Source organism: Microplitis demolitor, chromosome 4, assembly GCF_026212275.2.
Source record: "Microplitis demolitor isolate Queensland-Clemson2020A chromosome 4, iyMicDemo2.1a, whole genome shotgun sequence".
Classification (NCBI taxonomy): domain Eukaryota; kingdom Metazoa; phylum Arthropoda; class Insecta; order Hymenoptera; family Braconidae; genus Microplitis; species Microplitis demolitor.
The window spans coordinates 8,491,643-8,563,731 of NC_068548.1; the positions used below are offsets into that span (position 1 = coordinate 8,491,643).

A 72,089-nucleotide genomic window follows, 5' to 3' on the forward strand; every position below is an offset into this window, starting at 1 on the left:
TTAGAAATACAGTTTGAACAAGAATTTGAGGTTCTCTAACTAAAAAATAATTTTTTTTTTCGTTCAACAAAGTTGTACTTGATTTTCTTGGCTCACACTAGTTTTTTTTTTTCAGTTTAAAGATTTCTTTTTTATGTTAATCAATGTATATTTATTTAAAATTATTCATAACTACATAAATAAGAAAAAAAAAATGAGATTAAAAAAATTAAAATTTGGCACAAGTGATTCTTACAAAGAGAAAAATCATTTACAAGTAATAAATTGATTTCATATATTGTCGTTCTTCCTGAAACTGTTGGCACGCACATAAAAATTTATTGATCAATAAAAGAAATGACTACTTGTTCAGTTTGAATTATCAAAACTACTTAGTAGTATGTCGAGCCCAATTGGTACGTTGAACTTGGGTCGATAGATCGTTTCTCACAGGAAGTCGTACACTAGTGGTCCTTGTAGGTGGCGACCCTGTTGCTCTGAGTATCGTGGTTAATTTAAAATTCTTTGTATCTGTTTGATCCCCTACAAGATTTTCTTCATATTTTAAATTATCTTCGAAATTTTTTTCCATGTTCTCACCACGCTTTTTTACTGGCGGAGTGTCGAACATTAATGATGTTTGAGGAGGACAACTAATTCTTTGTTGTTGCTTAAAGTCTGGATCTCGAGAGGACGTGGTGGCCCCCGTAGTGTAAATTGAATTTCTTTGACGTGAGACACATGGCAAAGGTTTTATCAATGCTTGAAGTTCAGAAAGAGGATCTGGTGAGCTTTCGATTTGTGTGGAGTAAACAGGAATTTTATGTGACATGATTGGAGATGAAGTAAAGCTGTTTGCTTGAGATATACGAAGAGAGAGAGATCCTGAATTCGATGAATTCTAATAATAGAGAGTAAAGTTAATGAAAACGTTAGATTGGTATTTTTATAAATGGCATACTCACTGGTAATTTATTACAGTTTGGAGATAAAAGAAAGTTCGGTGGCTGCATAGGGTAAGACGACGGCGTAGAGTAGGGTGATCTCTGAGTCGGGTATGGGCTAATATTATGTAACCTCTCAAGTAGTTGGGCTTGAAAGTGCATTTGATCATTGGAAGTAAAAGGCTGGTCTATCCTCGCCGTCGTTGAGTAAAATTCAGGAGTGTAAGAGTATGTAAAAGACGGTGCCTCTAGCTCCCATGGTGAGTTTTGTACTGGTGTCCATTGTGACTGCTTCGGAGAAAGTTGTATTGTTACGGAGTATTAGATTACACCGCGAAGACAAAGAACGTTAGTATGACACAACGATTCTTCTGCAATTGCGAGATATAAGATGCTAGGGCGATTACTGCTGATGCTGATTTTTATAGGTATGTACTGTTACTACGATATTACCTAGCATTTGCTGATATTAAATCCAAAAACCCCGTGCGAAGAACCTGTCGAGCAACAATCGCGAATACCTCGGGGTAATATCACGGAGATTTTAAGCTAAACACAAAGCAGTTTATTATTTTATACAAGCGCCATTCAATATAGCATAAAACAATCACATCTGTCAAAGTTTCAATTCACTCTTTCTATTTTTTATTCTCTGTCGCTTCAGCAATATTAGATTAAGAATATAGTCGTGAAATAACAGAGATAAACGTATATTGATTTGCAGCATGTACGAAATATTAAAGATACGAAAGTCTAGCAATCATAACTATGGCGATATATGTATATTAGGGTACTTTCGAATTATGTTGCCACCCCCGAGATCAGTTTTGCATCCCGTTAAAAAAATAATCTTACAATTTCAGCTGTAAATATTAATACGCGCCTATAACCATCATTTGTATTGTACACCTCAACCACGAAGCGGAGAGGTCTACAAGAAAATCTTGTAGTAGTCTTGTATTCTTTTCAAGAAAGTATCTTGCGGAAGACCCCTAGGTGTCTTTATATAGCTATCAATCTGTGACAAGATACTAATGCAAGATTCTAAGACAAGATTGTTGTAGGATTTGCACATGATATTGTACTAAAGAGTATTGAAGATGTCTGGTTCAAGATTTGTTAGTAAAGTTACTTGCGCGTATCTTGAGCGAGTCTTACACCAGAAATTACTTGCATACACTAAGTCTCATATTGCACTATTCATCTTACTTCTGTCTCTGCCACTTCAACCCCTCCATTGTCATACAGTACAGGATACTGGGGTAAAATGATAGAGATAGAAGTGAGATATATAGATAGTGTAATATGAGACTTTTTGAGCAAATCTGGCGCAAGATACGCGTTAGTTTATGCAAGTAATTTCTGGTACGACTGGCTCAGATCACTGTACCAATACTTGAACAAGAAATCTTCAATATTCTTGCATGATTCTTCAAGTACAACATCTCTGATTTCTCAAAACAATTCACTCAATGATGAATGTATATCTATATAGTATTGAAGTTAAATGTTATTTAATTATTTCTAATCGTTTCTTTTAATCAGGAATAACACAAAATTTTTTTTTTATCTTGTACAAGACTTGCAATTTAAAACTTCGTACCAGTGTCGTTATAAGGCCCATAGTTATATAAAGACATAGACAACTATAGTGTACTGGTGAACAAGCTTGGGCAAAATTGTTATAGAATTGTTATATGGGTACTTGTCGCATTTGAAACTGATATAGAAAGGGGGGGGGGGCAATATAAAATTCAAAAGTAGCCTATATAAGGGCCAGATATATATTTATATATATACGTGTGTGAGTAAATGTATACATATCTATTTATGTATTCATAAATATATGTCGTAATTTAGTTTAATATTTTTATTAAAAAAGTAAAAAAAACATAAGCTAAAAGCAGCTACAATTATTTAAAAAAAAAAATAGTACATAAAATAATAAAATGCATTGACATAGCTTGTCGGTATCAATCACGGCATCATTCAGTAGAACGTTACCTGACCAAGACTTGACAAGTCAGGAATGGTGGGACTTTGCGAAGTTATTGTATTGCCAGTTACACCTGAAACTTGTGACTGTAACACTGAGTTCCCATGAGAGCTTGAAGTACGATCTTGTTCTCTTAAATGACTAACTAATGCTCCAATGTGCTCTAAAAGCTCCTTATTTTGAACAAGGAGCTGATGAGTTCGTGTCTAAAACAAAAAAAAATATACAATTTAATTATTGCTGGAGCTATTTAAATAATTGTATTTTTAATAATAATTTACTTGGGCTTCTACTCGCGCTGCGGTTTCAGCTGCCAATTGATCTTGCAATAATCGCGCGTGAGCCACAGCAGCACGTGTTTGTTGACTTTGCTGATCGAGGCGTTCTCGAAGAAGTTGTATTTCATGTTTAAGAGAAGTTAATTCATTATTACTCGAAATTAATAAGTCGCCGCAATCAGATGCCACTGTTCCCTGTTAGGAAAATTATTTTATAGAGGTTTAACAGATTGGAAATTTGTGAAACTTATTGAAGTGATGAATGGTTTAAAAAATAAAAATTACTGATGGCGATTGTCTCATTGGAGACGCTGACAATCCATGTGTTCTTACAATACAAGGCGCAACCGCAGGTGGTTGATCTTGCACTGGGTTTTCTCCGTCACTTAATAGAGATATGTCTTTGTGTATACTTGGAGACGGTGTTCTTCGTTGGATTATTGGTGCGCGTTCATTTGTCATCTCGTCATCATAATCATCATTATGAAGTGGATGTTCGTCATTATGTTCAAGTACATGTTCTCGTTCTCTATCAATGTCTTGTTCTCTCTGTTCAGCTGGTGCGTTCAGGCTTAATTTATGGCACACTTCAAAGGCTTGACCTACTGTTCTAACTACTCTCATGGCTTGACTCTAAACATACAAAATTAGTGCAGTTTATTGACAGTACATTATGAAAAATCTAAAAAATGGTTAACCCTGTGGACCAGCCCCGAAACTCCCCACTGCTTTTGAGCTCAAGGAGCTTGAAAACATTGATACATGTTCGAGCTTTTTGAGCTCGACAACCCGACTAGAAATTTTTTAATGCAACCACTAGAGACCCTAAGGTAAATGTCCCAATATCGGAACAAGACCCAATACCGGAACGATTTGATAATCATTATATTATATTTCAACTCGTACGCGATGAAACTAAATAAAACTTTCTTTATTTAAAACCTTAATCATTTAGTTACAAAGTAGGATATAAAATTAATTTTAGAATATATCCAAAATATAAAAAAAAAATGTTAATTAGAGCAATAGTCTCGGATTCATGAATTTTTCATATCTCTTAATGGTTTTGCTAAGAAATCAGTCAATGGTCTTAAGCTTATAGAAAATGGATAGAATTACTTTTCAATAATTTTTTTTTTGTATATGCATCTTGAATCACATAAAATTCAAGAAAACATATTAAAAATATGAAAAAAAAATAGTATTATTATATTAATTTTACTGTTCATCTATTGGTACACCAAAATAAACCCGTACCCAGTACCGGAACAGCCAATCATATTAATGTTATAGATAGACATTAACGGTGAGTTTTATTGACTGGCTAAATCAAGTACAATATTAATTATTACTGGAGCCCTAATATTTAATGCAATATGTATAATTGTTATAAAAAATAGATTAAGTATAGATAAGCTCTAATTTAAATCATAAAAAATAAATTTTTGTTTTCAGTTTTTTTTTTTAAATTATTTTTATAGTATAGCCTCAAATGATTTATTTGGTTTCTATTCTTTAGTTCAAAATATTTATTTTCATTGAATATTTAATCATTTAAAAATTTTAAATACATTTTACATTATGGGTGTGATATAGCAGACATCAGACAAATTTAAAATTATTAATAAATCGAGTAAATAATAAATAATATAAAATTAAAAAAAATACAAATTCAAAAGATTTTAAAATTAATAATGCTTTTTTCGTAAATATTATTTTTTTAATTATTTATCTTATTTATTTATAATTTTAAAGTTGTCTGATGTCTGCTACATTCATACTCGTTTTACATTAATATTATTTAATAATTATTAATATTTTCACCATGAATAAATGCAAAAAATAACTTATTTTATTTACTGTTCCGGTATTAGGACAACCGAATTCCCGTATTGGGACAAGGCTATTTCAGCGTTCCGGTATTGGGTCTTTTGGGTGTCATAGAAAAAAATTTTTTTTTTTATATTAAATTCAAGAAAAATGAACTAATTTGATTATTTATGAATAGGTAAATATCTATTCTATGATGTAGTAAATTATTTTGGTTTATAATTTATTTGAATATTTTTAGAACGATAAAAATCAGTCGTGTACCCTTCGTCGTTCCGGTATTGGGACATTTACCTTATAGTTTATTTGATAGTTTCAAATAATACAAATTTTTTATTAAAGTCCAATTATATCACTTATTGTTTACCTCAAGTTCTTCATAATTTTCGTCTTCTTCAAATGTTTCTTCATCTAAAGAAATGTGTGATATTGGGTCTTTTGAAGAATTAGTAGGAAAATTTTTAGTTTTAGATGATGATTTTTTATTTTTAAAAAATCTGGATAATTCAGGTTCTTTAAAAGATAATTTTTTTCGAGGCTTGGAACCTCCTGGAGTATCAGGTTCAGGTGTACCAGGACTTTGATTTCCGCTTAAACTAGTATTTACAATTGATGATAAATCTGACGAAATAGCAAGTTTACCAACACTTCTAAGCATCTTTTTTAGCTTTAACTCAATAGAATTTCAAACTTAACTCAATATAAATAGTTATTTAAATGAGAAATTTATCTCATCGTAATTAAAAATGAATTTTACGATTCACTAAGCAAATGATCGAACTTTACTAACTATAATTCTGAACTGAAGAGAATACAAGGAGAGAGGGTAAAATCCACTCTTCAAATTATGTTTCTATTTTAATAACTCGACTGACTTGGTCTGATACTCAACAAATTCTGAACATGAGCACATGTATATAAAAATTACAAGAAAAATTTCCTATCGTAAGAAATACGATAAAACGATTTTCATGTCTGTCAGATTTGATAAGCGCGTGAACTGTATCAATAATCGAAAACGAAACGTAAAACGTCATTCAGATAATCGAAGTATACACAAAAGCAAAGCTTACACCGGAATTGTAAATGGTTTATTAATAAACACTAGAAACTGTACAACTACTTGCATCTTTTTCAAGTTCTTTAGGACTGTAAATCGTAAACATTCAAATAATCATTTCTGCAAAGCAACTGGTTTTGGCAGCTACCTGGTTAAGCATGAAAATTGCTCTTCAACTGCAGCTTTACGAGATGCTTCATTTATTTATAGATTAGTAACGTCAGCAATCAGACATTATAAATTATAAATACGAAATAATCGTAGGAGTTATAATAAAAGTTTTTCAATTAGTATTTATGTGTCACTTAAAATTTTCTATTAACTATTTTTAAGTTTCTACAAAGATTTATTGGTAGAACAACGAAATTTTGTTGCTCTGAGAAAAGAAAGTCTCACCTTTTTATTAGATTTAAAGACGTTGCACTTGAACGAGTTGCTATTACTATCACGAGCTATGTAACTGAATATTTTTAGATCATGACTGTCGTGGGAGACGTAAAATATTCTGGAAAAAGTCGTAATTTAATAAGGTAGTCAACTAATTACACTGAGAGAAAAAAATGTATATAAGCTAAGATGAACTAGTAATTTATTACTAAAGTGAGGAATAGTTTTCTTAAACTAAGAACAATCAATTTAATTTTAGAAGAAAATTAATTTTTAATATTTATGGAAACAAGAAAAATAATTACTTGAGTTTAATTTTTTTTCTCTCAGTGCACAATAAAAGTTAAATAAATAATATTTTATGTTAAAATTCCTACTTTGTTTTATAAAATACCTGTATATTGGATAATGCATCTGAAATGCTTTATTTTCATCAATCCATTGCTGTTTTTTCTAAAAATATTTATCAATTATTTCTATATATATATATATTATAAGTACTATATTTATTTATTTATTTAAAATCTTGATTACTTTTTTTTTACGCAGACTAACTTTGAGACCATCTACAGAAACTTCTAATGTTACTTTCTTTTTTTTTATTCCTTTCGCCTTGAATTCATACTAAAAAAAATATAGAGTAAGAATAATTATGTTTTATTATTTGTGAACATATTTAAAACATACTCGAATTCGTCGCATTGCCGCTACGATCTCGACGCGGCTGGTTGGCCTTGGTACTTCCATAGAACCGATAAACTATAAAATAATAACAAAAACATTAATTACAAGTAAAAATAAATCAAGGTGAAGGTAAAAGGAAAAAAATATGAATATCGAGTGGAAATTATGCTCTCATGTTATTGAATTTTAGTTGCCCCTTGAATTATTTTTTCATGAGAACCAATTAATTTAAAAAATCACATAGTTTCACAATAAAACAATAGAATTTTCTATTCGAATAAAAATAATGTATTATCTATAAAAAAGGGCAAAAGACAGGAGATCAAAATAAACACGTGTGCGATGACGACACGACGTGAACTATATAGTAAAGAAATACTAAACAGAAATATCCCAACATCATCGTCAACGACCTCATTGTTGAAAGAAAACGTGTCTTTGTGAAGCTGATATCGTCACACCATTCGACTTGTAATATTTAATGTCTTATTGTTATACTTTGACTATACATTAACATGTGGATTATTCATACTAAAAGATATAATGATTAATTTCTTTGTTTATAAAATAAAATAATCATATCAACTAATTTAGTGATACTCATTCCTCATATATATTATTAATATATTTAAAGTACGTAGTCGTGCGCCACGTCAAAATGACATTTTTTATGAACCTACTTGTTGAATTGCAACGTTTACAAAATTATTTTCAATTTCTGCTATACAAGTATGGAACGAATTTCCATCAGAAGTTGTTGCTTTGGAGACTCACACATAAAAAATGGATCTCGTTAGAAAAAATACTAATGCAAACCAATGATTGCATTATTTTTATTATTTACTATCAACTATATTGTAAAAATCACACAATGCTAATTGGTACTATAGTCTAGCTGAAAAATTGCTATATTGTTACTTTTATTACTATTTTATTGATGAAATATCAATTTATACAAAGAGTATATTAAATTACTTCTAAATTTTTTAGTGTAATGTTCATTTGAAAGGTTGAAATAATCAAATAATGAGAAATCTACTTCCATTTCGGCTGCTGAATAACCTTTTTTTAGTTTTGTCTTTATTTGAAAAACGATGAAACTAAAGCTAGCGGCCAGCAATTTTTTGCGTGGCCGCTACTTATTACAGCCGCTAGCATCAGCTTCATTGAAAAACGTACATAAAAGCGACTTTTTGTGGTTTTTTAATCAGCGAACTGCTACTTTATAAGTATTGATGGGAAGGTTAATTTTGTCAGGTGATTCTACAGCTTAATGTACTTCCAAAAGTAAAGAGAAAAAAAAATTTTCCAATTTTTTAACTTCCCGCTAAGAAAATCGACGATTTTCAAAAATTTCGGGAAGTTATTGTTTTCACCCCGATTTTTGAAAATCGAGTTTTCATCAGATGTCGACGTTTTGAGGTCCTAGGAAGCTATTCTGACTATTTTCAGAATGATGTCCGAGTGTGTGTGTGTGTGTGTGTGTGTGTGTGTGTGTGTATGTAAACTCTTTGTAACTTTTTAACTAATAAATCGATTTGGATGGTTGAGGTGGCAATCGAAAGAGCTTGTTGGCCGTCAACTTTCCTGAAAATTTCAGATCATTTGATCGACTAGGCTCGAAAATATTTGCGAATTACGAAAAAAAAAAAAATTTTTTTTTTAGTTTTTTATTGATTTCTCAGAAGCGACTCATACGATCGACTTCAAAATCTAATCAGCTCTAGAATTCAATAAAACGCGCCGATTGCCGCCTTAGACATCTCAATCGGTTAATTTGTTCGAGAGATATCGCGGGAGAAAAAAATGGTGGATAATGGTTTTTTCCAAATATTTTCGAAATGACTGACCCGATTAATTCCAAATTTTTTTTTTTAGTATTTTGAAAGTATTTCAAAAACGACTTGATGAATCAATTCAAAAATCTGATCAGTTATGGAACTCAATAAAACATGTCGATTGTCGCCTTGAACGTCTTAATCGGTTTATTCGTTCGAGAGTTTTCGTTTGAAAAAAAGTCGTAAAAAACGTTTTCTTTCGAAAACAAAGGCATACGAAAGTATTTTCGAGCTCGAAGAGAAAATGTATCTACAACAATTTTCTGAGCTCAAGGAGCTCGAAATAGGCGGGAAGTTTTGGGGCTGGCCCGCAGGGTCAACCGACAGACCGATTTTTTTTTTTAGCTTTTCTTTTTTGGATGTGCGAATATTCGACTTTACGAATTATTTGACACGAATCGAATCAAATTGTTCGAACTATTCGAATAATTATCTTTCGATTTTAATCTAATTGATTTCGATGGAAACGTTTTCCTGTTCGAGTTATTTGACTTCAGTGGAATTTATTTTTCACAACTTATTACTAAAATAATAAAAATTTGACTGAAAAACCATTGTTGTGAAAAAAAGTTCTATTTGGCCATACTCGGAATATAGAGGTATATTTTTTAGTTTGGTTCGAAAATTCCTTTTGACATGAATTAAACAAGCTTTAATTTCCATTATTAATCTTGTGGTTTTGATCATTTTTTTTTTTTTCAAAATTTTTTAACTTGAAAAAATTGTAAAAATGTCGATAAGAAGTTTAATGTGAGTTTAACTTCGGATAACTTTTGAATCAACGACTGTATATGTAAAATCTAACATATTCATCATTTAGCTTATTAAAAAAGCTTTAATTTGGACTGCCATAACATTGTTCAATGATGTGTGTCTTTCATTTACTACAGAGTTTGAACCACATGTGTATAATTCAGATAATACACGGTACAAATTTCATGGGGTAAATACTTTTTGCAGAAGGCTATATATTAGAAATTTGAGAAAATTTTACATAAGATGTTTCATTGAATTTATGGAAAAAGAATCAAAATAAGAATTATACCTTTTCATTCCAGGTATGGCCAGATTTCTACTTTTTTTACAATAATGGTTTTGCAGTCAAATTTTTATCATTTTAGTAATAAATTATGAAAAAAGAATTCCAATCAAGTCCAATAACTCGAACAAGATAACTTTTCTATCAAAATCGATTAGTTTAAGAACAAAAGATAATTTTTGGAACTATTCGAATAATTCGAATTACTCTAATAATGCGAACTATTCGAATAGTTCGAATATTCGATTCGAATACTATTCGCACACCCCTAATGTTCTTCTACAAAATTTCACGAAAAAAAAAGCCCTAAACTTTTTTTAAATTGAAAACAAGGCTTGTGGGATATGCATTCAAGTTTCTAAAGGTGCCCTCAAAATTACTGTGCGACCATTAGTCACCAAGATTTCGATAATCAAAGACAAAAGTATCTTTTTCCATTTAAAGGTTGATATTTCAACAACAAATTATCTTACAGAGACAATAAAAAAAAACAAATTGTAGCTAAATAAATTTTCTAACTAAGCTATGCATTGGTATTTTTGAAAAAAAAAAAATCGGTCTGTCGGTTGGCCCTGCAGGCCAGCCCCAAAACTTCCCGCCTATTTCGAGCTCCTTGAGCTCAGAAAATTGTTGTAGATACATTTTCTCTTCGAGCTCGAAAATACTTTCGTATGCCTTTGTTTTCGAAAGAAAACGTTTTTTACGACTTTTTTTCAAACGAAAACTCTCGAACGAATAAACCGATTAAGACGTTCAAGGCGACAATCGACATGTTTTATTGAGTTCCATAACTGATCAGATTTTTGAATTGATTCATCAAGTCGTTTTTGAAATACTTTCAAAATACTAAAAAAAAAAATTTGGAATTAATCGGGTCAGTCATTTCGAAAATATTTGGAAAAAACCATTATCCACCATTTTTTTCTCCCGCGATATCTCTCGAACAAATTAACCGATTGAGATGTCTAAGGCGGCAATCGGCGCGTTTTATTGAATTCTAGAGCTGATTAGATTTTGAAGTCGATCGTATGAGTCGCTTCTGAGAAATCAATAAAAAACTAAAAAAAAAATTTTTTTTTTTTTCGTAATTCGCAAATATTTTCGAGCCTAGTCGATCAAATGATCTGAAATTTTCAGGAAAGTTGACGGCCAACAAGCTCTTTCGATTGCCACCTCAACCATCCAAATCGATTTATTAGTTAAAAAGTTACAAAGAGTTTACATACACACACACACACACACACACACACACACACACACACACACACACACACACACACACACACACACACTCGGACATCATTCTGAAAATAGTCAGAATAGCTTCCTAGGACCTCAGAACGTCGACATCTGATGAAAACTCGATTTTCAAAAATCGGGGTGAAAACAATAACTTCCCGAAATTTTTGAAAATCGTCGATTTTCTTAGCGGGAAGTTAAAAAATGGGCCCGTCCCAAAACTTCCCGCTGTTTTCGAGCTCCTTGAGCTCGAAGATTGTTTTGGATACATTTTCGTGCTCTTCGAGCTCGAAAATACTTTTGTATGCCCGTTGTTTTCGAAAAAAAAGTTTTTTACCATTTTTTCTCAAACGATATCTCTCGAACGAATAAACCGATTGAGACGTTTAAGGCGGCAATCGACGCGTTTTATTGAGTTCTACAACTGATTATATTTTAAAATTGATTCATCGAGTCGTTTTTGAGAAATTTTCAAAGTACTAAAAAAAATTTTTTTTTTTTTTAATTCTTTTGACAACGGTTTCTCTTGAAAGAATTAACCGATTTTGATCTTTGAGGTGGCATTCGACGCGGCTTATGGAGCTTCAGAACCCAGCCCATTTTAGAATCAATCCATCGAGAACATAAAAAGTTATCAAAAAAAAAACATATTTGAAAAAAGTTTATTTTTGGAATATCTCTGAACGAGCCCTACCGATCAAGTTTATTTTTTTTCTCAGCTTCGAGATATTCGCAAGCCGCGTCGAATGGCACCTTGATGATCAAAATCGGTTCATCCGTTCAAAAGTTATCGATATTTACATAAATACATACATACAATCGGACATCATCGTGAAATTAGTCAGGATAGCTTCCTAGAACCTCAAAACGTCAAGATCTGACGGAAATACGGTTTTCGAAAATCGGACTGAAACCAATAACTTCCCGAATTTTTGAAAATTTGCAATTTTCTTAGCAGGAAGTTAAAAAAATTTATTATAATTTCTAAATATTATGGTAACGATTATCATAATTCCATAGGAACTATTCCGACACCATATGGGAATTCTACCCATAATTATAGGAATGATTACCATAATATATATGGGTGCCGTTCCTATAATTAAAATTTCAAAAAATATATTGTAACTGTTATCATAATTTTCTCTCCGTGTACGGCAACCAAATATTTCAACAATTTAGTTGATATCTTCTCAAATTTATTACAATTAAAAACCTCCATAGAGCAAATATTTGGTTAAATAAAAAAAATAATATTGAACAAAGATATAATTCAAAATTAGTAATAAAATTTTATTTTCATAACAAAATTAAATTTCTCATTAGAATTGATAAAAATATATAAATTTTTCTGAGAGCTTCTATAAAGTAATAGATATTTAAATTTTGTTACTTATTTGGTTGTATAAATTAATGCTTAAGATGACAAATATTAATGAATAACTTACGAGTTTATTAATAACATGATTTTCAATAAGCCACCGTGATTGAGCGTAGGTTCGAATTTTAGGTAGGGTAAAATTATTTATTCATAAAAAAATGCCTGTTGAGGTCATGTCTAATATTGTTTTGCAGAAATCAACTTTCTTGTTAGTATTAAGCAAGTAAATAAAAAAATACTTGTTTTAAATAATTATTTTACTTGATTAAAGAAAATAATTACTTGACACTGTTTAAGTAACTAAAATATTTAAATCACGCTTTTTTCCTTGAAAATATACAGTTTTTTCTCTCAGTGTAGTCAAGTTTACTAATCCAGTTTATATTCAAATAATAAAAATTAATAAATTCAAATATGAATTAAATTCTCAAGATAGTACAGGGAGAAAACAGTATAGTAAAAATTACAATACTATAATAAAAATTATTAACAGATATGAAAAAATACATTTTGTATTGTAATTATTACTAAACGTTTAGTAAAATTTACTAGTTAGTAATAATTACATAATAAGATATTAATAATTACTTTGCGTAATGTATTTTGTGCTAAGACGATTATATTTTTTACTATTTGTATAGTAAATTTAACTATAAGTACTAGTAATAAATACAAATTTAAGAAAATTTATTTTCTAATACAATATAGGATTTGTTACTATACAAAATATTAAAAATTACTATACGCAATGTATTTTTTGCTAACACAATTATATTTTTTTACTGTCTGTATAGTAAATTCTACTAGGTATAGATAAAATTAAAAGTTGGTGGGGATAGCATATACAAATGTGTATTACAAGTTCTGAAACTTTGGTCCAAAGGAGACATCGGGCCGTCAGACATAAGAAAGGACTCGCGCACGGGAGATCAGGGTTCGAATCTCGGTTGAAACAAGTGATTTTTTAAAAAAACAAAAATCGATACCAACACCAATACAGATGATATAAATAATAATAATAATCAAAATGATAGCAATAATAATAAAAATTTAAAAGCTAATAAAAATTTTATTTTATTTTTTTCCATTCTAATACAGTAAAATTTACTAAACGAGATAGTAAAATTTACTAAATATAACTAAAAATGAATATGCAATATAGGAGATTTTCCATAGCCAGTATATGAGAAATTACTAAACGACTTGTAAAATATGCTTATCTGTTTATTAATTTTTCATATAAATCTAAAGCGTTTCAAGATTACTATCCAGATTTACAAATTATTCTCATTTTTTTTTAGTAAAATTTACTATATTTTTTGCTTCGTGTAAAAATTATACAATATTAATAGCGTTTGAAGTGTACAATATAAATTAAGTAATTTTAACTCATATTTCAAAATAAAATTTCCTATATTTTTTTCTCTATATATAAAGAATCTTTGTATTACTTATTGTTTTGAAATACTGAGTAATAAAATTGTATTTCGACCACTGATTATAAATTGTCTTCATTGAATAAATTTTTATTATTTGTGTAAATTTTATTAACTTTGATTCATTTGGCGCCGGAAATTAAAAATTTCGTAATTGCGGTCCTCAAGGATCTAGATTTCAGGGTGAAAAAATGTATTAAAATAATAAATAAATTTTATACCTTCGCGTGGAAGACAATACCACGATGGAAAGCCTCCTCGCTGTGTAAAGGAATCCTCGTGTCGTATTCATCATTGCGCACAAGGTTGTACTGCTTTTTCGAGGGCATGCTTGGCCAAGAATAATTAAATTAAGAATTGCTAAGGCACCTGAAAAAAGTATACATCATTTTATTCTGTTTATTTTTTAAATCAGATCTGTTTATTATAGAAAGTCAAACAATGCATAGATTATTGAAAGGATAGTCTTGAAATGAAAAATAAAAAGGGCAATAAAATTTAATACAATTTTTTTGTTAGTTTTTGTATAAAATGATTTTATTACTATGTCAAATTTATAAAAACGTACGCTTATATTTATGTTTATGTTAAGAATTATTACATTTTAAATTTGTCTTGAATTTAAATTATCAAGAATAGTTGAAATTTTGAACTAGATAAGATTCAAATCATTTATTTTCACAGTACTGTCTTTTGTTAGTGTTTTTTTACTATAGAAGTTGAACTTGAAGATTTCAAGATCACATAAAAAGTAGATGTAGCTTTCAGTGTAATTGAGAATCTTTAATTCTGTGTATCTACACATTAACGTTACCCCGTGGCTGCTGAGGATCTATTAAATTTTTCTTTTCAAATGTTAATGACAGTGTATGAAAATTATTATATTTTTCTGTTATAAGAAGGTAAAAATTTAAAAATAAAATTAGTGGTTGTACTTATGTGTTTAGGTATAGATTGTTAAATAATTTATGGGAAGACAATGAAAAATGCTTGAACCTTGAATGACAGTCACGGACAAAAAATCATGCTGGTTTCTCTCGTCATCACACACGCACTAACAACTGAGTATAGTTTCGCTCTCGTATTTTTCAATTTTCCATACATTCTCTCTTATTCCCCTTTTCATTAACTCGCGCACGATCATTTCTTGCTCTTGCTTCTGACTGTCCTCCAGAGGGGAATGAACTTACATATTTTCCGAAACAATACAATCCAAGAAAATTATTATGAAGAAAAAATTTATTTATCTACTTTATCGTTCCTCTCTTATTGAGGTAAAAATATTTTTTTATTTCTAATATTATATTATATACAATTTTACTTAGTTTGTTAAATGCCTCACAAGTTATTCAATTCACTAATCACATGTCAACAAACGTAATTTTATTCTATGTATCGTGAATATTAGTAATATCGATAAATATTTAATTAATTATTTAAATTTTACATAACAATTAAAATATTGAGAATTGTTGAGAAGCTAAGTGAAATATAAACTGATGAACACATGTATGTATATACAACATTCCTCGCTTGTTGCGTCCGGAACTGGAAACTGCCGGCTGACTAGTCTAGACTAGTCAAGACATTAATACGAAGCCGCTTGCTTGACATTCAGTATCCCCAGAGGCCCCAGAGCTTCAAGACATTGTTCAAGAAATCAAGTCCTATGTATACTTTGTATACATTTATGTCTATAGTAAATAATAGAAATAAAGTAAGAGAGAGAGAGAGAAAGCATTCATATATGAATAAATCATATATGTAATACTTCTATATAGTATAGGAAAGAATGTACCAAACCACGGTAGTACGGTACCGACTAATAAAAATTTATTCTCTCTCTTTTCTCAGAGATTTTGTCCGTACTACGCATGCTTGGCAATGGGGTTCCATTTTGCCAAACTTCTCCGCTTGAGAGCAGCATAATAGCGAATTTGGTCGAGCACGCATTTTTAAATGTGAAATTTAAAAAGACAAAAAATTGTTCTAAAGTGATTTAGGAAAAAAAAAAACCCAAGAAATTTTCAAATTTACAATCAATTATATGATGTTTGAGATAAATAATATAAATGTCAGACCATAATAAATATGCAGTATATTTGTCAGTTAAATATGTGTTTTGAAGTAGCTGTTAGTGTCGCATAATCATCATATATATTCGATATCAGAAAAATTAAAAAATTATACAGAATATGGGTAAGTGATGTGCTCCTTTTTGTAAAGGAAAAGCAACTTTTACTTTTCCCAATGATGGAAAACGTCGGGCCCTTTGGGAAAAGACTATAAATGTAAATTTTCGGTCTTTGAAATCGTCGAGGTTATGTCCTAACTATTTCGCGAATGGATCTAGATAACGAGTAGAGCCTTAATAAATTAAAATATTGTATGTGTAAGAGTGAGTGAGTAAGCGTCTAAATTATAATTATATTATATTCTATTGTAATTGTTATGCCTAATAATAATAACAAAATAATATGTATTTTGATATTTGATTACAAGAAGCAGCAGCTCCATGATCGTCAATAAATAAATTAAACTAAACTAAATTTAATTTGAAATGTTTGACTACATTGTGTGTGCACAACAGATGCGCAGAACGGAGTTAGTCGCTCAGAAAAGAAAGAGCACACCATTTTTCTCACTATGTTGGAACGGCTTCCACTTACAGAGAATGACCATACAGAAATATTACATATATAAATAAAATAGTAAAAATTGTACCCCAGACTGTAGATAATATATTTTTCACCCCCGACTGCTCATAATGAAAAGAGGGGAGTAAATGCTCAAGGCTATCTTACATTTTCCCAAAGATTCTAATAAATTTTTCTGTTATGTTCCGCTTTTATCGTAATTTAATTAACCTAAATAACTAACCGGTCGTTTAAAATAATTAGAATTCAGCGCTGATGGTAATAAGCTATAATTTGTTTATTAATAAAATTGTATTGTTTAAAATAAAGTTGATTGAAAAATTGGTAAAAATTCAGCGTCAAAACGAAACATCACTATTTGTTTTCATATTTTATCATGTTGGCATGATATAGGTGGCGTAGAACAAATTACGCGGGTTTTTTTAAATATTGATGGAAATTGACATAAAAAAAAAACAACTACAATCAAAAATCGATAAGTAATTGCTTAATTAATATCATTAATGTTGCATACATAATATACAGATGGGGCCATTAATTTCTGGTATGCTAAACTAACACTGCTATACTTTAGTATACCAGGCATTGATGACCACATCTGTTCATAAATGAAAGTCTTCAAGTCCTTTAATACATTGATAGGTTGCTCAATACCCGTCTCAATTTATGAAGGAGCGAAAAATATTTGGGAACAGGTATAAAGTTGGGTTGTAGAAATTTTGACTAAACAACTAGATTGAACTAATTCTATGAAAAGTAAAAAATTGTTCAATTATTTAACAATACTATAAAATAATTATATGTTATTAGAACCGAAGTTGTTTAAATGATATATTTACAAGGAATTATAATAAGTATTTTAGATTTAAATGCAGAACATTATCGAGTCATATGATTGTTGTGGGATGAAACGGCAATAATGCCCATTGGTGTAGAACGATGTAAATAGTACCGGTTATTTATTGCAAATACTGGGTGATACTTTTGATAACAGTTTTTATATAGCTTCCGAAAAATGTGTAAGATAAACTTTTTTGAAAGATTTTTATCATTCGAGTGATGTAATTAGTCCCAACCTCTCTATTCCCTATTCTAGTAACCTTGGCCGAATCAAGTCCTGAGTAAACCCTGTAAAATTTAGTATAGTAAGTATGTTTTTACTATACCGAATTTTACTAAGTTTACTCAAGACCTAGTTTGGTCAAACACGCCCAATGACTGCTAGGTGCAAAATGATTGACACGCATGGCTATTTGTAGAGCATTGTAGTTTGTATTTTTTTATAATGAGCTAAAATATTTGCTCTGATAACAAGACTTTCTAGTCAGGAAGTTAGTGTATATTTGTTGCGACTAACTTGACGACAACATTCAACTCTTGTAACTGTTGACTACAAATTGTTGCCAACTTGCTTAGAAAGTTGATGATAATCTATTGCCGCAACCTGTCACCAACTTTCTGAGAAAATTGAAAGCAACTTTTCGTCAACTAAAGAATGCGAATTTTTGCCATCAACTTTCTCAAAAAGTTGGCGATAGGTTGCTATCAACTTATGGAAATACCAATTTTTGCGGCCAACTTGGCGACAAGCTGCTGCAGTCGGTTGTTGCTGGATTGACTATCAGTGTGAAACCTACTCATTGCGTGTTTATCCCTGATAGCCACACTTCAAATATAATTGCTCAGCAAGTTCTGCAGTGAAACATTTTCGACTAACTTAACGACAAGTTTCTGGTAAGCCTTGGCTGGATAATACTTGTGTGCAAATTGATGCAAACCAACTGCCGTCATCTGAATGTAATTTGATAGAAAACTTTCCGTCAATTTGAAGTAAAACTTTCAATCAACTTAACGTTATTGTCTGACAGTAAAACTTGTAGTCAAATTGAATTCAAGTTATAGACAATTTACTGTCAACTTGAAGGTAACTGCTTGCTCTCCAATACTTTCCTTTAATTTGGCTTCAGAATACGGCCGTAGCTTGAAGTTAACTTACCGTTTAGGTGGCTATCAGGGATCTATTGAATAAACCGACCGTCATAATTGTATTTTGTTGGCGATAAAGAAGTTTTCAAATGATAAAGACAGAAGCATATGGGTATTCTCTTTGATGATGTACCGACAAATGATGTCGTTGAAAGAACATTCGTACACTTCTCGTTTAGACCAGACACTTTACTCCTGAAGCTACCTCTAAAACATGGAGAATAGGGACAGTCTCTATATTCCATGCTCTAAAACTCGATGTCAAGCAGAATTAAATTTTTTTAAGAATTTCTAAAAATCGAAAGAAATGAAAAAATCAAAAATGTGATAGAATCGGTGAATTTCTGATAAAATTTTATAAATTCTTTTAAAATTTAATAAAATTCACAAAACTTTATATAATTTCATCAAATTTTATAACAATCTATAAAATTTCATACTACTAACTTCTTGGGATCTTGAAAACAATGATGTGAGATTTTCTAAATTTTTATGGAATTTTTTAAAATTTCACATAACTATGTAGTTCTTTATGAAATTTCATGAAATTATGATAGTATAATTTCATAAAATCTTATAAAAGTTCATCGAATTTTATGAAATATTTCATGAAAAAATTTTTTCCCAGATTTTCGAATTTTATAAATTCCTCTGATTAAGGAAAATAATTTTAAATGATTAAAATCAATTTGAATTGACTTATATATAGATTAGGGTGTTTTTTTCAAACATTTTTTTTCGCTTAGGATCTCAAGAGCTTTCTTAGAGTACAAAAGAAATTCCCTTATTTGGAAAAAATTATTATTTCAAGTAGGGTAAGTGTGGGTATATTGTACAATAAATTTTGAATTTGTAATTATCCCTGCTCAAAAAATCCGATAGATTCTCATAAAAAAATTTTTATGAGAATGAATCGGTAAAGTGTCCCATCGAAAAATGATAGTTCATATGAGAACCTATGAGAATATTCAAACCCGAGCATAATCCGATAGAAACTTACCAAATCCTTCAACTTATGTCTCATTTATTCTTATATAAAATTTGTTGTACATGTTCACATTTTTATCGGAATGATTAGGAATGCGTCGTACTTATACATTTCGTAAAAGAATCAATTGGAAATATAGACGTCTTGTTTCTTCTTGTTGTAAAAGAATGAATGGGAAAATAGTTTCATTTTTTCACGTGAATTCGTAGGCGACATTCTTATGGAAATCTATGAGATAATAATTTGCAATGCGTCAATTTCTTATAAGATTCTATGGGTACAAGTTTATACCAGTCTTACCGCTGTATAAGAATGAATGAGAAAATAGTTTTATTATTTTTACGTTAATTCGTAGGCGACATACTTATGGGTTTCTATGAGATAATAATTAAAAAAATGAGAGAAATATCGTATATTTCTGTTTCCTAAGATAATTAAAAATTATTTGGAGTAATTTAAATTTTGAAATTATTTTCAGTTGAATTGAATAAGAAAACAAAATCATTTATTTCTTTGTTTAAAAAAAAAATTTAATTACTAGTTGACAACTCATTTTAACCCACTGAGAGTTATACAGTAGACTCTGGTTATAAGTTACATCGGACGCTCTACTCACTCTCACGTCAATTTCATTTTTTCCTGTAAGTAAGAGTATAGGCAGATATATAACTTATAACCAGAGTCTACTGTACATTATTTTTCAACTTCGGTAAAGAAGAAATCTTTAATTATTTTCCAACATGTGATGGGACTCGAACTGACGACCCTTCGATTAAAGCTCTGAAAACAGTTCAAGTCAAGTGCCTTAGCACGCTCGGCCACCACATGCATTTGGAAATCGAAATTTATTCTTTTACTTAAAGCTATCCAGTACTATATATGGCCAAGACTAAGCTTAAAAAAATTATTTTTATTTATTATTGAAATTTTGATAATATGATGTTCTCTTTATTTTTTTTAATAGTTTTAAATTCATTTGATGCATTTTTTTTAAGAAAGTTACTCAATTGTTTCTTTTCTTTTTTCATAATCTTGAAAAATGTCAGTTTTAAACTTTATTAAATTGATTAAATTACAAGAAAAAACAGATAAAATTCAACACGAATATTCCTAAAATGTTTTCCGATAAAAAAAAAAAAAAAACACATGGTTGTTTTTAGTATTTAAAAAAAATATAGCGTAAAAATTCATTTGTTTACAACAAATTGTTTGTTTAATAAACAAATGAAAAATTATGAAAAAATTATTTTTTTATAAAACAAGAGAACATGATAAATTATGATTTAAAAAAAAAATAGTTCATTAATATTAATACTAAACAACAAAAAAAAATTGTTAATTAGCAAATGCGCTTTTTAGCAATAAAAAAATTTTTTTAAGGGACGATTTTTTTCTTAAAAATCATTATTTTCATCAAGCATCTTATTCCCAAAAAAAAATTTTTTTTAATCTTATTAACAATGCATTTGTTTATAATAATTATTTGAACGATGTCAGTAAAAATTTTTTTAAAGTTATTGTTAAGTAGCTTTTAGCAATAAAAAAAACAAAATAATCAACAAAATAAAATTCCTTGATTGTTTTATTTACATTTTTAATTTTTCAATTCCTTAGAACGTAAATAAAAAAGTGAAAAATCGAAATTTTTTAATTTTTCCAACGGCGATTTTTTCTAAACCCTTTTAAGAACAGCTCTACGAAGTGAAAAAAATTCTGGATCCTTAGAAATAATCAGGGTTTTCATATAAACTTTGAACGAGTAAAAATGAACTAAATAACAAAAGCATAGTTAATTGAAAAATTGAGGTAAAATTTTTTTTTCGGTGGATTATTATTAATCCATGTGTTTAGAAAGAACCAAATTTTTTTTATTTCTTAATATTTATATTTAATCGGCTAAAATAATTTTTTTCGATTATGCTATCGATTCTATTAACGCGCGTGCATGCGCCGCTACCCGTTTTTAGTCCCATTTTCACCGCTAAATTAAAATTATAAATATTGTTGGTACAGTTCGGGGAGACAGGACTTTTTTTGGAAATTTCCTGCTCTTGGAGGATCTTTTAACAGATTTTGGATATCTCAAATAGTTATTGAACTATTTGTAAAAAACCAAACCACTTTTTTTTTTTTTTTTCTACTAAATTGTTAATAACTTACAATTTTTGCCAGGCCCAAATTTCCACTGTAATTTTTTTTTATAGATGCCATTTCGAATCAAATCAGACCTTAATCATAATTTTCGGTGGTCTTGGACAGATTTTCGTCAAAAAGGCACTTGTTGACTAGACTAATATGTTTATATGCGTAAATACCGTAACTTACATGAGACAACAAGTCATTGAACATACAAACGGGAATATGATGAATTTTATTATATTCTCATAAAATTCAATTATTAATGACAGGATCATTTTCTCATGCGTTCTTATTAAAACAGAAATTTTGTAAATTTTATTGTTTTCTTTTAGAATCCAATTGTGACTGATAAAAATATTTTCGGATACGTTCTCATCCAAACGGGAAGTTTATAAATTTTATTATATTCTCATAGGATCTAATTATTAGTGACAGGATCATTTCCTCATACATTCTCATTAAAATAAAAATTTTGTCAATTTTATTATTTTTTCATAGAATCCCATCATTACTGACGGAATGATTTCTTCATACGTTCTCATTGAAACAAAAATTTTGCTAATTTTATTATTTTCTCATAGATTCCATTTGTTAGTGACTAAATCATTTCCTCATACATTCTCAACTGAATAGAAATTTTGGAAATTTTCTTATAGATCCCTATAAATCCCGTGAATATTTTATCCCATCTAACTTTATAAAAACTCATTTTTTAAAAACATTTGTATTTTCCGATAGATTCTTATAAAGAATCCCTTATCAGAATCTATGAGAAAATAATTTCTTTAAATACCTCCTAAACAATCTCATAAAATTCAGTAATTTCTATAAGAAGAGGACTCCCGCTTCCCATAGAACTCATTGATTCTCATAAAATTTCTATGAGAATTTATAAGAAGCTATCGGATCTTATGAGATTTTTTAAGCAGGGTAATGAATTAAAATTTACAGGTCATAGAGGTTAAATATTATGCTTTTTTTGTGAGTTTTTGTGCAAAAGGATATAGAACTAAAAGGTCCTTTTTTCTGAAATAAATGATTCAATTTATATTAATATCCTTGATTAAACAAAATGATTTGTGACGATTAAAACTGTTTTAATCGTTTTAAATCGTCAATTGATGATTAAAAACGATTAAATTTTTCGAATGAAGATTAAAGACGATTACTAACGATTCACGACGATTTGAAATTTTAATCGTCATTAATCTTTTTTAATCGTAAAATAATAAATCGTCTTTTAATGATTTGGGACGATTAAATCTGAAAATCCATGACGATTAAAGGCGATTAATGACGATTTAATTTTTAATCGTTTCAAATCGTCACAAATCGTTTTGTTTAATCAGGGTTGCTTATAGAAATAAGATAACCTTTTTTTAATACCAAAAGTTCAATAAAAATGTAATTTTGAATAATTAGCATTATTTATTTACGGAAGCAGTAATTGGTATCACTAAAATTGGCATGTATGCATTATTGCGATTTCCTTGATAATCCGCAGTACTAGAAACGCCTATAGTTGTAAGCGTTCGTACCCATTACTGCGGTCGTAAATTTTTTTATTTTAACTTATAAAAATAGTACGTGTATCAAGTCGTCTGTAAGTTGTGTTTTGCTAAAAATCAACAATGCCTAAAGTTAATGATAAACAGAAGGTTAATGAAAAATAAATCTAAAGTGACAAAAAAAAACAAGATATAATTATAATAAAGCTGACGTAAAATTAACTTTAGCTGAAGTTTTTAGGAAATACAATATACCGAAATCAACAATAAGAGCAAGAAAAGAAATCAACAACAAGAAACATTCACAAATACAGCGACGAACCACCTGGACCATCAACTGTACTTAGTTATGAAGAAGAAAATGAACTAGTTCAATGGATTTTTTACTATTGGAAACACCCAAATAACAATTTAAAATGTGGATTCGCCCTCCATATTTTAAATTAGGTTATTGAGACCGAAATCATGGCTATATGAAGGTATTGAGGGTAAAATCACATTTGAGCAATAAGGCAAACTATTGAGCAGAACTAAATCTGACCTAACTTTGGGAATTTTGTCAGCTTTTACCAAATTTAGAGTAAATTTACAGTCGGCAGTTATTACAAATAAGTCTTATAATCAAAATGAGAATAATAAATTATTCCGTCAGGTATGCAAAATGATGACATTTAGAAACACTGAAAATGCAGTATCGAACGGGTAGATACTAAAGATAAGTTGAGAATAGGAAACGTAGGCAGCATTAGTTTAACAAGACAAATAAAAGAAACGATGGGATTCAAAACGAAAGTTCCCTTGAACAAAAAATTTTATGTATATTTTGTGGAAAAAAGTTTTACAATATACTTTGAACAAACGCCACAAAAAAAATTAACAACACGATCGGGATTTCTAATTAATAAACATAATTTCACGATAGAAACTCAAGCTTGTACGAATTTCCCTAAAATTCATAAATTAAATTGAAATTGTTCGAATTATAAATCAAAAATCGTTCAAATTAGAGTGCATTGAAGTTTGACAATGAATATCTTTTAAACGGCTAATTTAATCGACTAATCATACGAGACCATTTTTGTAGAGTATAAAGCCATGAGGTGCGCGTATCATAATAATTTTTTTTTTTTAAGTTATAAAATTTATAAGAAAAAGAACTCTGCCTCAAAATAATCAATCTTTAACTTTTAATAACTTTTGAACGGTAACCCTAGTAGAAATGATATCGAGTTTTTAGCCAGTAACTAGCCAGTTTGACTAGACTTAAACCAGTAACTGGCCAGTGTAATATCGAGTTTCTGTCAAGTAACTGGCTAGTTTTACTAGAGATCGAGCAAAACATGGCGGCTTCAGTGAAACTGTCAATTTTGAATTTTGAGGTTATCAAGGGTTATAAAAAATTGTCAAATAAAATAAAAATAATGTTAAATAAACGATATGATATAAAGGTTTCATTTATATTTATTTATTTATACATAAATTTATATATTTATTCATTTATTTATATTATAAAATAAATAACATCATTAGACTGATAGAAGAACAACAATAAATCTGACAATAAAATAATTATTTTTAATTGGAGAAAATTAAACAAATATTCATTTAGGTTTTCTACTGCCTTCCCAGACTTTTGAATTACTCAAAATTACTCCGACAGCTTGTAATATTTCGGCAGGACTTCCAAGATTTTTAGTCTCACAAAATTCATTCAAACATTTAATAATTTTAAAATCTTTGATGACAGTTTTTTCTCCAGTTTTTTTAGAACTGGTATATTTCGAAGCCACATTTTGAGTTAAAATTTTTTTGAAAATATTAGTTAGCTGTCGACTCAGATTTAAATTAGGAATAAACCAAAAATGCAAAAGAGAAACAAAATCAGATCGACATTCTGATTTGGGATTAATTGTAAGACGTTTATCGAAATTCTCAAATTCATTTTTACTTTCAAAAAGAAATTTTATATTGTATTTTTCAGCAAATGGAACGACCGAAACTTCCTCTTTGATTTTATTTTCTTTAACGAACTCTAATAATTGAATGATTCGGTTTTGATTATTTAATATTTCATTAAACTTAGCATTATTATTTTTTTCAAATAAATAAAACTCTTCGCGTGTTAGTACTTGGTCAGGAATATGAACATAACTAAAATTTATATCCTTATTTTCTTTACCACTTAATATCTGTGGGTTCTGATCATAACTTAACCATTTAATCAGATTATTACTTTGCATATCAACATTTGTAGTTTTAGGTTTTTGAATAAATTTATCACTTAATAACAGTGAGTTTTGATCATAACTTAATAATTTATTAATAACAACTCGTCTAAATAACAATCTGCAATATTTGATTTTATCGCCCACAGTCGCAATTCATTTATTATGTCAACTTTTTTTACCGCATCCATTTTGTAATATATTTTGTAAAATATTTACACGTTAACATACACAAATTTTAATTAATTCACCCTGTTTTTTAATATTTTTTAAAACAACGACGCGTACAGGTTAACAGAAAAAAATAAACAGACACACACACTGGTAAAGGTACCGTGTCGGTGTGACCAATGTTTATGACTTAGTTGTAGGTGGCGCGATTTCGAGTTTTTACTCGATATCACTGGGCAGTTACTGGTTTATATCAAGTGAAAACTCGATTATTTCTACTAGGGGAGGCTTACAAAAAAATTGTAAGAGACTTTTTTCGTAGAGAATTCAATTTCCTATAAGTATATGAGGCAAAATATTGTTTCCAAATAGTAAATAACAAGATATAAATTTTTTCTTCTAATAATAAGGAAAAAATAGAAAACTCAGAGGCAGAAGACTTTCCTATTAAAATTAAGAGCTCATACAGGGAGAAATTTTTTTTAAGGTGCCTACTAATCTATTTTTCAGAGTATAAAATGAAAAAAAAATATTGTCGATTTTTTTGGCACACACAAGTATAGGTCTCTACTCTACGAAAATTCACAATTTATTTAATACATTGCATAAGAATTTAATTATATGTATAGTATTCCATCTCAACGACATTGTCAAGGTAACCCTTTTCTATTTTTTTAAATTTTTTAATAAGTTTTTATACATGTAGAAAGAAGTATTGAGCTAAATTTTTAGCTCTTCGTCTCTACTCCTTCCGGAGTTATATTTTTTACTTCAAAAGGATAAAACTGACTATAATTATGATAATCGCACGTCATGAGGGGTCATTTTGTTTGATTTTTAACGCTCTTTCTGATAAAAAATTCAAAATCAGAAACAAAAAATTTTATAATACTTTTTCGGCCATTTTTAGTCAAAAATTAGTTATTCGTTCAACGGGACACTTTTAATTTAAAAAAAAAAAATTCCTAAAATTCTTAGTTGAAAAACAAAATTTATGAGCCATAACCCAAGATGGGCATCAAACAACTTGAAGTAAAAAAAATTAAAAAACAAATTTTATTCTGTAATTTTAATTTATTTTCTTTCTAAAATCACGTAATTTCTCCAAATACTCTCAAAATATTATCTCAAAGTAATATCAGATAAGTACTACCGATAATAACGTAGTAGATTTGAGAGTAATAAATGTGAACAATACGATGTAACGGTTGGTATATTTGAATTTGAATTTAAGACGCGTTTTCATTTGTTTCTCTATTCACACTCAACTGGATAAACGGTACTATCTCTGTTGCACTTGTACATTAAATAGGAACTTTGTCCAAGCTTTTCTCGTAAATAAATGGAAGTTTTAAAAAAATTCAAGTGCACTTCGCTAGTTCATAGAGTAAAGCATCGGGTCTGTGTCTTTATTTTGCGTTTAGAGCTTTTATTTCAGAGAAAAGCTGGGACAAAATTATCTGAAAACTGTTCTTAAATAGATACAATAAATTGCGAAAGAAGTACTTAATTTATACATTTTCGTGTAAAATAATATATTTCCCACTGAAAATAATTAAAAAAAAGTACTGCTATGTATTGTGAGATTATCTGAAAATATTCTGTGATCTTAAAAAAAAAATAAATCAAAATAACATAAAAAAAAAATTGTTTTCTAATTGATTTTTAGAGTTTGACATCAAAATGGAAATAACTACAAAGTTATGCGGAATTTGAAAATAATTTGTAGGGGATAAAATTGTCTACAAAAAAGATCTTATGGTATTTTGTGGTATATTTGATAGTTTCGCCAAAAAAGTAAAAAGATCTCGATATTTACTATAAATTTCACTTCAAGCTTCGATAACTTTTCAACAGACGGATTTATCAAAAAATGATAATATGCTTTTTTTGTAGAGCGTTTAATTCCATACAAAAATGTATCTTGAGCTCATTTGTACAATGAGCCATTGTCGAGGTATGAAATTCCAAGCTTAAAATTTTTTTTTCCCATGTTTTTTAAATGGAAAATAGAAAATTATGATTCGCGATCCCTAAATGTCAATATTAAGAGCTCATATATTCACAGAAACTTTATTTTGACGTCCTTTGACAGAATTCTATGGTCATTCGAAAAAAAGACATTAGTCGATTTTTTTGACGCACCCTAATATATGTCGATTTACCAGTTGGGATATTATTAAGACCCGAATTAAGGTTGTTGTCTTGACCATTCTTTCTATTTAATAAACAAATTAACGATTACAACACAGGTAATTATTATTTACAAATTATAGTGTACACTAAACAATAAGAAATTACAAGCAATAACATAGGTATCGGAAAACTACACAATATCAAAGTATTCAAAAAATATTAAATATTACAACAATATTAAATACTACACAATAAGAATACACAAATTATTGTAAGAACTTAGTCTACTGGAGGATAATAATTAATTGACAATATTCAAGTACTACTTTATAATGCGCACGGCGGTAAAATTAAAATCGAAACAAATACATGATCGGCAGAATAGTAATATTGTGTTCCTTTGCTAAATTAGAACTATCTGTACTCAATATTCTTGAGTCTCCAAGTCGACCAAAACTATATCTCAGGTAATTTCACAAACCCGTACAATAAACGTAATTATGAAATGGGAAAGATATTGTCTTTGGGGCACGGTTCAATATGAATATTAAGGGCTTAAATGGGCCTGATAATTTTTTTTAGCTCATAAACGAAAAATTTAGGGGGCGTTGCTAAAAAAAACCAATTTGGTAAATAACGGAGACCCTAATGATCATATACGAGTCACATATTATCAGTGGACTTTTTTTCGGGAAATAAAACAGGCTTACAGCGGGTAGTTGAGAATAAAACTAAACGTACGATAGCAAAGAGACTGATATTTCTAGAAAAATGTTTCCTACATGCCCAACACCAGGCTTATGACAAATAGTCAACTGTGATTTAATTTCAATATTCATAATTTTTTTATATTTTCGCACACAATTAGTTTTAAAGAAAAAAATGTATAAATTTATATATACATATAATAGAGAAAAATAAATAAGAACAGTCTTACCCGCCTAAAATTGATAATATAGGCATCGTTGTTTAGACGAATGATTTTAATTCCTATAGCTACCACGTGTATTCAAAGAATTAAGTAGGGATAGAGAAGTGGAGAGGGATAAGAAGATTGGAAGGAAGAAAAGGAATAATAGAGGTTGATTGTATTAGTTCTACTGGGGTGTCTTAAGTAATCTCATAGTTTTTTTAAACTTAGTATAAAAGTTTTAACTCTATTTTTTTAAAGATGTTAGTGAATCTACTATGCGCTGTGATCATATGTTTAATTATAGCATTAGCAATAACGTATCATGCAAAATCAAAAGATACACCTCCAGGTATGCTACAATCATTAAGTAATCAGTGTTAAATTAAGTGATCTAGATGATAGCCAACACTAATAGCAACTAGTAGCCGGCATACTTGCTCAACTTTAGAATAGTTACAATATTACGAATACTTTTTATTTAAAATTTTTTTTATCTGAGACTTGTTATCTTTGAATTTGTCACGCATTCCACACGTACTAATCAGATATTGACTATTTAGAAGTACAATAGAATGATTACTAATTCTATATACGTATATCATTTTTATAAGGATATTATAATGTAAGCTTTGTAAAAATTTAAGCCCTTGATATTAAAATTGAGGTGGCTAATTGTTCTTTTTTATTTTTTATTTCCCATTTAAGCAACACATAAATTTTTTTCTTTTAGTTTTGAATTTTTGATTCATCAATAGATCAGTTTACGAGAAAAGTACGATACGTTTTTGTTGAAAATTGAACGTTCTAGAAAAAAGGGATCTTATCATTTTATGGCAAATATAATTCTTCAAGAGTTCTTTCACGTTAAAGTTGAATTCATAGTAAGCTTTACTATTATTTAAGTTTTCCAGCAAAACTATTAGATCTTACAAAATATCAAAGTATCTTCCTTGTAGAGAATCATTCCATTTCCCATTTCTAGGTAATACTTTTCCAGTCACTTGATAAATATTCTTAAGCAAAAAAAAAAAAAGTAATATTGATCTATGATTTTTACACGGGATGAGCATATTACTTTTTTTATAATTTAGTAATTACAAGCAAATGGTTTTTAGTCAAAACAATCCATTATTTTTCATATTATAATCAAGTGGAAACTGCCAGAAGACAATTTCTTGCAATAGATTTTTAAAATCAAATAATTGAAGAGCCTTCAGGAATTTCGTGAGCTTTGTGAAAGGTCGTTTGTAGGAAATGAAGTGATCTGCGAAAAAAGTTCCCTGATATTTTATAATAAGTCTTATAGTTTTAACGGAAAGATCAAGAAAAAGTAAAATTTACTATGAGTTCAACTTCGACCTTGAATAATTCTTAAAGAAGTAGATTTGCTATGTTAAAATGATGTGAGACTTTTTTGTAGATCCCCGAAGAAAATTGATTATATAGAATTGAATGAATTATATATAATAATGTATAAAATTTTACGTAATTTGATCGATACATAACTGCTTGCAAATATGAAAAATAATAAATAATTTCAAATCATCAAATATAGTATCGATGGTGCTAATTATTAGTTATACTGCGATTACATAATTTCTTCTATGGCTTGGTTTCGTAGTTATACATAAAAAAATGCCATCTGGCAGCCAGAATAGAAGGAAGGTCATCAATGTGGTATAGCATATACTACAACGTGCCTGAATATTTCAATTTAAATTTAAAGAAATTTATATAAACATTAATTATCTTTAATGATATTGCATCAATCGTCGATGAATACTCCTTGTTCTGACCCTAACCAAATTTAGAAAAGTTATAATTTTGCATAAAAGTAGACTTGAAATAGTTCTTTCCCTACAGTCCAGTTAAAAAGTTTTGGATCACCACCAATGTATCGCGTACCTGCAGAGCTAACGTTATAGTCTATATTTTTTTGACTGGACTATATTCTTAATACTGCTGTATTCCCTACACAAATACGCTCACACTATGATTAATTATTCTGTTTGAAAATCTGGCAATGACGCATATTTATTCTCTTGCTCGCCTTGCACAGCCGAAACTCACATATAATTTATACTCATGATCTAAATGTAAACATTTTGTAAAATTATTTTGGTAGTTATTTAAATAAAAAAACTAAGAATGGGAAACCAATTACGTTATAAGGGAAAATTCATTAAGAAAAAAGTACTAAATAAGAAGATTAAAATCTATAATAGTTTACAAGTGAAAAAAGCAGTAAAAAGCAGTGGTAAACTAGTTTATCCTAACCTAATTGAGGGTCTTCGTTTTGTGGATTCAAAAGAATTAAGGAAATTATTTGATTAATTAAATTTTCAAAATTGAGAAGCTGCAGCTACTTGTAGCATATTTCGAAATGTACTCTATATTAATTAATTTATTTATTCATTTTTGTTGTTGTAAATAAATCGTTGCATTTTATTGATAACTATTCATGAAACATATATAATTATTTATTTATTAATATTACTCCCAATATTTTATTATATGAATTTAGTCGTTTTGTATTTTTGCGCGTTCTACCCGTTGCAACGTTGTCGCTTCATTCACTCGTGACTGTGTTATATCCTGGCTGTCAAGCTGGGCCCATTCTCAGCTCACTACATTATTTTACCAACCTATAGTCTATTTCCAAAATAAGGCAACCTAATTACCAACAATTAGAGTACCTTAAGTAGATAATTATAATAACGTAAGAGTACCCTGATAACACGAGTTGATCGTGAAAAAGTTGGTCATTCATTAGTTTCCGACCAACTTGACGACAAGTTATGGACAACTTCAGCTTTTGTAACTTTTGGCTACAAGTTACCGCCAACTTTCTCAGAAAGTTGGCGCCAGCATGGAGCCACAACTGGAATGCAAGTTTCTGAGAAAATTGAAAGGAAACTTAACGTCAACTTATGATTGCCAACTTTTGCAAGCAATTTTTGCCACCAACTTTCTCAGAAAGTGACCGTCAACTTTTTGGATTTACAACTTTTGCCACCAACTTTCTCAGAAAATGTCTATCAACTATTGGAGGTACCAACTGTTGGCGGCCAACTTGGTGCCCAGTTGCGGCTGCAAGTTTCTCGTCAGTTTCTCGCCAACTTGGCTATCAGGGTATATTATATGTCATAAAAACTATTCTATCATTTGAATTGTATATTATAAGAATATCTTCAACATACATATATTTTTTAAATCAATAATCAAATAATAAACTAATCACCGGATGTACTTAATCCCACGTATGAGAACATTTTTCATTTTAATCTTAAATTATATTCAACTGAAGATAATTTAATCATTTTAAAACACAGCTGTATAAACTATTAGTAATAATTTGTAACAAACGCAGATGATATGAAAATGGACTTTGATTTTGAAATAAATAACTTTTCTCAGAAATTTACATCAGCCAAAGATTAAATCCCTTCTCGCGCTCGACGCATGGGTCTTATGCCCAATCGCCACGCGCTAATAAGCAATGATGAGTTCAATGACCTATGAGTGTGAACTCTGATCAACAATTTAACCCCACTAAATTATTCTCATCCCACTATTTTTGGTGATTAGAATACCTTATAAAAACTCTTTCTCAGTGAGCAGAAACTAGACGCGCTCTTTCTGGTCTCTTAATTCTTAACACTCGTTTAATTTCACTGTCAGATTAGACTCAGTTACACCAGCATTTATAAAAACTATTAAGTCCATAGTCATACCTTCTGTTATTTCGGGTCATCGTGGGGTGATTTAGCTGTCGAGAATCCAATACTTAGAAATACTACAAATCTAGCTGAACTGAACTTCAAAATCGTGCAGCGAAAACGTAACAACTGTTTCTCCGATCCCCTTCACTAAAACTAATCTTCGAAATGAGTGATTTATTTCAATTTTTTATAAAAACTATGTGGTAAATAATTCTAATTTTTTTTTTAAATGTTCTAAATATACTTTTCTTCATTATATTAGTTTTTCGTTGAAACGGTGAAAGTCCATCAAGGAAAAAAACTAAAAAGTTTGTCGTTTTCCCACGCTTCACCCATGCTACATGTACAAAAGAACTTAAAGCTTTATTGCTAATATCTTTTTTTAGACGCGGTGAATCGTCTCTAAATTTTAACAGCTTGTGTACTATACATTTAAATAATTATATTCAAAGTTTGGAAAATTTTTTGAATTTTTGTTTACACGACTCAACTACCTAAAAAAGCGATAGAAGCTAATTAACATATTTGTGTGATTTAGTACGGCAGTTTAAACAAAAAATAAGAAATTGATGAACGAATTATTTAGATATCATTGAATATTGTAAACGTGCGTTTTGGATTTACGATTTGAAAATCGAGCGCAAAGTCTAACTGATTCTACGGCCATCTATTAGAATAATTTGTATATTAATTAACACTTCCTTAGTCACTTGGGGGCCATGTCAGAGGCCACCTAGATCGAATTTGAACTTAGACGACAGTGGGGTAGTTCCACCCCTCCAAAATTAAGATACAAAAGGGCCAGCAAACACTTGCTCGAGGACTTAGGCCCTGGCCATCAGCTAGAGTGGACCGAGAACGCTTAGCGAGGTCCCACTCTACCCAGATAGGAAAGTACGACGGGCCCAGGCTTGGCTCAGGCTTGGTTCAACTATGTTGAACTCTGGACCAAGCTTGTAAGCCAGCCTTGTTCCAGCCTTGGTAGAAGTCTGGAATGATAACTGGGTGCCAAGCCTGGTTGCCAGCCCTGACCCATGCTTGCTTGCCAGACCTGGCCCATGCTTGGTTGCCAGACTTGGCCCATGCATCGAAAAAACACATAAATTCAATTAAAAAAAAAATTTATTATTATTAAAGTACTAGAGTTTGTGATCATTAACGTTTAAACTATTTAAGTGAAGTAAATAACGTGAAAAAAACTCGGTGAAAATTCTGCTGGGCTCTGGGCGCGAACTGCCGTCCTTCTGATTGCTGGGTTTGAACGCTGGCTACTGGACGAACCTACTAACGTTCAATTGAAACTTTTATATGTTCTACTTGTTCATTTTACTACAACCACTCGGTTTTATGAAATATAAAGAGCAATTTAATTTATATTTTCGATTAAGAAAGAAAAAAATAATTTCGTATTATTTATATTATAATTACATAATTTTTTAAAATAAAATTTATTAAATTTAATTGATTATTTATCAAGAACCCAGCTTAATTATCTTACTCTACCACCATAATTCCCAAGTTAGGGTGACTCTCGGCTTGGCCAAGGCTAGGTTATCTAGTGTTGGCCGATGTTAGGGTAACCATCCAACGGCCGAGGCTAGGTTATTCAATCTTGGCCCATGTTAGGGTGACTCTAGGGTTGGCCAAAGCTAGGGTATTCAGTCTTGGCCCAAGCCTGGGTAATCATTGGAATGGCCAATACTAATTAACTAGTTATGGCCCAGGCATGGGACAGTATAGGTTTGCCAAGACGGGCTTCCCAATAATGTCCCAGGCATGGCCCCGTCGTTCAACTCGGGGGCTTCCTGTATGGGTAGAAGTTATTCATAGCTGGGTCCTAGCTAGGGTCTACCGAGGAAACCCAGAGCTCGGTGAACTAGTTCTGGTTCAAGCTTGGGCCAATATTGAAGAGCTAGAGCAGGGTTACCCATGACTGGGTCTCGTTTGGGGCCAACAGCGGAAAGCCAGTGCTAGGTTGCCCACGACTGGGCCTTAGCTAGGGCCGACACTAGGAAGCCAGAGCTGGGCTTACTAGTTCTGGTTTAATCTCGGGCCAAGGATGGAAAGCCAGCGCTAGGTTGCCCACGACTGGACCTAAGCTAGGGCCGACATTGGGAAGCCAGAGCTAGGTTGCCCACGACTGGGCCTTAGCTAGGGCCGACACTAGGAAGCCAGAGCTGGGCTTACTAGTTCTGGTTTAACCTCGGGCCAAGGATGGAAAGCCAGCGCTAGGTTGCCCACGACTGGACCTAAGCTAGGGCCGACATTGGGAAGCCAGAGCTAGGTTGCCCAGTCCTGGGCCTTAGCTAGGGCCGACACTGGGGAGCCAGAGCTGGGTTACCCAGTCCTGGTCCGTGCTTAGCCCCGTTGTCAGAGCTTGTAAGTTCCTACATGGGTAGCACCAGGACTCATAACAATTTATTTGAGTCGGCCTAACGATATCTACTCTATTAGTTTGTTCTATCTAATCATTGAGTCCGACATTCAAGCTCAAGCGATCGATTCAAGCTCAAGCGATCGATTCAAGCTCAAGCGATCGATTCGAGCTCAAGCGATCGACACTCAAGTTTAAGGATCGAGTGAACTCACTCAAGTTCAAGTGCTCGACGAATAAGTCACGCGGAAGAAAATCTATTATTCTATTTGAAAATCTATACGTCTTTGTGAATAAATTTATAAAGTGGTTTGCGAAACCAAAAAAATTGTGAAGTTTTGTTGAGTGAGTAGCAAGATTATCCATCGTCAGCAGCCCAGGAACCTGATTGGAATCAGCAACGAAGGTCCAAGATGCAGCGACGGCCGATACCAGCAGTACGTCGTATACAATAAAATCCAGATAAGATTTATATTAAATTTATATTATATTTATATCTCTCTCTTCAACGAAAATTTAAAGTAGATGGTTATTATTAAAATTTTCCCGTGTGAATCAAATAACTGCGCGTTAAATGAATTTATTTATCGTCAATGCACATTTACTTATTTAATTATTTATTGAAAAGAATTTAATTTTATATCAAGGGGAATTTGTACATATTTGGGAATTTGGTTAAATAAAATTTATTATATATAATAATTGAATTAAGTCTCTAAATAAAACTACTTTCATCACCAGTGTCTTTAGAATAAGTTAAATTTCAGCCGCGTGTCCGGTCAAAACGAGTCGACCCATCTCTGAGATCTATTTCCCGCGTTCCAGAACCAGCAATATAATAATTAAAATTCATATTTATAATTAATAATTGATTATTTAATCGGGAAATTATTTAACTGTGGTTCGTGGCTACTGGACACGAAGTAGCCAGGGCCCACCGTTATAATATATCTATCAAATATGCTGCATACTTGACCTATTCGTACTTGAGTCAACTGAATTTCAATAGATTCAAAAGACACGCAAATTGAAACAAGTTCATAGGGAGGCTTAAATAAAATACGTTGCGGTTTTAGGCTTACTACACGGAAAGAAAATTATGGGGATGGTTTCCATAATTTTGTGAAATTCTTTCCTATACCAGTATCGGAATTACGATCATAAATTATGGGAGCGGTTCCTATAATTGTAGGAATACTACCCATACCATTATAGAAATGGTCTCTATAATTATAGGAATGGTTCCTATAATTTATAGGAAGACTTCCTATAATATTATAGAAATCATTCCCATAATATATAGGAACTATTCCTATAAATTATACGATCCATTCCCAAAAATTATAGGAACCATTTCCATAACATAATAGTTTTCATAATATTATAGGAATAGTTCCCATAATGCAATCGGAATATTTCCTATATTATTATGGGAATCGTTCCAATACCATTACGGGGTTTATTTCTATAATATTATGGGAATGGTTCCCATACTATCATGAAAGTATTAATTTAAAGAAAAATGTGGAAATCACTTCTACATTACCCAGAAATATTATTAAACATAAAAACAAAAATTCAAACATTGAAAAAAAAATCGTATTTGGCAAAAAAACATCAAAATTTTTAACAGAAATTTTTTGTCCCCGCAGAACATTCAAGAAAATTAAAATTTTGAAAATAAAAATTTAAATTACGATAAAATCTCGAATTTTGAAAAAATTCCTACACTATTTCGCAAAAAAAAATTTTTATCATATTATAGGGATGGTTCCCATAACATTATGGTAATAGTTACCATAATATAATAGGAATACTTCCCATACTATTTTGGAAATAGTTCCCATAATTTTCTTCCTGTGCATAGAAAGATTTCTGTCAAAAACGACGTATTTGATGAAATTAAATGTGAGATTAGAGTAGGAAAGAAGAGATGGAGTCCATCTCAAAATTGAAGTCGTCTATGTATTTCATAAGGGCAACTCATTTATCGCCTGCAATGTACTTTTGCAATGAAAGAAGTTGAATATTTCATTGAATGCGTGTATCTAGAGCAAATGATTACACTGAAAAAATAAAATGTTATCGAAATCCATTATTTTTAGAATATTCAAGAGCATTAATGGAATACGAAAATCAGTTTTTCTGTTACTTGAAACGTTCCCCGTGAAAAATATTTATAAAAAAAATATATCGAAAATACATCAAAAACGTATAAATATATATATATATATATATATATATATATATATATATATATATATATATATATATATTAATGTAACGAGACGGTTAAGTCCACCTCTGTTTGACGGGAGGCCGATACCACACCCTTTTGGGCACACTCGCGTTGCGGGGTGATTTCATGAACCACCCAGACGACACTCTTAGTTTAAAATCGATCAGGAGTGGACGTTAACCGGAGGTATAATCAAAAATCCTCATTGCGCGTGGTACCTAACCACAGCCACCACGAGTCCTACCTCTTTTGGGCCAACACTGCTCCCATCTCAGGCAATAGAGAGACTCTGGTCACAGTGGGCTTGGAAAGGCCCCCCGTGGTACCAAACTCCCAGCTTTGGTCAATATGCTTGCCTAGGATTAGTGGTGGGATGCAAGCTCTTCCTATACCCTATGTAAAAAGCTTCCTTCAATTGTTTCTTTCGGGTTCCCAACAAGCAATTATTCGCTTGTTCATTCCCTATTTTTTTTTCACAGAACATTGAAAAATCGAAAGAGTATCTTGAAATATAGCGCCAGTTAAAATTTGAGCTCTTAATATTGATATTAAGAGGTGGCTGTTTATAATTTTCAATCTTTCGTTTAGTATCATAGTAAAAAATTCATAACTTCCGAAAAAATCAAGATACAGAAAATTTCTCTAGAAAGATTTTGTAGCAAATTTACTGATTTAAAAAAAGGTCTCTTATTATTTTTGCATAAATTCAACCATTCATAAGATAGCCAACCTCAAAGTTTGATACAATTCAAGGAACTTGTTTTTGCTCGTTCTGAATTTTATAACATGGCAACTAATGAGAGTTTAGAAATGTTCAATACAGCTTTTTGTAGGAAATTAAATACTCTACAAAAGAGGCATGATTTAAAATTTCGCAGATTCAACCTTTCCGAAGATCTTCGCATCCAAAAATCACACTGTCGGAAAATCATGATATTTCTCAATTTTAAATATTATAAATTTTTTTTTTTTTGCTTCAAAATTCACATTATTAGTCTTCGAAGCTTACGGTGTTAAAAATACAGTATCAAATGATTTTTATCAACTTGAAAAGATTAAATATTCTATTTTTCAATCTTAATCTTAATTCAATAAGGTCATTTTTCATCGTTAATCAAATATTAATAATACATAATTAATAAGATATTACCGAACATATTTAAAAAGTTTTTGTGAAAATTTTGACTTGCCAGGAATTTTCACCAGCTTTCGTTATTTTATGGCTCATCTCAACTGAACTAACGTGTTATTTAAGAAGAAATTTTTGATTGGCCCCTGACACCTTTTAAAATTGAATTTAAAAGTTGTCCTTTTTTTCAAACAATTTTTTTTTCAAATAAATAGTTTAAATCGCCATAATGCAAAATTTATTAAAATTTCGAACAACAGTTCTAAAATCGGCAATGCTACTTTAACGAAAGCCATCCAGTAGTAGTTTGAGTGCTTTTAATTACAATAATTTTTTTACATGTACTAAAAATGATTAATTTCAATGAAATCTCTGTTATTACGCAGAGTATTAAATTATTCACAACTATGACTTTACAGTTTAATAATCTAAATTCAATTTTTATAGGTCCTTATCCTTGGCCAATATTTGGAAATTTAAAATTATTAAGAAAACTTAGTAAACAATTTGGTGGACAACATATTGCGTTCTTAAAGCTTGCAAAACAATATAACAGTGATGTTATTAGTCTACGTTTAGGTACTTCACGTGTTATTGTAGTTTGCGGATTTGAGACTGTACAAAAAATTTTACGTGATGAAAATTTCGATGCACGTCCTTGGAACGAATTTGTTAAAATAAGAAATATGGGCTTAAGAAAAGGTTTGTAATTTTTTTATATGATTTGATATGTTTAACCGTTACTTAAGGAAAAGAAATAGTAAATTATGTGACAAGGGGTGAAACAAAACGATTTTAAATGCCCGAGCCGCGAAATGACATCACCTGCAGTTTGAAACCTTGTTTCATTCTGTGTCACACTCTATTTTTCATGATTATCTGCATTGGAACTTAGTTTCAGTGTAAGCAGCCAGTCAAAAGCAAGTTCATTTAATTTATTATAGATGCGGGTTGGAACGTCTTACAGTCCTCTCTTGATGTGTAATATACTATTATTTCTTCTCAAGGGGCGAAATACAAATATTTCTGTCCGCTGACTGAATGCATTCACTATTTACGCATTTGCTAATATTTGTTCGCGGGATTGGACTGAAATGAGCTTGTTTCGACTGGCTGTAAAGATACTAAAACTTGAAGTTTCGATGATGGTATTATAAAAAGATAGTTTTATTTCATACTATTTTAAATAGGGTAGAAGTACCATTTGTGGCCACAGCTCCATTTTTGAATATTTAAAACTTTTTTTTTAATTAATGAAAAAGTATATAATAAAATTTTCATTTTAATAGTGGAATAAAAGAATCTTTGAATACATTTTAAAAATTAATTACGTCATTACGTCTTCTACAAATTATTTTATTTGAATTTTCCAATTGTCAAAAACTAGTCCTAAAGTGGCCAAAAACGGAACCTCTACCCTATTCATTTGAATATCTTATAGTTATGAATAAAAAAATTTTCTCATGAAGGTATTACAATGACGGATGGTTCCGAATGGAAAGAAATGCGAGGATGGTTAGTGCGCTGTCTTCGAAACTTGGGATTTGGTCGAGAAGAGATGACAAACAAAATAAACGACGAACTCAAAATTATAATCGATAAATTAAAGCTTAAAAATAATGGACCTGTTCGTATGAAGCCTATAATAGCTCCAGCAGTTATCAATGTAATTTGGAGTCTTGTAACGGGAGAAAGGATAGATGACGAAAATAAGTAATTTTATTATTTCTTATTTAAACTAATATTAAAAAAAAAAAAAAGATTCAAAGCTCGATTCGAGCTCGATAAGCTCGAAAAAATTGTTGTGAATATATTTTCGAGCTTTTCGAGCTCGAAAATACTTTTGTATGTACAAATACTGATTGAAAAGAATTGAGAAGCGGTCACTCCAGGCAAACTGTATATCTATATATGCAAACAAAAGAATTGAAATTATTGAAAAATTCGGTTTTCATCATTTTAAATTCTTTTCAATCAGTATTTTCAAACAAGGAACTACATAGCATTATTAATTTTTATGTTAATAGATTGATATATTTTCTTGACCTTATGGAAAGACGATCAAAAGCATTCGATATCGCTGGTGGGATTCTCTCTATTTTTCCTTGGATACGATACTTTGCTCCCAAGACATCTGGTTACGAGTTATTAGTTACTTTGAATAACGAACTTAAAGAATTTTTAATGGAAACTATTGAAGCACATAAAAAAACATATATCAAAGGTAGTGAAAAGGATTTAATTGATATGTTCTTGACAGAAATGTATCAAGAAAAAAGATCGGAAGCAGGTTTTACTGGTATTTATTTTCATTTTATTTCTTAAATAAGCTTTTTTTTGAAACAATTGTACTCAAATTCATAAAATTTTTAATTTTTCAGAAGATCAATTATTAATGATATTAATTGATCTTTTCATTGCTGGAGTGCAGACAACTGCAGTTACTTTGGATTTTCTTTTTTTATATATGACTGTTCATCAAGATATTCAATCGAAACTTCATGGCGAGTTAGACTCTGTGATTGGTACAAAACGTCTTCCACAATTAAACGATAGACCAATGTTAGAAATATTATTATTTGATAAAACTTTTTTCATTTTGATACTTTTATTAACTATAATGAATATTGAATTATAGGTTACCGTTTATGGAAGCTGTAATAGCAGAATCTCAAAGACTCCGATTAGTTGTTCCTATAATTGGACCACGTCGAGCCCTCAAAAAAACAAATCTCAATGGATATAAAATACCGGAAAATTCTTGTATTCTTATGAATATATACAGTATTCATATGGATCCTGAAATATTTCAAAACCCTCAGTTATTTAAGCCAGAAAGATTTCTTGTAAATAATATATATACTCCTAACAAGAAACTTATATTTTTTGGCGGTGGTAAAGTCCTATTTACTTTTTTATTTGAATCACGTATTAATTGCAGTTAAATGTACTTTTAGAATTTATATTTTTAAATTATTTTTAGGTCACCGACGATGTCCCGGAGAAATAGTCGCTAAATGCGCAATATTTTTATTATTTGCTGGGATAATGAAAAGTTATAAGTTACTTCCGGTATCAAGTAATAATTTGCCAGAGATGGACCCACAGCCTGGATTAACTATTTCACCAAAACCATACGAAGTTTTACTAATCGAACGATAAAGTTTAATTTTTTAGGATATCCTTACGTTGCACGTGAGTTGAATGAGAATTCCTAATTTAGTTTCTACTTTCAATTATTCATTGTTATTTTATAGATGAATATTTATCAAAATGTTTTGTAAGTGTCGATGAAAAAAAAAATAAATTTTACTATTAGAAATAAAGATTGACTGCATTTAATCACATTTTTAATTTAACAAAGTCAACTTTGATCATTATCTATATTTTATAAGTGAAGTTTTTCATGTAGAATCGGATCGTTTGAAAAATTTCAATTTTGGATTTAATTCATTGTTTATACCATTGCTTATGAATAAACTTAACGAGTCGGTACTAATTTTAAACACCTGTTTACAGTGAAAAATTGTAACAACTACTTAAAGAAATTAGAAAAATAATAAACAGTGACAAAAATTAGTATTCATAACGATTAAAGCCATTCTCTAACGGGTTCCCCCATTTTTTCAAAAAATGTTGTGCCGCCTAGTGGCCGGCAGTCGCACTAAAAAAAGTACCAGTGTTACGTTTTTATTGCACGGTGTTGATGTTCACCTCAGCTAGTTTCGTAATATTTCTAGGTATTGACTTCTCGACAGCAAATCACCTCACGGTGATCCGAAAGAGCTGGTGTTGTATTTGGACATAACAATAACTTTATTCACAAATGATAGTTATAGAATTTATAAGTTGAAAGTATACACTTATGATACAAATTAAATCTGTTCAGTAATCAAGCTTACAGAAGGTACAATACTGGCCAATAATTCTTGAGGGGTAGCATAGAATCGGTAAAAAAAAATGTCTCAAAATGAAAATGTATATGACTACTTTCATACAAATGTAAAAATATAAAAATAAAAAGTTGTAAAAAAAAAATTCAATAATTAAAAATATATATATATATTAATAAAATGTAAAATTATAAACATGTATTGTAAAATAAGTAAATAAAAAAAAATCCCTATAAAAAATGTCTCTATATTAGAAAATTACTAATAAAAATATGGTCACTATTTAAAAATTTCTAAATAATTTTAGTATGTATATAAAAATATGAATAATTAAAAAAAACTAAATTAAAAAGGCAAAAAAAATAATTATTATAAAAAAAAATATATCTATGTATAAATTAATTTATAAAATTTAATTTCAACAAATAGAAACATAAATAATTTAAAAAAAATAAAATTAAAAAAGTATAAAATCATTTAAATCTATTTAAAATATACTCTATAATTAAATAAATGAATAAAAAACGGAGGTAATTCCAAATATCACTAAAAAAAAATTACTATAAAAATAAAAAATCCTACAAACCAACATTTGCATAACCAAACACGTATATAAAAAAATTATGTAAAAATTATAAAAAAATATCTGAATAAAATATAACCGACAAATTGAAGAATTTTACCATGTGCTCATAATAGTGACTAAGTTTATGTTATAAAATATAAGTATTAATAATAATGATAAAACAACAATAATAATAATAAAAGTTATAGTTATTATTATGGAAAAATATTAAGGAAAACAATAAATAAATAAATAATTGTAAACTTGTAATAAGAGACTTGAAGTAAATGTGAAAAATCAAAATCTGATTACTCCAAAGCACTGAGCTTGTAATAATTTACATAATTTTAATAAAATTAATTAATAATTTGATTAAACATTATATTAATTATATAATTATATAAAGAAGTCATTAAATTATAATTATTTAATCATATTAATTAATTTAAGTGTATATCGGAACTCTCCCTATAATAGTATGGGTACAATCCCTATACCATTAAGGGAACTATTCCCATGATGGTATGGGAACTATTTCTGTGTATTGTAGAATTTTCCACACTTCTCTTTATAGTATGTTTTACACCTAGGACAGTAAAGTAAGGAATGTCTTAGATCTCATGTAGTGGTTGGCCGAGGCGAAGCTGAGGTCAACAAACATGTGATCTGAGGCTTTTTTATTTACTGCCAAAGGTGTCAATACTATTTTTCTCCTCGAAAGAGGCGGAAAGTGGCAACTTCGTTTCGCATAGAGGAACAAAAGTTGACACTTTTCGCCCAGAGGGTATTTAAAGAAGTTTTTGATAGTCTGATAATAATAGTTAGACAAAAAAAACAAAAAATATATATATTTTTGTTTTAATATAATAATTTCAATACATAAAAATTGTGTTAAATGTATTTAAGCTGCATTTATTATTATTATTATTATTAATTATTTATCCATATAACTTTAAACAATTCAATCTTATAAGTTAGATTTATTATACATTAAATCAACAGTGAGTCTCCTAATGCAATCATTTTTTTTTTTTTTTTGTAAATATAGAATACTTTATTTTTATTATTTATTTTCTTTAACTGTACAACATCATGTTTTTTACAGATTATATCTTATGTATATATTATATATTTATAATATAGATTACTTTTTTAACATTAATTTTAAACAGTTAAAAAAAAATAAAAACTTGAAAAAAAAAAAAAACAAAGTTCTTTTATAAACTTGCAATTTTTAATTTATTTATTATTTTAACACAACATCATAATAATAAACATAATTTTTATAATTATTATTTTTAATTTACTATTATTATTATATCAGCATCACTGTGATAATGAGAAATTACTGATTGGTTTTATTTCTTTTCTTTCATAAATCAAACAGTACTCTGTACTCCAACGATACACTTAAATTAATTAATATGATTAAATAATTATAATTTAATGACTTCTTTATATAATTAAATAATTAATATAATGTTTAATTAAATTATTCACTAATTTAATTAAAATTATGTAAATTATTACAAGCTCAGTGCTTTGGAGTAATCAGATTTTGATTTTTCACATTTACTTCAAGTCTCTTATTATAAGTTTACAATTATTTATTTATTTATTGTTTTCCTTAATATTTTTCCATAATAATAACTATTACTTTTATTATTATTGTTGTTGTTTTATCATTATTATTAATACTTATATTTTATAACATAAACTTAGTCACTATTATGAGCACATAGTAAAATTCTTCAATTTGTCGGTTATATTTTATTCAGATATTATATTATAGATATTATTTTTTTTTAGAGATATTCAAAAACAGTCGATTATTTATAGACATATTATTTTTAGAGATGTTTATTTTTACATAATTTTTTTATATACGTGTTTGGTGATGCAAATGTTGGTTTGTAGGATTTTTTATTTTTATAGTAATTTTTTTTTAGTGATATTTGGAATTACTTCCTTTTTTTATTCATTTATTTAATTATAGAGTATATTTTAAATAGATTTAAATGATTTTATACTTTTTTAATTTTATTTTTTTAAAATTATTTATGTTTCTATTTGTTGAAATTAAATTTTATAAATTAATTTATATATAGATATATTTTTTTTTATAGTAATTATTTTTTATTGACTTTTTAATTTAGTTTTTTTTAATTATTCATATTTTTATATCCATACTAAAATTATTTAGAAATTTTTAAATAGTGACCATATTTTTATTAGTAATTTTCTAATATAGAGACATTTTTTATAGGGATTTTTTTTTATTTACTTATTTTACAATACATGTTTATAATTTTACATTTTATTAATATATATATATATTTTTAATTATTGAATTTTTTTTTTACAACTTTTTATTTTTATATTTTTACATTTGTATGAAAGTAGTCATATACATTTTCATTTTGAGACATTTTTTTTTTACCGATTCTATGCTACCCCTCAAGAATTATTGGCCAGTATTGTATGACTATCGACTTGATAGTTTTTATCAATTCTGATGTCAAAAATCTGGCGTAAGTGTCTCTAAACTGAGAGTATCATAACCTGTTCTAAGTCGTGTGTCAAGAGAGAGTCCGCTCTGTAAACGAGAGTTTTTAATAGGTATTTTTAATGGGCATAAGACCCATGCGGCTGATAATACTCGGCTGATGTAAATTTCTGAGAAAATTTATTTATTTGAAAGTCAAAGTCCATTTTCATATCATCTGCGTTTGTTATAAATTATCACTAATAGTTTATACAGCTGTGTTTTAAAATGATTAAATTATCTTCAGTTGAGTATAATTTAAGATTAAAATGAAAAATGTTCTCATTCGTGGGATTAAGTACATCCGGTGATTAGTTTATTATTTGATTATTGATTTGAAAAATATACGTATGTTAAAAATATTCTTATAATATACAATTCGAATGATAGAATAATTCTTATGATATATAATATACTCTTACATTATTATAATTATCTACTTGACGTACTCTAATTGTTGGTAATTAGGGTGCCTTATTTTGGGAATAGACTATAGGTCGGTAAAATAATCTAGTGAGCTGAGAACGGGCTCTGCTTAACAACCAGGATATAACACTAGGGCTGAAAAACTCTAAAATCAGATTAAAATTATTAAAAGTAATAAAATGCAAAAAATGTTCATTTTCGAATGAATGAAAAAATTTATGTATTTTTTTAAAATCATTAGTTAATGCTAGCAAAATCTAAAACCCGAGATTTAAAAATAATATTTTCTTCTTCCTTGACCTATCAATACCACATTTCTTTTGTATAAGTAATTAAAAAAAAGTTCTAATATTTATCGAAAAAAGGGTTTCGTACACGTAATTTTATGAACACGTAAAAGACAAGAAAAATTACTTACAGTAATTATAAATACTCAATTGAGCGTCGTTTTTTTGATGAAATTCAACACTATCTTTGGCATTAAGTAACTTTTGATTTTGACAGATGTAAATATCAGACAAGAAAAATTACTTACAGTAATTATAAATACTCAATTGAGCGTCGTTTTTTTGATGAAATTCAACACTATCTTTGGCATTCAGTAATTTTTGATTTTGACAGATGTAAATATCAGGTCTGTATAATTTTTTGGGTGCACATGAAGGTGCTTGAATATAGTAGCGGGAAAATTTAAATTAATTAAACTTATTTCTTTCAATCATAGCAATGATAAAGTTCTATGTATCATAGCTTTCTTTAATTTATTGATATTTATAAATAAAAATTTTTTTGACTCAAAGTATTGAATGAATATATGTTTGGGTGGCCCAAAAAAACCGAATGTTTTTTTTTTCAAGTCTCCTATGAAAATTTATTGGCTTACGATGTTTTAAGAAGCCTGTCCAAAAATCAGCCTGATAAGAAATTTTCAAGAGGTCGTTCATGAATTTTGAAAATAACAAAAGTGATCGAAATCTGAATTTTTTATTTCAAATTTTTTTCTTTCTCGTGGCAGCAATATTTTATATTTGTGAAATCATGACTACGCTGAAAATTTAAGCCCAAAATTTAGATATTTAAACCTCGCTCAAGAATTTTGAATGTTTCCGAGTGCTGTCTTTTGGACGTTTTTTAGCGACTCGAGAATATTACTAATAAAGCTTCTCGATTTTTTCACCATCAATTTGTATCCTAATGAATGAAAATATAACCTGAGAAATAGAAATAATAAGTTATTTACAGACTTTTTGATTTTTAATTCGTTTTAGGTTTTTTCGTTTATTTAAAACTTACCAAATTTTATTGTTTAAGAATGTCCTGTATATTTTTGGTTTTGCAAAAGTTATCTTTTAGTGAAATAACAATAATTGAGTAATAAAAAATACAAAAATTAATTCAAAGTATTATTAGTTACATTTAATTTTTTGGATAAATGTATATAAAATATTCATTACTAACTCAAATGATACATCTTAAGAGGTCGTTCCATATTTTTGTACATTATAATATTTTTTCATCCTCTTTATCACATATTTCTTACCGTTTGGAACTGTTGGTGCCCTAAGGGATCCATAAGAAAATACTGTTTCTGTTTCATTTAAATATAATTTAAATTTGTATTATCTTATTTATTATTGTACACCAAACTTGCTTAATAAACATTAAAAAAAAATTGTATTTTATGTTTTAATATTCAGTCTTTTATTCTTAATTTAAATCATTACAACATTTAATAATAAAAGGCGTGTTTCACAAATATAGTTATTATTTACAATGGTATATGCACTTGCTTAAGAAACAATTTTTTTAAATTTACATTACTAAAAATACATAAAAATAGATCTCTAATTTTTAAATTATATATTATTTATATTTATTGAATTAAAAGTTTTTTTTTATCATTAATTATTAATCATCGAAAAACTTATAGGTAAAGTGGGGAAATACGGTTGATTTTGTTAATCGGCCCAAAAAAAATTATTTACTTATATTTTGGCAAGTTCAGTTTCTTGCTCTGAGGAAATTTATTTGCTGCACTTTTACGTCTTTATTTTTATGTTCTGTACTAGACACATTTTTTTATAAGGCATGGAGATATATGCACTCCAAGCGATAAGCAAAAATCGCCATTATATCATTCCTAATTCGTGGGATTCAAAAAAATTTTTTTTTCATTTAATGAAATTTAATAACGATTGACTAATAAACCACTGCCTAATTATCACCAAGTTTTTCAAGCTGAAATCATGTTTATGTGACATAAAATACTTATAATCTTTTCAAACTTAGCAAACAAAAGAATTATCTTTTCTATTTTTGTATAGTTTTGGCTGACAATGTCTCTAATAATAATGGTCTAATCTTTGTTTCAGTTTAGAGTACTATTCAATAAAAATTGAAAAAAAAAACTTATCTTTCTTCAAATCTGCCATTCACAATATTTTGAAATCATATAAATTGATTGAGACGGATTTAATGGTAATTGAAAACTTTAATTAGATTTTTGGATTGATTAAATTTTAAGAAAACTAATAGTCCTAGTCATTTTGTAATACTACTCTAAAACACAAATGCATTTCAGTGCAAAAAAATTGAAGGCTCAGCTAAACTTCTCATAAAAGTCAGACATATCAAGAAAAAAAAAGTACAAATTTTGTGAATAAAAAAAGAAAGTCATAATAAAATTCAAGTGAATGAAGTTAATGAAGAATCAAACAAATTTTAAAATAAATTAAATCTACCAACAACACTTACGACGCCCGACGGATGCAGTTCAACATCATTAAGTGCTGAGATATCTACATCGTGCATACCTGCTGACCTTCGCCATCAACCTTCCGACGACAACGTAGATCTTCGCATCAACCATAATTTATTTTTACATTCTTCTAAGTAGTAAGTCGATTTATCGATATCATTCAATTTTGTATTTTTTTTGCGTTATATAAATTTAAAAATATAAATTCATAAAAATGTCTAAATTAGAACTTATGGAAACTTCCCTCACTGAGGCAAAAGATACAATAGAAACATTAGTAAATGAAATTCAAAAATTAAGATCAGATCATGAACGAGTAAAAAATACTTTTAATAAACAATTCGAAACCGAATTAGTGCGAAGCGTAAAAGAAGAAATGAATAAATTAGACATCACAAATTTAAATTCACAATTCACACCAAATCCCAACAGAACTCAAAATAATGGTAATATTAATAAAATGGATTATAAAGACTTTCTAAAAACCATCCCAGACTTTGACGGTACAAAAGATGGTTATCCAATAGAATCATTTACAAAAGCATGTATAAATGCTAAAAAAAATTTTTAAAGACGATATTGACGAAGAATTTTTAGTAAAATTATTACAGACCAAATGTAAAGGCGAACCGTTAAAAAGAGTTAGTACTGTAGACCCGACAAGCATTGACGACTTTATTTCATTTTTAAATTTATACTTTAGACAAAGTAAAGAAATCTCACTATGGATGAGAGAATTTGATAACTTTCAACAACGCCCACACGAACGCGTTAGGGATTTTAACTATAGAATAAGCCAACATTTGCGAAATACATTGTCAGAAATTGAATATACCGACGGGGAAAATAATACAGAAAAAGCTACGCTAGCTAAAGAAACTGCTATTCGTTCATTTATATCGGGTTTACATCCGAAATTTGCTATTTTTTTACAAGAAGATAAATATTCAGACCTCGACTCCGCGACAAAATCAGCCGAAAAAGTCGAAAAACAGCTACAACAAATGAGAAATGTTGATAATTTTTTCAATGTATATGATTCTCGAACAAAAAGTACAGATTACCACCACGTTTTTACTTCAGACACTAAACAAAATTTTCAAAATGATACTGACTCTACTCACAACATTCGTAATACAAATAATTATCATAAAAATCTAAATCAATATCAAAAAAATAATCAAAACTACGCACAAAAATCGGGACCAAATAGACATCAAAATCAAAGAAATTTTAATCAAAATACTAAATTTTGTAACTTTTGTAAAAGAAATAATCATAGTATCGAAGAATGTAGAAATTTAATGCAAAGAAAAAGCATTGAATCTAATCGAGTTATAGACAAAAATATTCTTCAATGTGATTACTCTAAAATGAATGGTCATTTAATGAATAATTGTTGGAAAAAAATTTATAAAGAAGGAAAACGCGATGCATTAAATTCAAAACCGAGTACAAGTACGGGAAACGATCAAGCGTTCCCTCGAGACGGCGCTCCGATGGGAAACGTAGCAACTCAGCGCCAAATTTCGAACAAAAATTAAGAATACCAACGTGAACTTATGTCGTAGGTGCTATGTCAATAGACTACAAACCTACGTCTATCATGCTTAAATCTAAAGATATAATATCGAGTTACGGAAAAATATTAATTGATACGGGATGTAGTTTAAATTTAATAAAATACGGCGAAGTAAAATATAGAAATCTAATTGATGATTCTTATTGTTATAAACTAAATGGCGTATCTGAAGCTATAACTTTGGGTAGAATTCAGATACAAATTTTTAATGAAACTACATACTTTTATGTCATCCCAGATGAATTTCCTTTGGATTATAGTGGAATACTCGGTATGGAATTTTTACGCGAACATGGCGGAATAATTAATTTAGTAGAAAATACTATAATTTTTAAACATTTAAATAATTTAGAATTATCATTTACCGAGGGAGAATATTTTGTTTTGAAAGCTCGAACTAAAACAGCAATGTTTGTTCGAGTCGATAGCAAACTTGAAGAGGGTTATACACCTCGTATCGAATTTGAAAACGGTATTTACGCGGGCGAACGTAATACCGCCGACTATTGTAAACACTGATAGGAATAACACTAATGTAGAGAATGTAAAAATAAAAAATAATCCTAAAACAAATAACAACGAACCACGACAACAAAGTCCTAGTAAAGCCATAGAAAAACATCGTGTAGTAACAAATCGTCAAACAATAAATAATTCCCCTAATAGCGAACCGCAGCTACGCAGGTCAAAAAGACAGCGTAAGCCCAAAATGTGTTCGTGTTGCACGGACAATGATAAACATACACATACACAAAAACACATTCCATACAAGATACAAAAACTTTCAGAAAACTTTAAGATAAAAACAAAAAAACCTAAAAATAATAAAAATAATTTTCTACCACAATTGCCGAAAATAATGGTTACCCTCGAAGCAATTAACGGCCAACAAAATGCAAATGATAAACTTCCAAACAATAAATTAAGTATAATAAATGAAAATGTAGAACCGATGCATTTTCAAAATTCTTTTCCTGATAGAGGACCACAAAACCCTGAGCATATAAATTCACCCGTTGATCAAAATTTGAGTTCAGTCGAACGAATAAATTCATTTAATGACGGAAACTTTGATCAAATCGAACAAATAAATTCATCTAATAATACAACAAATTCTCAACTAAATTTAACAGAATTAAATTCAGATAGTAATCAAGAACAAATAGACAATGTAATTATCGTAGAAAATAATAATCCAGATAATGAACAAATAGATTCGGACGATGATTCATCCGTAGTTTCAGTAACGTCGAACGATTTTAGTAATGATAATATAATAGAGATGAGAGATAATTTAGAAATGCAAAAAAATAGTTATTTATGTTTTTTTAATGCAGATAGTACTGTCCCAAGTGAAATGGGGAAACGATTATTAGAATCAGGATATATAAAATTGGGCCCATTAGCTAATTATAAAGGAGGGCAGGTAATTAAAATGGGAACATTGAAAAAAAAAGTACTTGCGTTGGTTACTCAAAACACCAGTACAGATGCACCCACCGAAAAAAATTATTGTAAAGCTTTTAAAAATTTAAAATTATATATGGAAAAAACAAAATTAAAATCAATTAGTATTTCTCAAGGTCGAAGTAATTTATCCAAAACCGTATGGTCAAAAATTAAAAATATTATAGCTAAAACATTTAAAGGAACCGATATTAAAATAATCATTTGTAGAGATCTGATAATAATACCTCCAGTGGAAGAGAGACAAAAGATAACAGCCGAAAATCATGAGACCCCAATGGCAGGTCATAAAGGTGTAACTAAAACACAACAGAATTAGACAAAGATATTTTTGGGATAATATTAAAAAACATGTCGAAGATTTTGTTAGAAAATATATTAGTTGTCAGAAAAAGAAATTAGTTAGGATAAAAACAAAACAGCCGACGGTCATTACAGACACATCCGCAGATGTATGGGATAAATTAGCATTAGATATAGTAGTACCGAATAAAACTTCAGCTAACGGATATTCATATATTTTAACGATGCAAGACGATCTTTCAAAATATTGTTTTGCAATACCGCTAGTATCTATGACAGCCAAAGACATTGCTATAGCATTAGTTGAGAATTTTATATTAAAACACGGTTGCCCAAAAGTAATTTTAACAGACCAAGCTCAAGCATTTACAGGTAAAGTTATGGGTTGTGTAGCTAAAATTTTCAAAATGTATAACCAGGCAGCGTTGGTTTACGACGTGAGAGTGCGGCTGTCTCGCTGTCTCAGTCTTGATTTGGTCTTTCTCTATCCTTCTCATCGCAGCCTGATTGCCGAGTTTGGCTGAGCTAGGCGTTAGACCACAAGGGATGATTCCACGCAGCAGGTGACCGTAAATCGGTCATGTGCGCATAATTAGGTAGGGGTCATCGGAGGTTGGGGCCTAAGACGACTAGATAAAAGAGACGATTCAAGTGCGGGCGAAGAATTGAATTGAATTCAAGCGACACTCAAGTTCAAGTGTTCGGCTAGATAGATCGACACTCAAGTGGAAGCGCTGACACCGACAGCAGCATCATTAGCTATTCGATTCACTCATTAAAGATTTTCTAGTTTAAAATATCTTTGTTCTTTTGTATAAACTGGTTAATAAAAACCAAAAATTTAAGTGATAAGTGAGAGTGTCCAGCATCAAGTTCCAGTCCGATAGCAGTATCAAGGCTCATATCAACACTCAGGATCCAGAAGAGGAGTTCCACGATGCAGCGGCGTCCAGTTCCGTCGGTACGTCGAACACGATAAACCAGATAAGATTTATGATAAAATTATTATTTCATATCTCTTTCTTCAGCGTAATATTTTACGCTAAATAATTACTGATTTTATTACCCCGTGTCCATTAAATAATTTCGTATAAATATATTTATTTGTTGTCGCTGGACATTTATTAATTTATAAGCAAAGGGAAATTTTGTATATATTGGGAATTCGGTTAAATAAAATTTGTATATAATAATTAAATTAAGTCTGAAAGAAATTACTTCTCATCACCAGTGTCTTTAGAATAAGTTAAATTTCAGCCGCGTGTCCGATCAAGACGAGTCGACCCATCTCTGAGATCTATTTCCCGCGTTCCAGAACCAGCAACATCATAATTAAAATTTATATTTATTATTAATAATTAATTATTTAATCGGGAAATTTTGTAACTGTGGTTCGTGGCTACTGGACACGAAGTAGCCAAGGTCACCGTTATAAATGAAACAAATAAAAACGACAGCTTTTCACCCGCAATCTAATGGTTCATTAGAAAGAAGTCATCAAGTCTTAACAGATTATATCAAACATTTTACAAATAAAAACGATTGGGATAAGTGGTTGCCTCATGCAACTTTTGCTTATAATACGAGTGTACACGAAGGTACAAAGTTCACCCCATATAGATTAGTTTTTGGTAAAAAAGCGCGATTACCATCAGAATTTCCATACTTAGATGATATTCCTACATACGCAGTTTACGTTAAAGAACTCGCAATTCGATTGTTAGAATCAAAAAAAGAAGCAAAAGAAAATTTAGAAAATTCAAAGTTAAAATCTAAAGTACGATACGATAAAAAAAATAAATCCTGTAAAGTTTAAAATAGGCCAAAATATATTTTTAGTAAAGAATCGAGAGATGGTAAATTTGATGATAATTATTTAGGTCCTTATAAAATTACCGAAATCTTCCCAGATAAAAACGATATTGAAATTGAATATAAACCTGGAAAAAGAAAACTCATCCATTGTGACAGAGCTAAAATAGCTTATAAGTGGTTTAAGTTCTTCTCTCTCTCTCTTTTCCTCGACAATTTAAAAAACAACGCATTGCGCGACAGTGCCCTTCCAAAACTTACGCAGGAAACCAACTCGAAGACAAAGGCAAAACGTAACCAATAGAAACCCATACTAATGACTTTAACACCCCCGCCAAATACAGAAAGCCCACTACGAACTGTAGGTAAAAGAACATAAATAAAGGAATATACAGATATGCACGAGAATGACAAAAACACGAGACCACATTACACAAAAAAAAAAATGCACATAAAGACAATACAACATTTAATTGATAAATTTTCGAAATTTTTTTTATATATTTACCAAACACAGCGAACTATAAATAATAGTCAATAATTTCCATAAATTTTTTTTCTCTCAACTAAAGTAAACATAAAATAATTCATGATCTGATTTAATTAAATGTAAAAAAAATATAAGAAATGTAAAAATAACTACGTATAATTAAGAAAAATTAAATTTTACTTCTAAACAATTTCGAAAGATTGGAAACATAGACATAATCAAAGTTAAATAATTAGTAAAGATAAGAAAAGAATAATAAAGAAAACAAATTAAACGATGCAAGAAATCAAATATTCTAGAATTAGTATAACAATAATTTATAATCTAACGCAAAATAGACAATAAACAATTGTAAAAAAAAAAATAATAATAACCAGATTTCTGAATAAGAAGAATAGAAAAGAGAAGAAAAAGTAAAATAATTAAGAAGATAGTTAAACAGATTATATCGTATAGATATACTAAAAAAAAAATAAAAAAAATAAATAAATAAAGAAAAAAAAGAAAAAAATATATAACATAAATTTTTTTTATATAATAATAATCTTAAGGTTTAAAAGAAATAAATTTTTTTTTGCCTATGTAACCATTATAGTGAATAAGACATTCATATTATATAGTATTGCATGGATAAATTGATATGTAAACAGGATCCTCTAATGATTTAAGAAAAAAAATAGAAAATGAACAAAAAAATATCATATTAAAGAAATTAAACGTGTACAGATTTCACGTCGGTAAAATAAATTTTTTTTTAATACTTAGTATCTTTCACGGATAAGGCCCGAACGAGCGAGGGCGCTCGTCTAACGGGTGGGGACGTGTTACGTCCCAGCCTGTACGTCAGATGACGTGGGCATTTACTTCTCTAATTACCGACCTGAAATCTAACTAATTATATCGAATATCGATAACCAAGTAATTTCCATAGTATTTAATTGATTATATAAAATAATATAATATAATAATAGAATAATATTATTTAAGATATTCGAACGTTAAGGATATGAGTAATAATTGATAAAGTTATTTTTCTATATTTTATCAAATACGAATAAACGCTGACGTCTCGAGTAAATCCTCGAGACGTGCAGCTGCACAAACATCTATTTTGTTCTAAGATAACTTTTGTTCATATATAAGTGACTCATTTGTTAATAATAAAAACGGAGAAAGCGTGAGAACGGAGAATGGATCATTCGAGAATATTGCTTATCACGATCCACCCCTCTATATCGAACGACGCGCGGGCCTGATGCCCAAGCGCCTCGTATTGATAAGAGACTTACTCTAGTTTTTCTCGATCAAGAAGAGGCAGTCTGAAACATAGAATCATCGAGAGCAGTCAGGCTCAATATTAAAACCTCAACTTCGTTCTCACCCTCTCAAAGTTATTGTTAAGAGTACACTCACAATTTATAAATTAATTCAACTGTATATTTTCACATCACTCAAAATTATACCCTTATAATTGAATAAATCGGATTTAGATATATGAAATAATATATATAATCAAATAACCAGTTTATTGCAACCACCAAATGGTGGCTGTTCAACCCATACTTAATTATTATTTATAATTATATGTAAGTTTTCATTACGTGCAATTTAAATCGACTGCTTAACTACGCCAGCGCCAAAACGTCGACCAGGACGTAACAACCGGAACGGGACCCAATACCGGAACGATTTAATAATCATTATATTATATTTCAACTCGTACGCGATGAAACTAAATAAAACTTTCTTTATTTGAAACCTTAATTTTTCAGTTAAAAAATAAGATATAAAATAGATTTTAGAAAATATTTAAAATATGAAAAAAAAAAAATGTTAATTAGAGCAATAGTCTCGGATTCATGATTTTTTCATGTCTCTTAATGGTTTTGCTAAGAAATCAGTCAATGGATTTAAGCTTATAGAAAATGGATAGAATTACTTTTCTATAATTTTTTTTTTGCATATGCATCTTGAATGACATAAAATTCAAGAAAGCATCTTAAAAATATGAAAAAAATAATATCATTATATTAATTTTACTGTTCGTCTATTGGTACACCAAAATGAACCCGTGCCCAGTACCGGAACAGCCAATCGTATTAATGTTATCGATAGACATTAACGGTGAGTTTTATTGACTGGCTAAATCAAGTACAATATTAATTATTACTGGAGCCCTAATATTTAATGCAGTATGTATAATTGTTATAAAAAATAGATTGAGTATAGATAAACTTTAATTTAAATCATAAAAAATAAATTTTTGTTTTTAGTTTTTTTTTTTAATTATTTTTCTAGTATAACCTTAAATAATTTATTTTGTTTCTATTCTTTAGTTCAAAATATTTATTTTCATTGAATATTCAATCATTCAAAAATTTTAAATTGTTACGTCAAGCTAAAAATTTAGCCGACGACCAGATTTTACTTTTTCTATTTATAAAATTCGGAATGCTTTTAAAAAGATTAGACTTGTTTGTTTTGACATTTGTTGAAATGCTAGAGCAAACAACTAAATGTAATTTTAATGACCCTTCAGGTAATTGTAAAGGCCCAGAGGCTATTTGGAAACACTTTAAACAAAAAAATATATATATTTATAAAAATATTTATCAACAAAAGCGTACGCGGCGTAGGTAAGAGGTAAATAAATTTTAGTTGTAATAAACAATCTTTACACAATCTAAATCCCTTACTTTCACTTTAAGTGCACTTTTGTTGAAATATTTTATCATAGAATAAATAGACAGAATTAGAGACGGACACAAAATCCTATGACGTAGAGGTCATTAAGGAAATAAAAATTAAACATTAACAGAAAATGTTAACTAATGAAAATGTTTAAATGTTAGAATTTTGCAACAAATTATTCAAAATATTGATTAACTATCAAGTTACAAAATATAATCAAATCATTAACACCAACAAATAAATTTGAATTTGATAGCAAGTAACTTTTAAGTAGATTTTGATTTGAAATTTAATAATAACTAAATCTAAATTTTATCATAAATAAACTACAATAAATTTAAGTTGTTTTAACATAAATAGATTTGAAATTCAATAGTAACTAAATCTAAGTTTTATAATAAACAAAACTACGATGAATTTAAGTTGTTTTAACATAGCTCAATTTGAAATTCAATAATAACTAAATATAAATTTTATAATAAATAAATTACAATAAATTTAAGTTGTTTTAACATAGGTAAATTTGAAATTTAATGATAATTAAATTTAAAATTTATAACAAATAAATTAAAATTATAATAATAAAGAAATCTAAAATATTATAATAAACATATTTAAGTAAATACAATAATGTACATGTGGGTGTATGCACGGTTGCGCACGCACATAGGCCCACATCGGGGAGTGTTTTCCAGGGCAAAAACCATGAGGAAAGGGAAGGCCCTTAAGGAGCTGCGCTCCGATTGGATGTAGTCTTCCCCCAGAACAATACATTAGATTGACCAATTAGAAAAGTATAAAAGGTGTCACAAAAGAGAAAATGCTCTCTTCAATTTTAGTCCCGGACTAAACAGTTTAGTTTTTGTGTACTCACACACTTCAGTTTTCACACTAGTTCCGTACTAGTTTAGTTTTTGTGTACTCACACACTTCAGTTTTCACACTAGTTCCGTACTAGTTTAGTTTTTGTGTCCACACACATACTTCAGTCTTACGCTAGTTCCGTACTAGTTTATATTGTACAAGTATTTTTACATTTACAGTACCTGCGACTACAGGTACTGTAAAGTTAAGTTAACACATAAAACAAATAAATGTCCAACTTCAATAGTAACTCGTGACACAAACCTATAGAGATAATTCTACATTTAAAATTACTGTTTCGAATTAATTATTAATAGTTTCTGTGAAACGCAAATTATACGAGTAGGTATAAGCAACAACATACCTAATATCTCCGTATAATTTCGAGTTTATGTAAAGTTAATTTTAAGTTGACTAACCAATAAGGTATAAAGTAAATTTCAAGTTTATTGTATGCACAAATGAAGTTGTTTAATTGTAGAATATAGATAGTAATTTAAATTATAAACTCAACGTCTTTATTTTATAACACCTCCCAGATAATTGCTCAGTGTGATCCCGGTCTATTGGTCGAAAGACTAGGGCCGAAAATAATAATTATAATAATATTGTCCAACATCACAGTACAAGCTACTAGTTGGACGTAACAAAATACACTTTACATTATGGGTGTGATATAGCAGACATCAGACAAATTTAAAATTATTAATAAATCGAGTAAATAATAAATAATATAAAATTGAAAAAAATGCAAATTCAAAAATTTTTAAAATTAATAGTGCTTTTTTTGTAAATATTATTTTTTTAATTATTTATTTTATTTATTTATAATTTTAAAGTTGTCTGATGTCTGCTACATTCATACTCGTTTTACATTAATATTATTTAATAATTATTAATATTTTCACCATGAATAAATGCAAAAAATAACTCATTTTATTTACTGTTCCGGTATTAAGACAACCGAATTCCCGTATTGGGACAAGGCTTTTTCAGCGTTCCGGTATTGGGTCTTTTGGGTGTCATAGAAAAAAATTTTTTTTTTATATTAAATTTAAGAAAAATGAACTAATTTGATAATTTTTGCATTGGGAAATGTCTATTCTATATGATGTAATAAATTATTTTGGTTTATAATTTATTTGAATATTTTTAAAACGATAAAAATCAGTCATATACCCTTCGTCGTTCCGGTATTGGGACATTTACCTTAGATAAGCCTTAGACTTTTAGAAAGAAGGAATAAAAAAATGATAGTCATGTTTGCTGAATGTTTTTTAACAAACTTAAAAAACGAAACTGATTAACGGATGCCGGTGTGAGAGCCTGAATTCTTATTGTTGGGAAGCGATTGCGAAATATCTCGGCACTGAGGACCTCTGTGCCTTAGCTCAGTGTACTCGACGCTTATGGGATTTCGCTTTGGAGGAAATGAGAGTTTTCAATCTGAACAATGGTAATATAAAGATGTTCCGTCTCCACGGTGTAATTAACGTCGACGATCTTTTAATCATTCCCGGCGTTATCCTTGATCCACCTAGAGTTACAGGCCAGAGAAGACAAATATCTGGCTTCGCCTGGCACAATATCCAACTTCATCCAGCATAAAGCGGGAAGTGCACTGACCCATCTCAACCTTACCGGAGCCCTCATTTCTTCGGGAATCATCGAGTATGTAGCAGAGAGCCTCGAGAGATTAAAATCATTGATCATTGGAAGATCCCAAGGACATTTGGAGACTTCTCTGTTGCAGGCTTAAACGGCCCACCAGGTTGAGATACTTCGGCGTCATCGGCAACACATATTTCACGGGACGATCCTTGGACCAGACAGTCAATCACATCAGCAATCTTGAGTTGGAGGGATGCTTTTTCTTAAGCAAAGATCACTTAATCCAATTCATCGAGAACAACCCAGAACGAAATATATACTGTTATGTCCAATCATCCTCATCTTATATATATAAATAAAGATAAAATTTAAAATTTTAACATTTAAATAAAATGCATAGTTAAAAATGTTCTAGAAAAGAACAAAAATAATTTAGAAAAATTTTATTTTTTAGAAGTTCATTATTGAGGAAAAGGATCGTGAGAGCGATAGAACAAAGAAAATCTCACCTATTACTTCCTCCACCTTCTCGTTACCTTATTTTTAATGCCTAATCTCGCCTCTTCTCACCTTGAAGGTGATCAGTGAAATTGCCAAGTAAACTAGTGAGAATCTGCAGAAACGTAATCCACCTCCAACCTACTTGCCGCCAAGTAGCAGCAGCCAAAGCCTTGAAGTGTTCGAGTGTACAGTCCAACCAAGCAGCTCAGCGTGATAATCATCGCATATGTATCTTCAGAATAATTGTTTTGAATAAATCAGCAAAAGTAGTAAGTCCTGACATTTTTATTGCTAGTTCTAAGAAATATACATACTCCTCCTATCCATATTTATGCTCGGCACCAAATAACGTGGTCCCCGTTATCCGAGTAAAGGACTTCAGTGCCCTGACTCAAAATAAGGGACTGAAATATATGTTATATCTGTTTGGACGTAACATCATCAAGAAAATCGAAAATTTTTGTTACGAGGACTGTGCATATCATCATTATCAACATCAACGAGTACTACGACAGCACTAGCATTGAGATCAACGGCAGCGATAACAACGGCAGCAGCGATTACGATCACCGACGCACCAGCAGCTTATACCTGTATATTCAACTGAGTAGTAAGTCTATTATATTGTTGAAATTTTTTTTCCTCTGTCTTTTAAACATTTATATATAAATAAAAATGAGTTTCGAAAAAATGGAAACCTCCCTTATGGAGACCCAAAACGAAATAACAGCATTAAAAACGCAAATCCAACAATTAATAGCAGAAAAAATGGAAATGAAAAGCAGATTCGAAGATGATTGTCAAACAGCTATTGCAAACAATAAGAAACCCACCCGTAGGTGCTTCACACCAATTACTTCCAAACCTTAATTTAACAAACAATTTAATTGCAAATCAAAAATTTGATTAAAATGAATTTTTTCAAACTATACCAGATTTTGATGGTATAAGTTACTCAGTAGAATCATTAATTCAAGCTTGCAAATACGCGGAAGAATATTTAGGAGAAATAAATGAAGACGCGCTTGTCAGAATATTAAAATCCGAATGTAAAGGCGAATCTTTAATTAGAGTAAGTGGCTCAAACATAGAAGCAATAGACGAATTTATCGCATTTTTAAACTTGAATTTTAGATTAAGCAAACAAGTTTCAGTTTGGTTGAAAGAATTTAACGACTTAAAACAAAAATCGAACGAACGTATAATGGACTTTTATCATAGAGTAAATAGACATTTACAAGATACTTGTTCAGAAATCGCAGATACAGGCGGCAATAGTAAAGATGGAAAAATAATTTTAGCTAAAGAAACCGCAGTACATGCGTTTATCTCAGGGTTAGAACCAAAACTTGCATTATTTAAACACAATGACGAATTTACTGATCTTGCTACAGCCGCTACTGCAGCAATTAAAGCGGAACAAAAATTACAACAGATGAAAAATATAAACAAACTTTTCAAATCATTTGATAACAATCCAAATAAGAATTCTTTTGCGATTCAAGACCCAAACTCACATAATACAACTTACCAAGATAATCATCAAATTCGAAATTTGAATCCATATCAACAATTTAAAAATTATGACAGAAACGTCGTGGAATATCGGAACACATTAAAAGTGTTATGTCTGACTTCGCAAACTTCTGTTACAGTCACTCATGTTGAACACTCCATAGGAATAGAGATTCCATTTTCTTTTGAGAGAAACAAGGATGGGTTCAATGAAGTGTAACAAAACTATTCTACCAGATTTCTTTCTTTCTTTCTTTCATTCTCGTATTTTTCGGTCCCCACTTATTGTCAGCTAAGATCGCTCTAATGCGCGCAATTAGCATTGACTAAATTAAGTTCCGTCAACGGGACATCTCACAAGATGCAACTCACCTAAAATTTCTCCTTCCCCTAAACTCGGACTCCCATGGTTGCGGCGTTAAAAGAAAAAAAATCTGGGCGTCGGTTGACCCTGCGGGCCAGCCCCAAAACTTCCCGCTGTTTTCGACCTCAAAGAGCTCGAAAACATTAGTGTAGATATATTTTCGAGCTCTTCGAGCTCGAAAATGCTATCACATGCAATTGTTTTTTTACGATCTTTTCAAGCTCTAACAAGTTACCTGTTATGCTGAAGTTTGAAAATTTAAGAATCGAAAATCATCAATGAAGCGGTTTTTAAAATTTAGTTCCTGATTATGTTCAGTAAAATAAGTGTATTGAGGCAGAAATCAATGTCAGGGATCAAAATCAAGATTTCAATAAGTTTTGACTCATGTAAGAAACAATAAAATATGAAATATCCGATAAAAATATTAAAAACTACGTTTTATCAATTTTTTTGTTGATAATATGATTTAAACTAAAAACCAAGTTCGATGACATTATATGATCAAAAGAAACCATAAAAAAGATGAGTTGGTATGATATCAGGCACATTTTAGTACGTTATATTATGATTTATCCGGAAAAAATAACATAAAATGTTATTTTTTTAACTTTTCAACGCCAATATCTTTTGAACTAATCAATCGATTTTGATAGTTGACGTGGCAATCGGCGCGTTTTATTGAATTCTAGAGCTGATTAAAATTTGAAATCGATCACGTCAGTCGTTTCTAAAATATTTAGAAAAAACCGCTTTTCACCATTTCTTTCTCCCGCGATAACTCTCGAACGAATTATCCGATTTTTAAGTTTGAGGTGGCAATCGACGCTTTTTATTGAGTACTAGAGCTGATTAGATTTTAAAGTCGATCGTATAAGTCGTTTTTGAGAAATCAATAAAAAACTAAAAAAAAAATTTTTTTTTTTTCGTAATTCGCAAATATTTTCGAGTCTATTCGATCAAATAATCTGAAATTTTCAGAAAAGTTGAAGGCCAACAAGCTCTTTCGATTGCCACCTCAACCATCCAAATCGATTCATTAGTTCAAAAGTTACAAAGAAGTTACATACATACATACACACACACACACACACACACACACACACACACACACACACACACACACACACACACACACACACACACACACACACACACACACACACACACACACACACACACACACACACACACACACACACACACACACATACACACACTCGGACATCATTCTGAAAATAGTCAGAATAGCTTCCTAGGACCTCAAAACGTCGACATCTGATGAAAACTCGATTTTCGAAAATCGGGGTGAAAACAATAACTTCCCGAAATTTTTGAAAATCGTCGATTTTCTTAGCGGGAAGTTAAAAATTTTGAAGAACAAGTGGACTCTACCGAGCACAGGCTTGCATTTCGGTTATCAGCTGAATTCAAAGTTTTCAGTCAAGAGTCGCAAACTAGGTACAGCAGTATTCTTAATTCTCATATTTAATAAAACCGATAAAAATCGCTTTTATAAATCAATAAAATAAATCATAAAGAAAAATCGCATTGCGAAAAAAAAAAGTTATAACAGTGAAAAATATATCAAAGTATACATATATACAGCTATATATCTGTATATACACATCAGAGCATCAGTTAGCTCAAAAATCAAGCAATTATTAAATCGCATCGCGAAAAAGAGCATAATAGAAAAAAATATTAAACAAATGTTTAACATTAAAATCTGCCTCCTTTCAAGAGCACTATCTCTATTTTCTGCAAAGGAAAATAAAGGAATTTTGAAATTCTATATAAATAAAAGTTACCGTATCAAAAGAAATAAATTTACGAAAGGATATAAGTGTTATTGGTTGTGAGTGCTAAGTTAAGTGTTAATTCAAATTTGTGAGCATTATTATCTCCATAAAATTCAAATCTAAAATTAATAATCATTGTAAAACTTTGTGCTACATGTTGAGTGTAATTATTTAATGATTAAAATAATAAAGATATTCCTCTAAAGAGTATTAGCTCTATTTTCTTCAAAGAAAATTAAAGGAGTTTTTATTACCAAATTAGAATTGGAGTTTAAAATAAAGAAAAAAAACATAAGTGACAATAAATTTTGTGTATTATTCATAAAATAAGTTAAGTAATAAGTTATCACCCCACCCTCATCCGGAGATTGCCTGCATCGAGACCTAGCAGTCAATTCAAGGGTCTACAATGCGGGAACTATCTCAAGGAATATATATATATATATATATATATATATATATATATATACATCAGCACAAAAGATAAGGCCATTATAATTGACCTCTTTTCTTTTCAATTTTAACAACTTTTCCAACCAGCCTCAAAAATTTAAGAGGAATTAAGGACGCTATTAAGTTAAAATCGTATGTATTGATTAGCGCATTTTTTACATTCATCTACCCACAAAGATAACTCTATTTTAACCGAATTAGAAATAAAAGAAAGTCCACATCGAAACGTATCCCAAAACAAACAAATTAAGGCTTGAACTAAACATTTGAGCCGAAAATTGCATTGGTTAGTCCGAACGCCTAATCCACGCAACCAAAATAATTAAATAAATAATAGTCGGACATAACAAGTATAAATAAGCGTTGACGCCTCGAGTAAATCCACGAGACGTGCAGCTGCACAAACATATATTTTGTTTAAGATAACTTTTGTTAATAGATAAGTGACTCATTTGTTAGTAACAAAAGCGGAGAGATCGCGAGAATTAAATATTCTCAATGAATATTAGAATGGATCATTCGAGAGCATGCGTTATCTCGAATGACTCCTCCATATGAATCGATACGCGGGTCTGATGCCCAAACGTATTGATAAGAGTTACTCTAGTTTTTCTCGATCAAGAGAAGTCAGTCTGAAAGATAGAATCATCGAGAGTAGTCAGACTTAGAATAAAAAACTTGACTTCGTTCTCATTTTCTTGAAGCTATTGTTAAGAATACCTTAACAATATTGTAAATCATCTCGATTGTACATTTCACAATTCTTCAACTACCTCTTTATTCATTGAATAAAACAGATCTAGATACGATATGTTAAGTTCCTTACTAAAATTTAAAAAATTCAAAAAGCGTTTTCCAAAATTGACTTCAATTTATTGGAATTGCATCTCGAATTACGTTGAAACCTCAAAACCAGCGACAAGCGCAATACTCAATCTTCAGAAAGAACTGTTACTTCTTCCAGATTTTTATAGAATAGAGCTGCTATGTCATGAAAAAACCGGAAAAAATGAAGTTATCACTAGCTCGAAATCTCGTTAAACTTACGGATGCAAGAGCTGTTACCAAAGCTGAATATTTAAATATTCCCGGGCGAATTAACCCAGTATGGGTAATTTATTATTAGTGATTTAATCAATCCACCTCTTGATAGGTGGATACATAACACTAAAATAAAATGAGACTTGCACGAAATATAGTTCTGCAGAAACAAATAGATGGCTGCTATCGCCAGGATAATAGTCAACTTTGAAAGAATTTGAATATTAATAATTTTTTTTCAATTCATTTACATTTCTAGTTATTCTCATTGTCTGTAAAGACTGAAAAGCATTGTATTTATACGAAGTTGAGAAAATTATTTCAATGTGAGCCAACATTAAAATTTATAATTTATATAAAGAGTAATTCAAGTAATGAGTATAAGGAATACAAAAGAAGGTTTTAAGCCCAAATCTCCAGACTTTCGTGTAAGCAAAATATTCTTGAACTTTATTACTTAGAAATGCGTTCAATAACAAATATATCAAATTTTTTCGTTTATGTATAGTTCCTTGCTAAGTTTTTATAATATTTGAAAGAATAGGAGGAAATTCATGCCCAAGAATACCAAAACAGCGTATTTATTACAGATAGTATTTGTTAAATTTTTAAAATCACAATTAAAGCGGTCATGCAATTGACAGAATATTTCTGCCACACTCATGGATATGAATATGTATACCTATACATATTTATATATAAATGTTTATTCAATTTTTAGCTGTTTTTCGGATTAGCCAGAAATGTCTGCGGATTGAATGATCATCCCGATTTGGTATTATTTGGACAAATGTTTCATTTGCTGTGTACGTACACGTTATTAAAGCCTTTGAAAGGTAGTAGTGTATCAGGTGAAGAAACGGCACATAGTTTAATGCAATGCAGCGATCGATGTTCAAAATCAATTGAAATGCTTGAAAACATGAATCGGGAAAAATTTTAGATGGGATTCTCCATAAAGATATTGATGAAGGCACCAATGATGACCGAGCAAAGTATGTGATGGATAAAATCGAAATCCCGTCACATGACTATATCAAATATGTAGTAGTATACGTAGCTGGCTATCTTCTTCGAACAATGCAAAAATGGAAAAAAACTTGTAAAATATGTATGAATTCGATTATAACAAAACCTGAAGAACATGATAACAGCTTGTATACAGTGATAAATTTATTAAATCGAGGTGTTTTCATGTATCCTTCACTCAAAGTAATAAATTTATTAAATTGCATTGAGCAAGAGATTCGGAAAGTGACACAGTGTAATAAAATTAATAAGGATACATTCGAATTGTGACACATGTCATAATGCTATTAGGAATCCTGAACCACCAGTATTTTTACCAGTCGCATCCATAACGTTAGACGACCCGAGAGAAAACTCGTTCAGTTATCCAAATTTAGGATTTTACAGCTTATTGAAAAAGATCGAAAATGTTTTTGAAATGGTGTTAAAAAATTCTACAATCAATGATTTTATTTGGGAAAATTTATTAAGTGAATAACTCGATACAAAAGCATTAACATTTCCATGCAAAGAGCATGGAACAAAAAAAATGTGTGTAAATTTTTTTAGAAATAATTTCTTATTTAACAATGTAACATCATGCAGATAAAAATATGAAAACAAATCTTCTAAATGTTTTATAAGCAGTAAGTAATATTTCAAAATTTTTTTTCTATTTTTTTAATAATTATGATTTTAATGAAATTTAATCTTATTAGATCGAAACTGTTTCGTTTCGATTATTCTGATTTTTTCATTCGCTTTTTAACGACTAATTGTGTTCTTTAGTCGTTAAAAATCTTATCAACAGATTAATTTATAAAAATACGGGAAGGAGCCAAATTACTACGAAATTGACCGTTCGCTTATCAGACCTCTAAGACATATATAATAGAAGTGATAGCAGAAGTGTGTTGGATAAAGTAAAATGAAGAATAAAAGAAGCTGTGAAACTGTGGCGATTGGCAAACGGAGAACTTACTTTGTGAACATGACTAAAACTCTCCGGAAATTCAGAGAAGAATTTATTTCAACATCTAAATTTAGTTTTTATAATCTGATAAAAGAAAAATCGATTTCGTATTTGAAGAAATTTCTCAAAGATTGAATAGTTGTAATTTGATTTCGAAAATTATTTTACATGCAATAATTATATATGTACATGAAATAATCATTGTAAATATGAATTTATACTATGAAGTATAAGCAAAATTGTTTTGCACAGAACAGCAAAGGTGCTATTGTTGTGGATAGTGAAAAATTGGTTCCCAGAATATAAGATTTCTGAAATATGACTGGAGGGACAAAAAGTAGCCATTATATTCAAGTTGAAAAAAATACTTTCTTCAAATCTTAAAAGACTTCTCACATGTGATTGAAAATAAAAAAAGTGATGCAGTTTCATTAGGTGGAAAAGCCGAGGCATGGAACCAAACAAAAGATCGTTTTAATTCATCAACTGTGATTTCAGAAAAGGTAGATTATTTAATAAATAATAGTATGGTAAATTCATAATGTTTGAAAAAATTGCAGAGGGATGTCGGTTTTAAAATTAATTTTTGTAAGGCAGAAGAAGCCAGAAGATTGAGCGCGAATGTAATTGTACTAATCTAAAATATATTTTCAAATTGAATTGTTAACGAACAAAATAAACTTTGTTTTTTATTGAACAGTCCTTTACCAATTTATAATCGGCGTGCCAAAGCTGAGTATTTAAATATTCCCGGGCGAAATAACTCAATATAAATAATTAAAATTATACTGAATTAACTAATCAACCTCCCGATAGGTGGAGGTCATAACAACTGTAATTAAACTGTAAAGTTACCAGAATACCACACGACGGACCGAATAATACGGTTGCCGGTACATTCGGAGAGTGTAACGCAGTTACACACAATGTACATGAATGTTACCCTAGTCCATACATTTCACGTAAGCTGATTGAAGCTACAATAACACAGACACGAAATTGGCAACCCTTGCCGGATGCATTTTTCCCGGCCAATGCCCAGCCTAACCGAAACTTCCTCTGCTATAGGATTCCAGAGCCATTAGATGCTGGAGGACATTTTTCATTAGACGCACTACGCGACCCGCCTGAAGGTAGCGAAATAAGTATGAGAGCGCAGGCCATCCCGGAAGTGTTTGACCGAGTGTCAACCGCGCTTAAAAGTAGAGCACATCAAATAAAAATTGGAAATCCGGTGATACCAACGAAGGTAACGTCAAGTACCATTGCATTTGTAGAGTGCGTAACGCCTCTATCTCCCAGTGCGTTCCTTTCGCCATGTGCCGTCGTACTTTGGTCCCCCACAATGCTGAGCACAAACCAGCTCTCAATAGCTGACGTATTTGCTTATAAGCGATTTAGAAATGCATGAGCGCCTGGATTTTGTTACACCAGGCAAGACGCAGCAATACCAGGATGGGGTGACACTATAAACAGCAACTTTAATATGCACGGTCAGGATTTTAACGCCGTGCTTAGAAACGATGATCCTGGATTAAGATCAAAAAGATTCACAGCCAGTACTCCTCAAGGAGACAGACTCCAGGACATACCGCTGATTTTAAAATCTTATAGAGTCGAGAAAAAGTAATGTGACACTAAGTGTCTGTGATGATTCCTGACTCCGGTCAGATGCTTGTGGAAAACCACGAATGCGATAGTTGTGCAGAGGAAAACCCCACGAACATGCGCTATCTCGAATGACTCCTCCATATGAATCGATGCGCGGGTCTGATGCCCAAACGTATTGATAAGAGTTACTCTAGTTTCTCTCGATCAAGAGAAGGCAGTCTGAAATATAGAATCATTGAGAGCGGTTAGGCTCAATATTAAATACTCAACTTCGTTCTTACCCTCTTGAAGTTATTGTTAGGAGAACTTTAACAAATTTATAAATTGATTCAATTGTATATTTTCACATTATTAAAATTATTCTTTTACAATTGAATAAATCGGATTGAGATATAAAACAATATATAATCAAATAACCAGTTTATTTCAACCACCGAATGGTGGCTGTTCAACCCATACTTGATAATTATTTATAATTATATGTAAGTTCTCATTATGTCCACTTCAAATCGACCGCTCAACTACGCCAGCGCCAAAACATCAACCAGGACGTAACAAATAATCCGACAAAAAAACTGGCCAAAATAAGTAATTCCATATTTAAGCAGTATTTATACCGTGTAATTGTGGTATTGTTTCAATAAGTCTAAAATCGCGAGGGTATCATTGTAGCATTAATAATATTATATTTTGTATCGATGTATATAATATAAATAGGTATACATCGAAAAGTAGTTAAACAGATAAAATATTTTCAATGCATTAGAATACTTAATCATCACCAACGATTTCTCGAAAAAAATGTCAACAAGTAAATATAGATAAGAACGATTGTTTGACAAATAACGAATATCAAAAGAATAGAAAATAGAAACTAGTTTTTTTCACAAAAATCTGGAAACTTCGTGAAGCATCATCGACTGCTCTCGCAACCGCATCAGCGTCGAACGATGATAACAAACTCCCACTTTTTAGGAATGAGTCCTTTTTTCTCTATCCTATTTTTCTCTAGGGCGTTGGCTCGTGGAAAGATACAGAATTAATTCGATTATAATTATTAAACTCAGTTTAATTTTATTATGCCATTCTTTTGACTCGAAGTTATTTGTCAATTATATAAGTGTATTTTTCAATCAAATTCTCTGACTATTCTATTTTATATGAATAAATTAAACTCATCTATTCTTTAATCAAAAACCAAGTTATTTCGAGCCTTTCAAAACTACCTATGTATCCGAAGATCTATAGTCACGTCCAATTCAAATAATTTGCACCGGCAGACTAAAAGCCGACATGGCTTCAGAGAGTAACAAGGAAACGATTTAAATAAAAATGATTTTTTTCATTTTTCATTGAATAGCTCTTAACCCAATTATCGAAATAGCCTAAATATTAAATCCATTTATCATAATAGGCCTTTCTGACTGTCGCAAAAATTATCATAATTTTAGTGAGTTTTTGAGATATTTTCACCCGAATTTTTCAAACATAAATTTAATTCCCTGTATTTGTTGAATATTTTAAAAAGTATCAACTAAACTTTGGTCAATCGTGCTAATCATTAATAAATTTTTTCAAATGAATCAATATCATTGCTAGTTATCGTGAATAATTAAATTGTGAAAATTGATTATTTCTATTCGAGCATCGTTTTTTTATAACTAATTAATTTTACGAAAAAAAAAAAAAAAGAAATAAATAAATAAATAATGTCTTTGGGCATAAAAACAATCAACCGTTTTCTAGACAGAATAAAAAATTAAATTATAACAATATGTGTAGAAAAAATGATAAATACTTCCAATTAGTAATTTCGTACCACTGATTAGAGTCCTGTCATGTCTAATAAGGCGTTGAGATGAATAGGAACCAAATTAGTCGTTTTATGATTGAAGAAAAGAACGTTTCCATTGATGTAGACCTATAGTTGCTAACTTTGTACACTTGTTTAACTTCGTGATATCGATTTGCCATCGGCATGAATAGGATCCCACGTTCTTCACACTTCTTTTGCACAAGATCTTTGAAGCATTGAGGTATCTGCGAAACAGTACGTTCAGCTTCGGTGAATCTCTGTAATATAAAGGGAATTAATAAACAAATACAGGGTTGCGAATTCTTTAACGAGAATATTTGCGATTAAAAATTAAATTTTTAATCTGTAATTGAAATTATATCGATTAAAATTACGAAATTAACTTTTAATTCAATAACTTGAATTGAAAAACTGAAAAATTAATTTTAATTCAGAAACGTGAGATTAAATATTAAAAAATTAATTTTAATCCAGAGACGTGGGATTCTAAATTTAAAAATTAATTTAAATGTACACACGTGGGTTTAAAATTTCAAAAATTAATTATAATTCCGAAACGAGGGATTCAAAATTTAAAAATTACTTGTTAATTCAAACACGTGGGATCAAAAATTGGAAATTACTTTTTAATTTAGATACGGTACGCAATCAAATAAGTAATCAAGACTAAAAATTTGACGGCACACAACAGGAAAGAATACTGTTTTACTTGACCAAGTTTAAAAATATTTAAACTTACTCTTGATCGTCAGATATAATAGAATTTCAAATAAAAAGATCATTCATAGTTGAGACATTTAAGATTTAAATTTTTTGAATAATTTTCAGTGCAAACATAGAATTTAAGATTAAAACAACACTAATTCGATGTTCGGAATTTAAAACTTTTTGTTCAATTTTTGATACGAAAATAGAAGATTAAAAAACGGAATGTAATTCTTGAATCCTCTTTAGCTATGGCTAATTAAAATTTTTGATTTACTTTTCAATTATTAAGTATAGAATTTGAGATTAGAAATAAATTTTTGAATCAGGTTTTCCGAATTGAAATTGTTCATTTAATGTTTTATTTTAAAACGTGGATTTAAAAACTAAGCCATTAATTTTAACGCTACTTTACAAATTAAAAATTCGAAATTCAATTAAGCACTAATGCAATTATAAATTTAATGTACTATTTGCAACCCCGATACGCATTTTTTAATATTTATTCTATATTTATGTTCCCTTATTAAAAGAAATGATTTAAAATGGAGAAATTGAAATTGTTCATTTAATGTTTTATTTTAAAACGTGGATTTAAAAACTAAGCCATTAATTTTAACGCTACTTTACGAATTAAAAATTTGAAATTTATTTTTTAATTCAAAGATACTGGATTAAAAATTTAAAAAACATTTTTAATTTGTTGTTTTTGGATTATGAAATATAAAAAAAAATTTAATTGATACACTAATGCATTTATAAATTTAATTCGCTATTTGCAACCCTAAACAAACATTAAAAAATAATAAATAAAATAATATTTACCTCACTACGTAGTTAAGCTGACGTAGGAATCTGTGGAACTGGCGGTGTTCTCTTGAGACTTGTCAGATAGGAAACTAGCTTATCGGCACCGAGTTGAAGGCCTTACGGAGTTAATAAAACCCGATTCACCATATCCAGTGCCTTCTTAAAATAATCCTTGATGACTGGCTCAGCCAAGAGTCCATCATTC

The 72,089-nt window shown here is 29.8% G+C and overlaps 2 protein-coding genes and 1 long non-coding RNA gene across 9 annotated transcripts in view; 1 reads left to right on the top strand and 2 right to left on the bottom strand.

Annotated features, from left to right (window-relative positions):
* Positions 1-224: 224 nt before the first annotated feature.
* Positions 225-15,923, bottom strand: LOC103580521 (carboxyl-terminal PDZ ligand of neuronal nitric oxide synthase protein). Of its 5 annotated transcripts, none has more exons than XM_014440405.2 (11): positions 15,088-15,923; positions 14,313-14,460; positions 7,162-7,233; positions 7,009-7,098; positions 6,869-6,927; positions 6,484-6,592; positions 3,483-3,830; positions 3,201-3,392; positions 2,928-3,125; positions 945-1,211; positions 225-880 (listed from the first exon to the last, which is right to left on the bottom strand). In XM_014440405.2, the coding sequence occupies exons 2-11, from the start codon at positions 14,418-14,420 to the stop codon at positions 368-370; spliced, it is 1,956 nt and encodes a 651-aa protein (XP_014295891.1). In that variant the 5' UTR covers positions 14,421-14,460; positions 15,088-15,923; the 3' UTR covers positions 225-367. The 5 variants fall into 5 exon arrangements, with proteins under 5 accessions (XP_014295891.1, XP_008560518.1, XP_053594506.1 ...); XM_008562296.3 differs by having other exon boundaries at positions 945-1,214; XM_053738531.1 differs by lacking the exons at positions 7,162-7,233; positions 14,313-14,460; positions 15,088-15,923 and having other exon boundaries at positions 945-1,214; positions 6,869-6,950; positions 7,009-7,068.
* A 119-nt stretch (positions 15,924-16,042) lies between these two features.
* Positions 16,043-42,390, top strand: LOC103573712 (probable cytochrome P450 305a1). Of its 3 annotated transcripts, XM_014440403.2 has the most exons (8): positions 28,997-29,163; positions 38,726-38,980; positions 39,748-39,991; positions 40,306-40,577; positions 40,660-40,840; positions 40,917-41,173; positions 41,262-41,473; positions 42,019-42,379. In XM_014440403.2, exons 1-7 carry the CDS (start codon positions 29,073-29,075, stop codon positions 41,438-41,440), a joined length of 1,479 nt encoding a protein of 492 aa, XP_014295889.1. In that variant the 5' UTR covers positions 28,997-29,072; the 3' UTR covers positions 41,441-41,473; positions 42,019-42,379. The 3 variants fall into 3 exon arrangements, with proteins under 3 accessions (XP_053594507.1, XP_014295889.1, XP_014295888.1); XM_053738532.1 differs by lacking the exon at positions 28,997-29,163 and adding an exon at positions 16,043-16,290 and having other exon boundaries at positions 41,262-42,390; XM_014440402.2 differs by having other exon boundaries at positions 41,262-42,387.
* Positions 42,391-63,978: 21,588 nt separating this feature from the next.
* The window catches only part of LOC128667622 (uncharacterized), a 10,473-nt gene continuing 2,362 nt past the window's right edge, over positions 63,979-72,089 (bottom strand). The window contains exons 2-3 of the long non-coding RNA XR_008403568.1: positions 71,900-72,089; positions 63,979-70,626 (exon numbers count right to left, since the gene is read on the bottom strand). The exon at positions 71,900-72,089 is cut by the window's right edge and continues 534 nt beyond it. This is a non-coding gene — a long non-coding RNA (uncharacterized LOC128667622). The remainder of the gene's footprint in view (positions 70,627-71,899) is intronic.

Coding starts and splice junctions, on each gene's coding strand:
- LOC103573712 (XM_014440402.2), top strand. CDS start 29,073: ATGTTAGTGAATCTACTATGCGCTGTGATCATATGTTTAATTATAGCA. Junction 29,164..38,725: donor ATCAAAAGATACACCTCCAG/GTATGCTACAAT, acceptor CAATTTTTATAG/GTCCTTATCCTTGGCCAATA. Junction 40,578..40,659: donor ATCGGAAGCAGGTTTTACTG/GTATTTATTTTC, acceptor TTAATTTTTCAG/AAGATCAATTATTAATGATA.
- LOC103580521 (XM_008562296.3), bottom strand. CDS start 14,420: ATGCCCTCGAAAAAGCAGTACAACCTTGTGCGCAATGATGAATACGAC. Junction 7,234..14,312: donor GTATTGTCTTCCACGCGAAG/GTATAAAATTTA, acceptor ATTATTTTATAG/TTTATCGGTTCTATGGAAGT. Junction 6,928..7,008: donor TTAGTCTGCGTAAAAAAAAA/GTAATCAAGATT, acceptor AAATATTTTTAG/AAAAAACAGCAATGGATTGA.